This window comes from Abramis brama (genome assembly GCF_963993115.1).
Source record: "Abramis brama genome assembly, chromosome: 2".
Lineage (NCBI taxonomy): Eukaryota > Metazoa > Chordata > Actinopteri > Cypriniformes > Leuciscidae > Abramis > Abramis brama.
Window position 1 is genome coordinate 59,773,379 of NC_139964.1, and position 72,089 is coordinate 59,845,467.

Genomic DNA, 72,089 nt, shown 5'->3' on the forward strand with positions numbered 1-72,089 from the left:
TACCGTTTAAACACTGTATGAATACTTCCAGCGTTTCCTTAATCGGTTTTGACATTTGCTGAATTCGGAACTGCATACTAACATACTACTCCTACTATTTTTGCTATAGAAAGATATGAGAAAAATGTTAAGAGTAGTATGCGAATTCAGCAATTATCATTGTGTGTCGTGTTAAGAGAGTGACGCAAAAAACTGATTTGAGCAGTTCAGAGACTCACACATCTGTAAAAATCTGATTGGAATCGCATTTCAAACCACCTCCAAATGTTTTGCTTTGTTTTTTTGCTGTGCAGACTTTTACAATCAAACAAATCAGATTTTTGCTGGCAGTCTGAACATAGCCTTAGAGAACTCAATAACTATGATAGATTTGTGCCTCTATTGCTTTGTGCCATGTTCCCTAATCATGGAAAGTGCCTCCTATGTCAAAACCAATGTTGTTACTTCACATGTCTAAGAGACAGAAGCATAATTTCTTCTGCTTGACAAATCATGAAACCAGTTAATTTGAGTAAACATGATATATTTCACAGTATATGTTTGTTTTTCTGTATTTTTTTTTTTTCATTTCAAATAAATATTTTATATTGGATATAAGTATTTAATATATGTTATGATATATTTCTACTGTATATATATATATATATATATATATATACATACAGTAGAAATATATCATAACATATATATATTATATATATATTATATATTTCAGTATAAATGACAAATGTCTGATTTCCTTTTTTATGGTACACTGGTTGAATTTAAGCCAAGAAGCACAGCAAATATTGACATCATGCTAAATCAGTACATCAGAAGCTGCCAGCAAAAACATTAAACTATATTGAAAGCCTGTGACAATTGAAATCAACAGATTATCAGATTAGACGCAGAGCTAAAGAAATAAGTAGCAGTTTTGCTATACGTGAGGCCTATCAGAAAGATGCAACACATTCACTTTCATTCTACAAAATACCTGATATTGTGTGTTTGCATGAGGCATGTGCAGTCTTCAATAGAACAGGTTCAGGCTTCATGCATTACACGCATCACAAACACTTGATCTAAAGAGACAAGCCTGCGAACGCTACAGTAATATCTTCCATCACAGTGCATATGTGAGCATCCATCTCCTCTCCTCCTCCTCCTCCTCTGCTTCCACCCCACCCCCGTTCTTGCTTCCCATGGAAACATAGTGCGTTGGTGTATCGCAGATGCTGCTACATCATTCCCTGACTGCAGAACAACAAACCTCCCTCCCTTTCTGTGCTGTTCTTCATGTGTCTGTCTGTAATTCGGGTCTTACCTTTCCTCCATAGCTGTGTAGCCTCAGATGCACCAGCGATACAGTTTCTTGCCTTACTCATCAGCCTGAGACCCATTTCCCGGAGAGGGAGGGGGGGCTGTTTTGCACAGTCTCTCTTTTCGTTTCTGTTCTCTCCCTCTCTTTCTGCACTACAGCGACATAAGCAACTCACACCAGCATGCCGTAGGGGAGGAGCCTGGTGCGGGCTGAGCTCAGGAGCCAATCACAGGACAGGAAGCAATAATCTCTGCGCTCTCCCTCTACCTTGATTATTTTCTCTCTCACACACATCCAAAATACACGACTACCTTCTGGTATTCCTATTAGGGATCACACTTGTTATTAATTAAATAAATTTTGTTTCAATAATATTTATTCTTTAATATTTTGTATTTTGAGAGGAGTTTATGGTGTTTGACAATATTCACCTATAGCCTAATTGATACGCAATTTTTCTCTATAAAAAATAATGCAAATAAAAAAATATGTCATTATTTTCAATTAATATCCTACAGTTTAGAAATAAGGAAAATCATTTGTAATAGTCTCTCTCTCTCTCTCTCTCTCTCTCTCTCTCTCTCTCTCTCTCTCTGTGTGTGTGTGTGTGTGTGTGTGTGTGTGTGTGTGTGTGTGTGTTATTTGTATTTTCCATTCATTTCCTATGTCGGTCATTTATGACCACAGAGATAATCTGGTATATATATTTTAGCCTTTAGCAAGTGCCACAAGTTTCATACAATTCAAATTAAGTAACTAAGTAAAAATAAAAAATAAGATAACCAATTACAACCAGAGGTTTAAGGAGAAACAACAAAATTTCAAACAACATATCAATAAAATAAGAATTAATGTTGCTATCTATATGGATCAAATAGATTTTATGACAGCAATGTACAATAATGTCTCCCTCTTCTATGATACTTTCCACAAATAGCTATACGATCTGATGTTCTATTATCTATTGAATTAAAAATTGATATTCAGGTGACTGTAATAATAATCTTTTTTAATAGTTTATTTAATTTTTTTAACAGTTTGTGTATAATTAGCCTACAAATAATACAGTGACTGACATGACTGACAGATTTTAAAATTATGGTAATTCCAAACCAAATCAAAGGGAGCATTGAAGCACTTTTGAATGCTGTCCGAGTTGGAAAATATGAGTGGGACAGCCTGGTACTCTCAGTCAACACATCTCAGTGTCATTACAACTGTCGGACAATGCACAATGCAGACACACACTTACACAAAAACACACACCCAAGTGAATAAAAACAAAAGCCTCCGATGTCACAAAAGCACACATAGGGTGCATGCATGACATTGAGATTTGCAGCTTAAATACTTGTTTCTGGTTGATCATTCAGCAGACACTGATCTCAATAAGCACTGGAGTGTTAAACAACCAGTGACAAATTCTGGCCGGGACTGTTTGCTTAATTGATGTATTTTTAAACCAGCCTTTACAATAATGGTTTGTTTAGCTAAAGAGGCCCACACTCTCAGAAAAAAAGGTACACGGTGGTACAAATAATGTTCCTCAAAGAACAGTTTTGTACCTTTTCAATAATAGTACCTTTAATGGTACAGGAAAGACCACTGATGATACTGTTTGGTACCTGTTAAGGTACAATTGAAATGAAGGTACATAATTGTTCTCACATCAAGGGTACAGTTATGGACCAAATTACTATTTCATTCATGATTGGTTGCTGTGTTGAGTATTTTGCATAGCAACAAGACACTGATTGGTCGAAATCGCTTCAGCCACGGAAATTTCCGAACTGACAGCGGGAAGCAGCTACACACGGCTGCAGTGCGGTCGAGATTATTTTATCAAACTTGAAGAAGACGAAATTTAAAGGTGAGTTCTTATAATTTATGTATATATTTAGTTCACAAGTCTAAAATATAAATGTTTCAGCCACTTAACGTTATTTTAGCGAGTTGCTTTGCTCCAAATGCTTTTTAGCCATTTGACTTGTAAGTTATAACGTTACACTTTTTAATTTTTTTAATGCAATTATTGACTATTATTAAGTCATCACGTGTACAATATATGGCGTTTGTTCTCCATTATCCACCATAACGTTAACTGTTAAATGTTAACTTTGCTATTAGGCGACATGAAACTGATTGCCCAAGGTTGCTGCAGCCGTTAACGTTACTGCATTTTCAAATAGACCGGAGAGCGGGAACTTCGGGAAGCAGATTACGAGCACGGAGCACCACCACAAGCCATGGCCTCCGCCCTCGTCAGAAGTACTTTAGTGGCTGGACTCGAATTATAAGACGAAGAGAAGAGGAAATTCAAAGGTGGGTTTTATGTTTATGTTTAACCAAATAAAATGTATAAAACGTTACAGCTACTCAACATGATAATAGCGAGTGTAACGTTAAATAGCTTATTTGTACGAATCCAGTCAGTGATAGCCGTCTGCATAATTTTTAAAGCAACTGAGTTTCTGTGTCGTAAGTTCACATTTAAAACATTATTGTTGTAAATGAATGCTCAACCAGAGGTGCCATGCTGGTGTAGCCTACTTTACATTAGTCCACAATACTGTATGCGGTTTTGGAACAACGTGATTGAGCGCCAACGAACAGTGCGCAGATAAAATAGTTGATCACTCGTTCTGTTTTTGAATGCGATTAACGTTACCGGATTCTGTCCTAAGTAATATAAAGTTACATGTCATATACTCAGCTAATGTGTCTTTGATTTTTAGATCATGATGGGGTAAACTGCATGGTAAACTGTCAGTGCTGGTCATCTGAAAGTCTTCCTGCGTCCTCAGCTGTGAGGCAAGTATCAGTACAATGTGTTATTTGAGTTTCTTAATCTTATGATATTCTTTTTTCTGATGAGGTTGAATATTTCTAAGACAAAATGTTTGCCATAATGACAGAGTGATGTCAATCTTGATAAAGCACAGTAACTGCACTTCAAATGAACTCTGAAAGATTTCGGTCACTTAACTGAAAGTATATTCACCTAAAACTCTGACACTCACAAAGTATGGTAACGTTAGCATACCGGTACCAAATGTCAATATGAAATGTAATGTGTAAAATGGCAATGTATTTCTGTATTTATATTTACATTTTCTATATGATATGTGCAACATCTGGAGCAAAAAAATATTCAAAATCAATAATATAATAATTTGCATTACTACACTAGCTTTAACATAAAATTAAAACATACATTGAATTTTTTTTAAGTTCAAAAATAGAAAATGAAATGTATTACAGAAATTAGATGTTTAAAATGTTCAAGCAAATATTATAGCAAAACTATAATTTAGGTTATTTTTCCTAGTTGCTTTTACACTCAAAGTTAAGGCACTTGATGCAAAGATCATCTTGGAATCCTTTTTTTAAATCCAGATTGAATTTTGCCACGTTCATCGTGGGTATTTAATAAAAATGCAATCATAAGTGTCTTAACTGTGAGTGTAAATGCAATTAAGGAAAATAGCATTTAAATTATCATTTTGCTACAATTTTACGTTGAACATGTTAAAGGGTTAATTAGTTCACCCAAAAATGAAAATTCTTTCATCAATTACGAGCTTTCTGACCCCCCATAGACAGCTAAGCAACTACCACTTTGATGCTTTAAAAAGTTCCTAAAGTGATTGTAAAACTAATCCATATGAATTGAGTGTTTTAGTCTAAAATTTGTGCTGTATGATGAACAGGTTGAATTTAGGCTTTTATTCATCAATTCACATCAGATAATACGGTAAAAGGAAGCTCTAGCATGTTCCCTTGACATGCAAAAACAAATCTCGTGTGTTGCGCAGCACGTTTGAGAAAGAGGTTTGTTCTCACGTGTCAAGCATGTTCGGTTGAGCTTCTGAAATCTGTTCATCATATAAAGCGATCATGTCTTATGAAAATTTGAACTACGGTAAACTGCTCGATTCAAAAGGATTGGTCTTACGATCTCTTTATGAACTTTTTGAAGCATCAAAGTTTTAGTTGCATGGACTGTCAATGGGGGGACAGAAAGCTCTCAGATTTCATTAAAAAGATCTTCATTTGTGTTCCAAAGATGAACGAAAGTCTTACAGGTTTGGAACAACATGAGAGTGAATAATTAATGACAGAGTTTTTTTAATTTTTGGTGAATTGTGCCTTTAAACATCTCTAATCATTTTGTAATATGTTTAAATTACCGGTATATGTTAAAACAAGTGTAGGAGATGGCTAATTTAATTATATTATTGAATTTGAATTGTCACTTTGCCCCAAACATTGCACATATGGTATGGAAAATGTAAATTTAAATAAGAACATTGCCATTTTATATATTACATTGCCATTTTGCATATTAAATTTCAAAATGTCTTTTGATACCTGAATGCTACCATAATAAAGAGATCGTAAAATAATTTGAATTGAGCAGTTTAGTCCAAGTTTTTCTGTAGAGATACAATCATTTTATATGATGAACAGATTTAATTTAGGCTTTTATTCACATAAAAATATACATCAATTCACACATCAGTTGCAGTAAACAGAAGCTCAATCATGTTTGCTAAACGTGCGAAAACCGATGATGTTCATTCTCATGTGTTTTGCAGCACGCTTGAGCTTCCGCAAGAACCACTGAGGTTTGTTCTCGCTTGTCAAAGCAAGTGCGGTTGAGCTTCTGTTTGTTCAATGTTTAAATGTGAATAAAATCCTAAATTTAATCTGTTTATTATACTAAGCGGTAGTCTCTTCAGACATTTTTTACCAAACTTCTCAATTCAAATGGATTAGTTTAACATTTTACTTTTCTGGGTATTTTATATGAAGCTTTAAGTGAATCATTTAAAACTTTGTGGGAAATGTAAAAATGCAGAAAGTTTTTTTGTGTGTGAAAATTGTTTTCTTATCTGCATTTCAGTTATTCCAGAAAATGGACCGAATGCATGCTGTGGTTGATTTAAGGTGTTTCCAGGATTTCTTAAAGGTATAGTTCAGTAATTTTTTTTAATTCTGTCATTAATTATACACCCTCATGTCATTCCGAACCTGTAAGACCATCGTTTATCTTCGGAACACAAATGAAGATATTTTTGATGAAATCCAAGAGCTTTCTGTTCCTCCATTGGTAGCCTACGCAACTAAAACATTCAAGCCCCAGAAAGGTAGTAAAGACACCATTAAACTAATCCAAGTGACTCCAGTGGTTTAACCTCAATTTTATGAAGCGATGTAAGCTTTGTTTTGCCAAAAAAAAAAAAGAAGCATAATTTACCTCTATATTTACAAAATAATATTATCTAAAGCACATTCATGGAACAACACCCGGTCTTGAGTCAACACAATTCGCATGCGTCGTAGTGCTCCCCCTAATAAATAAAGTGTTAAATTGTGTTTTTTTGCTAAAACAAAGCACCTGCATCGCTTCATAAAATTGGTTAAACCACTGGAGTCACATGGATTACTTCAATGATGTCTTTCCTATCGTTCTGGGCCTTGAATGTGTTAGTTGCATTGCTCCCAATGGAAGGACAGAAAGCTCTCAGAATTTCATTAAAAATATCTTCATTTGTGTTCCGAAGATGAACAAAGGTCTTACAGGTGTGAAATGACATGAGGGTGAGTAATTAACAAAATAATTTTCAGGTTGAGGTTTTTGAGGTTGTTAATTTGAGGTTGGCTAAGCTGAAATCCGTTATAGAAGCACATTACATGGATGCCAAACGAGATGTTGAAGGATGTGTAGTTCACCCAAAAAATGAAACAGTCAATGGGGCCCCATTGACTTCCATAGTATGAAAAATATTCTATGGAAGTTAATGGGGCCCCATCAACTGTTTAATTTTCGATTCTCAAAATATCTTTTTTGTTCAAGTTAACAGATTTGGAAAAACTTGAGGGCGAGTAAATGACAGAATTTTCAGTTCTAGGTGAACTATCCCTTTAAGTCTAGAAGTGAAATTTGAGCTTGTCATTGGAAGTATAAATTTAATAAATTTACATCTGTCTTTACTAATATTGATTCTTCATTATGTTCAGGAAGAACCGGCTATCTCAACTCACTGTGCAGATCTTGGGAATGTCTTGACTGGACGTGTATTCAGTGAGAGGAGAATCTTCAGCAGTGTAAAAATGGAGGGATCTGAAATTGCCGAGCAGTTCGGGTTGGATGATGGTGTTTTAAAAAGTTAAATAAATGCAAGGGTATTGTGTGAAAAGTGGGGGGAAAAAAACAAGTCTAGCTTTGTTGTAGATAAGAAAATATATTTTATGTACTGTAACATTTTTGCATTTTAAATTCTTTCAAATCTTTTTAAAGAAGTGATATTCTGTTAATTTTGCTGTCTTTATTGTATTGTGAAATCTTTGATGTATTTACACAAAGATATACTTTACTGTAAGTTGGAATGAAAGTATTCAAATGTTCATATGAATTTGATATGTATTTACAGAAATTATTAAATTGATGCCTTTTTGATTCAGTTGTTGAATGTGCTTGTTATTCAATAGAAAAATAGCCTTTCTCGTAGGAACAAATTTGACACAGTTCAGGTACAAAGGGGCTTGTCACTGGGGCGGTACCTTAAGAGATCAAATTTGTACCTTTGATAAAAGGTACAATATTGTACCAACAAGTTTTTAAAAACAAAAGGTACATTTTGGTTTGCCCATGGTACAAATCATGTCCTTTAAGGTACAAACTGGAATGGAACAAATTTGTTCCTCTATATTAAGGTACAATTTTGTACCAGTAAAAGGTACCGCCCCAGTGACAAGGGTTTGTACCTTCTTTGGTACAAAATTGTACCTTTTTTTCTGAGAGTGCAAGATATTATCCCAAGACAATATCAAGGAGCCAGTCAAGCTTTTGCTGGATAAGTCATGGACTCATTAAAGGTTTCTGCTCAAAGTATTGAGAGTGAAAAAAAGGCTTTTTCTGTGAATACAATAGTTCATCTTTCGTGGAACTATGTGCCTATCTCTTTTCTTTATAACTACACAAATTCTCATTCTTAGTCTATATTAATTTAAACTATAATTCATTTTTGTTTTTGATAAAAAAAATATTTGAAAAGTCAAAAATTACTCTCAATGTTTAACCTCATATAAATGTTATTCTCTGGTTTATGGTTTTTATTATACTATTATGTGTGTTTTTGCTGTTATTGTTGTTGTTCTATTCTTGATACAATTTTACGCAGGTTGTTTGACATGAACAAAGGTATTAAACATGGTAGAATAGCAGCGACCTCTGCTGGTAGATGTCGTAACTACAACATCAATTTGACAGCTGAACTGTATGGATGCCCAGTGTATGATTCAGAGCAATAAAGAAAGAAAGGTGCATATTTCTAGTTTAAATGTACTTTTTATTTTTGCAAAGATGGATATTAAAATTCAAAGTATGACTGTTGCATCAGATTTGAAGATTTTGGAGATCTGAGATGGACAGACATGGGATTAATCAATCTCCAGTCTAACCACTCTGTAACAGATGAAGGGGAGGAGAGTTCCACAGGGTGCATCATTCCAGCGTTTCTCATCTGTGGAATTTCAAAGTCATGATATTCAGAATATTAGGCTATGTATAATTAGGCTTTAGTGCAAACAGGAATCTTTATGTGTAATAAAACATGCAAGGTTTTGGAACAGCTCATGATTCATACTAAATAAACAATTTTGGTAAAATAGGTTTAATATATGGACAGCATAGGTGAAATATTACCTCCATAGCCCATCTCCGCACATCTTTCGTCCCCTCCGTAATTATTCGGCTCGCCAGTGTTCCAGTCATTGTACTCAAACTTTGATCCGTCACTCCAAAACCACATATACTCCTGAAAAACAGTATTAACATTATTGAAAGCATGTATTGTTTCTTTTTTTATAAAAGCCAACAACATTTAATTTCAACTATGTAACTTACAATTAACAAAATAGATTTTGTTATTTTGTTACAATGGTTATAGAAGCCCATTTCCACCAAAAAAAAAAAAAAAAAAAAACTATGTTCTGGTACGTCATAATTATGACACAAAAAGTGGAAATTATGACATGCTATGAAAACTTGACATTTTTACTTTAAAAGTCATAATCATAAGAGAAAAGGTCAAAATTATGAGTTAAATTCAGAATAATGGTGTCATAATTTTAAATTGTATGTCTAATTATAACTTTTTAAGTCATAATTTCAACTTTTAAGTCATAATTATGACTTACCAGAGCATGATTGTTTTTGTGTTTTTTTTTCCTTAGGTTGGACTGATATTTAAAGGGAAAAAAAAAATATATATATATTACCTGAGGTGCATCATGAGCTCCAATCCAGGTTCGGGTGAGGCCTTTGGAATTGTCTTTCACAAAGGTTTTTAGAAAATTGTTAGTGATTTGATTGTGGATAGATACAAGGTTCCCTCCCTGGTCAACACATTGTTCCTGTATGGAGAAAGAGGGGGGGGGGGGGGTGCATGTCATAATCTTTGAAAAGTGCATGTCATAATCAACATGCAAAACACTTAAAACTCAATATTTCCTGAATTCGTTTCTTAAAGAAATAAACTCAAATTCATAAAGGTTTTTTTAATTACTTTACTTTTAACCTGTGTATATTTTTAGCTTTACACTAAAGTGCACAGTTAATAGGGTACGCTATTTGGTGACCCATAAGCACTAAAAAGTGTAACTTGCACCTAGTCATGTATATTTCCAAAAACACAAATTTACCTCTGCCTCGGCCCATGATTTAGCGTCGCTGAAATATTTAAAACATAGTTTTCCAAATTTCGTCCAGTTGTCGGGGCATTTTCGGCCAAAGCTAGGTTCTGCAAAGAAGATTGAATAAAAACGAGAGATTAGTATTTAGTGAATGATGAAAATTGAATGAGTGTAAGCCATTTCATCAAAGAAAGCAGAATCTGAAAACCTCCTTATTATCTGCAGTTTGACAGATACAAAAAAACAAAAATGTAGAGGTAATGCATCTATTTTGTTAATTTACTGTACCTGCGGATGCCACCTTGATGACTCCATTCACAGCCAATGCAAAAAGGAGGAATGTTGCAGAAATCCACATGTTGGCAAAGTCCTATTAAAATCAACATTATTATAAATAATGTAATATATACATGCATTAACAAGTTTTAAAACAATAAGAATGGAAACAGAAAAAAGCCATACCAGTACAACTCAGCAATACTGTTTGTAATACTCTGTTGTGCAATGCTCAGATCATAGCTTGAAATCATCTGTATTTATAACCAGTTGCTCAGTCACAAAGGTGTGCACCTTATGGTTCAGCACCAATGAAAACTTCTTTCAATCTATCAGTCCTTATTAGGTAAACAAGACCCGATTCTGAACATCCTTATTTATGATGTTGCATTTTGTTGCAAATTCCAGTGCAATATTATTGCCAAATAATTACTGCTAATTGAAATAAAAAGCAAATGAACAAAAACTAGATGTACCGCATGACGGTACAAAATATGACCGCCGCTCAGGCCTGCACTGGCTTTCCACAAAAATAAATGACGTGGAGTAATTTGGCTGTATTGCGTGTTTATCTATATACCTAAAAAAAGTAGTAGTATGTGCATGTCTGTGTGTGTGTGTGTGTGTGTGTGTGTGTGTGTGTGTGTGTGTGTGTGTTTGTGTATGTGTGTGTCTGTGTGTGTGTGTGTGTGTGTGTGTGTGTGTGTGTGTGTGTGTGTGTCTGTGCGTGTATGTATGCGTGCGTACATGTGTGTGTTTGTGTGTGTGCGCGTGTGTGTTTGTGTGTGTGTGTCTGTGCATGTGGATTTGTATGTGTGTGTATGGGTGTGTGTCTGTGCGTGTGGATGTCAGTGTGTGTGCATGCTTGCGTTTGTTTGTATTCCTGCATGTGTGTGTGTTACAGTATCATCCTAAACCAGCAACCCTTCTCAACACCACCATCTACAGGCTGATGAGTGTACAGTCACTAAATGTGCACATAAATGAATTTATTTTATACCCCCCCATGGATGAAATTCTACGAAACTTAGCATACCCCCAGAGGATGTCAAGTTAATCATACACATGAAATATGGTGCAGTTCTGAACATCTCAACTGAAGATAGGGGCGATTAAAGCAGAATAATATTGAATTTTCATTTTTTATGGGAGGGGCGCAAATCACAAATGAGTGATTATGGGCTAGGTTGATGTGGGCCCTTAAGACCAACATACCATAAAAATTTCTTCATCCTCGGTGCCACGGTTCAAGTAGTTATTTAGGAAAAACTGCATTTTTTGGGTTTGGGGGGGCCCAGCGCGGGGGGGGGAGTGGCCCCCGGGGACCAAACGAAATTTTTCCGTAAAAGTCTAGTGGGGCTACATGCCCACCAAATTTCATGTTCCCCGGTGTTTCGGTGTCCCTGGTATCGTTGACGAAAAATTCACGGGGGCCCCAGCGCGGGGGGGGAAGTGGCCCCCGGGGACCAAACGAAATTTTTCCGTAAAAGTCTAGTAGACCAACATACCATAAAAAATTCTTCATCCTCGGTGCCACGGTTCAGGTAGTTATTTAGGAAAAACTGCATTTTTTTGGGTTTGGGGGGGCCCAGCGCAGGGGGGGAGTGGCCCCCGGGGACCAAATTAAATTTTTCCGTAAAAGTCTAGTAGACCAACATACCATAAAAAATTCTTCATCCTCGGTGCCACGGTTCAGGTAGTTATTTAGGAAAAACTGCATTTTTTGGGGTTTGGGGGGGCCCAGCGCGGGGGGGGAGTGGCCCCTGGGGACCAAACGAAATTTTTCCGTACAAGTCTAGTGGGGCTACATGCCCACCAAATTTCATGTTCCCCGGTGTTTCGGTGTCCCTGGTATCGTTGACGGAAAATTCAGTAAGGTGACGGAAAAAAAAAAAAAAAAAAACTTTGACAATCCCTATATGACCGCTTTTGCTAGCTACGCTAGCGGCGGTCATAATAATACAGTAATAATAATATAATACAGCTTGCAAACGCAATTGAGTTTGTTGCATTCCAACAGCAGACTAAGAACCTCAATTGAATGTCATGTGTCTTTGATATTAGAACATGAGGACGTGATTCCATCAAAGATCTCCACAACCGGTGAAGGTACAACTGTGTGGAAACCCAACACGCTCCATCCAGTCTACCAGAGTATGTCGATTTACCTGTATTAGCTGATAATTCTGTTTATGTGCAAAATGGACACATTTAGCTCTCGAAAGACTGAAATCTACATTGATCTATTGATGTTTTCAAACTGTGCAAAACTTTTAGTCTCATCTGAAACGAGTGTTGTGAGTAACGCATTACAAGTAATGTACATTATGTAATCACATTACTTTTTTGATGTAACTGAAACTTACATTCTAATAACACAAAAGCATTTATTTACAGCCTAAAATTTTACTGCAGATGAAGTATTTTCAAGAACAATATGCATAATAGTATGAATTGTAGCTGAAATATGGCTAGTGATGCATGATGTCTAATTTAATTGATAGATGATCAATCAGAATTTCCTCCCAATATAAAATCAATACTTGGTAAATGTAACAAAATGACTCCTTAGATGGTACTTGATGCCAAACTATTCTTTTTTCTTTTTTTTACCTGCAAGAGTTTACTAGGATAGAAGGAATGGATGGATATTCCAGAGCAACTTGGCATTTCTGACTGGCTGTTGGCCATCTTGGTTTGGAAGGGTGAAAAATTCCACATACAACAGCTTGCCACTTGGTGGAAATGTATAGGATGATGCACTGCAGCGCTACTGTAGAGGTTGATGTACAACTGTGCAATCAAAACCCATGCATACACAAGAAAAAAGCTTTTTGAATTGCATGAAATGGCAAACAAATGTCTGTGCAACCTATTATTTGAAAAAAATTAAATCGTTTTTACTGAAGTATGTTGATCAGCTTATGTGTTCAAATAAAATAATGTTCATTATGCATTTTAAAGATTCAAATGTTCAGTTCAGTCATATCATTTTTATTTCAAAATGAGTGTTACAGTTGCCCATGATCTTACAGCTAGGCCTACAGATAAAGTTTTGTATGGTAGCTAGTAATCCAAACAGTGTTAATATCTGTCATTCAATTTGTGGATGTGGAAATGTAATATGTTACAATTGCCCCCTTTCTCCCCTATTAAAAAAGATGAAAATTATATAGGCTATCTTCTTTGTACTAGAAATCAATATTTTATAAGTCTGGGTGAGATTTACTGAAAAGGTAAAAACCTTACATGAATTGATAACAAAACATTAAAAGCTGCAAGAAAAAGAGGAAACTGGAAATATTAGGCAATTTGCAAAGTTAAACAGTTAAAATGTCATGATGATTTTGTAGTTTGCCCATTTATCTTTATCAGACACACCCGATGTTATGCGAGCTAATGCCTCCCACACTTTCCTCCTTATATTGCACCCCAGAAGTAAGCCACTCTCTGTAAATGTGCAGTAAATGCTAAAACTATTTGCATTGCAAATGAGTGTGTGTATAATTACGACAATACATTAAAATAATATAAGAAATACCAGTCTGCAATGTAAAGCAGCATATAGTTGTTTTTACAGCTAAAATAACTGCAAGTGGAAGATGGAGGAAGTCCAAGTTACAAATGCCCTGCGACTTTCAAAGTCGTTGAATGAGTTATTACACAAGAAGACTGTCTTATCATCGATTACATTTCTGTCAAAACACATTTCACACAGCAGGACTTGATCTTGCAGGTCTAACTGTCACTGTATAGGCTACTTATTATTCTTATTGTTTGTTTTATTGATTATTTTTAATTGATTTGGAAGCAATGTTTGGTTTTAAAATAATATTCAATAATAATTGAATGTTATCATTTTCATTAAATTCACAAATAAGCCTTTTTATATATATTGTTTATTTCCTAGCCTAGAGACAGAACAAGGGAACAATTAAACAGAATTTAAACCCTCCCATCTCAGAGATTATTACTCCTTTATTACTGAACTTTTTTGTCATTATAGCCTACCTATTATATTGTGGTCCTCCATGTATGCAATTTCCCGCAAAATCCAGCCATTCAGGTCTGAAATATAAACACTTAGGCTACAATTGGCTTCCTTTAGTGAATCAGTGTAAGACAAAAATACGGTTTGGAAGATTTATGATGTACTTACTCATTATTTAAATTGTGTTAGTTTTGAATTAAAATATTTTACATAGTTTACCTATAAGTATCCAAGTCATATTAGGGCATTAGGACATCTTTTTAGGACCGCATTTTTGCGGAGATATAATTAACATTATAATAGTTGTTGCGTCCCCAATTGGAGGAATTTTATGAAACTTGGTGTGTGTCCTCAGAATGTCCTGTTGTCTTTGTTTGTCAAGTTTTGTTAAGCTTGAACAGTACCAAAATGGGTGTTTCCTGACCAATTGATTAACTTATATCTTTGCAATTATTATTTATTTATTTTTTGATAACTTTTTGCAAGCGCCATCCTTAGCTTCTGTTCTTCTTTGTGCCTATTTTGTTGAAAATTGGAACAGCCTGGGAGGAGTTCGAAAATGTTTGAGAAATTTCAAAATGGCTCAAGGATGACTCAAGAAATGTTGTTATGAACCAAAACACAAATGGCCTTATTATACCACCACTGACAGATGTGTCTGTCAGTGGCCAAATGACTCTAAGATATACATTTAAACTTTGTAGCCGACTACGCCACCTAGAGTTGAACTGAGACCAGGGCTTAATTTGAGCCGGAACACGCCGGAACATGTTCCGTCACCTCCGACATTGGATCCGGAACCTTTTTTATTGGATCCGGCACCTCCTGTGTCACTATGGAAAATTAATTGCCTAAATGTAAAAAATAAAATTACTGTTTGTGTAGGCTAGTGTTCAATGTTTGTGACACATGACTTGCGCGCTTGTTGTACTAGAGATTACTGTTAGCCTCGATCGTTTCACTCAGGGGAAAAATGTCAAAAAGACAGAAAAGTTTGCTTAACTTTTTCAAATAAGCTGGCCAGTCAGATCCCAAACAAGCAAAAATCGTTTCCGCTGATCAATAATGTAGACCACGGTGGACACAGCAGTAGTATCGACATAATATCTCGTTATTTCGACAAAATAAGGGGACATTCTAATCTGCATTAAGCCACATTAAGCGTTCTTCTTATAATGGTTTTCTATGGGAGGAAAATGCTTAACGTGTAATTGCGTTCATATTCTGGGCTCATCTGATTTTTTTGTACATAGCATGGCCTACTTTGTTATGATTTTAGTATCATAATGATTAATAAATGCACGCACAATTATCCGTGAACTTGATTTGAACAAATGCCTTTCAACTTGTGTGTGCAAAATTCAGAATTAAATGAATGTGCAGCAATTACAAATAGAGAGTATGTAGGCCTACTATACTGCTGTAGCCATTAAAAAAGCGCATTTAGTTTCATATTTGTTAAAATATTATGGGTTTTTTTCCATTTATGTTGATTTATGAAAAGTGAACAGCACAACTGTGTAAGATAGGATGCGCAATATGAGACATGGAGCGGGTCAGACCACATTTTGACCACTTCATCAAGTTTTGTTTTGTAGAAAACCTTTCTTTAAAGTGAATTTCGTTTTGTATAAATTGTATCTTAATTTTAATAAATTTCATCAACCAATTGCCTGGATTTAATGAATAAGAAGCAAATATAACAGACAATCATAGAGGCGCCCGCGCGGTCACTTGCATTGCACGTGAACTGGAGCGCATCTCATCCTAACTTAACGAAACTCAGTCTATGCCTCACACAGACATGAGAAATACATCAAATAAACAAAGCTTGAAATGTCTTTAAACGAAATAATTCAAAACGAAAAAAGAAAAAGGCTAGCCTACTCTGATTATGTAATCCATTAGGCCTATTTATGTGCATTTCTCTCTATAGGCGCGTTCACACGGAGATGGCGATCGTCAACTTCATCTTTGCAGCCGAGTCCACACTGTCAGAGAAAACAATCAATACACGCGTCACCGGATTTACAAATGCACATCTTGCTTGTTGCACGCACACATATTATGTCGAAATAACGAGATATTGTGTTGAAATAACATTATTATTATTAATAATAGCCTACATCTTTTAGAATATTTGATTGAATGCTGAATGTTGCGCTTGTTCAATTTAATAAAATTAAAACTTTAATTGTGATCATTAACAGAACTGAATATTAAATATTTAGTGGCCAAGTTTTGCAGCTCCCCCCGTCAATGAGCACCCCCTCAGCACATGCATTAAAAATTATCTGGCACCCCCCTTCAGAGAAGCTACGTTGGCAGTGTACTTTTTTTTGTTGTTGTTCCGTTACCTCCAACCCCCGTTTTGAGTCGCCGGAGGATGGAGGATTCGAATGTAACTTTTTTTTATACATTGGAATACTTGATCACTCAAGCGTCACTTCATCGCGTCATCAGCAGCGCTCAAAGGATCTGCCCTTATGTTGTTGAAGTTTGTTTATTTAAGAAATTCATAATAAATAATAATAAAGCAAGATACCCTGTTGAAATATGTGAGATGTGTGGTTTATATAAACTGCAAAGGTAAAGTATAAATTAAAATGATTGTGACCGATGTGAAGGGGGAGGAGAATTTAGACGTGCGTCACGTTTAAGTCGATAAAACTCTTCCGCATAGGATACACCTGTGTATCCTCGCTCATGACTCCTCAGGAAGCCTCCTAACTCCTCGATCCTCGACTCCTCGCGGTGCAATTAGAGAATTGAGATGTCCTTCAAGATGGCTGAGCTCGATCGGTTTCCGGGTCATAGGATGGAGGACGGAGGAGCGAGGAGACGAGGAGGGATATTGAGAAGCACCCACTCACTGATGCAAGCACAACATGGTTTCTCCTTCTCTCGCTGTGTTGACTTCAGTTACGGTTGCACGGTGCTGCCACCACCAGTCTCAGTCACACTTGTTACATTTTTATAGGGAAACATATTCACCGCTCCATCCCAAAATCCATCACTTATTAGTTCATTGAATCATCAAAAATAGAGGTGTGGCTATGGGAATACTGCCTGCAAAAAACACAGCAATCAACAAAAGAAACACAGCAACTCACACAAAAGAAAACACAGCAATTAAGTGTGATCATGCATATACATCTATATAAAATACATTGTGCAACACCTTCACTCCACAACATGTCTGTGTGCCTGAGTAGATACACTTATAGGGCAGAAAAACGGTCATTTGCTGGAGCTGGAAACTACCATCCTTATAAAGAACCCGCCCGACTGAAGCAGACAATGACATCCTATCATTGGAGAGAGTTTGCAAAAACAAAATATACCAGGGCCAAGCACAAAAAGGAACAAAGGGAAGTTCAGAAAAAAATGCAACAATAATTAAAGATGATTTAGATTATTTTAGTCAAACTGGCTGAAGAATCACAAAAACAATCACTGTAATATGATGAACTTGCTTATCACTTTTGACCAATAGGTGGCACTGTCTGTTATCAAATTATTATGGTGTGGTCAATGTGAGGTGACTATGACACATAAAAAGTTTGGTGTCAATATGCCAAAACGTTGCAGAGTTACAGCCACAGAATCAGCTTGGCATCATGCCAACAAATTTGTTGATGCGTTACTCAAGAACGGTTTGGTCTATCAAAAAAGCTTTTGATAACTTTTGGTGAAAATCAGACCAGCGGTCTAGGAGGAGATCGAAAAAGTTTTCAAAGAAATTTAAAATGGTGGACAGCAAGTTCGAGCATAATTGGTGGTATCATTGTTCTCAGCATGACCCAATTTATCAAGACCAGTTTCATTAAAGGGCACCTATTATGCAAAATTCACTTTTACATGGTGTTTGAACATAAATGTGTGTTGACAGTGTGTGAGCAAAACCACCCTAGAATGATACAAATCCACCCAGTGTTTTTTTTACAATCTCAATAAATCATAAGCACTGTCTCAGAATGAACTGTTCTCAGATTCGGTGCAATGTGACGTAGAATTGCGCAGGCCCTTCCCACGACGGTTGATTGACATTTCAGTTTGAGCATAGACCTGCCCTGAGTGAGCTGGACACAGAGTCCGCCATTGTTTCGACGCTTGAGCCACTGTAGACAAGAATGTCTCCTAAGCGATTGAGGTGTGTTGTTGTTGGATGTAAGAATGAACATAGCAGTCTTCATTTACTCTCCTTGTTACTGGAGGATGGATCTGTACCAACTGTTCGTGATCCAGATTACAGTCTCCGGAGCGACAGGACTAACGTTACTGACCATGGCAGAAATTAAAGTGAGAGCGTGCACTTTATGAAAGCTCATCGAGTCGTTTTACGGATATAAGGTTTACCAGTTTATTTAGCACCCACTGAAAAGGTGTGTATATATTTGTTTACTGTTAGTTGTAATGAGTGTTTTGTGTACTTCGCTGTGTATGTTGGTGATAATGAAAGGGAGAGAGAGAGAGTTTATGGATGAGACTTTAATGCTCACTTCTTATACTGTGTTTATTCAGGTCTTACTGTGATTATCTGGAGTAAAACTAACGCTTCATCTTTTGTGTCATGTACAATAAACTTCACTGAACTCATCAGTATATTTTGGTCATCATTCGGACGGGGTTTGCTACAGCAGGCTTGCCTTGTATTAATAGTGGATAAAAGCAGATGACAAATAAATTATAACCATAATTAAACTAAACTATACCTGTTCTATCTCTATACAGCATATATTCTCTGGCTCTGTGGGCATTATTGTCCGACTCCGAGTCGAAATGAACACTGCAACTGAGAGTTTCTGTCGAGATTGTCCTTCTGGTTCTTCTGAGCACGAGCTCGTGAGGCTCCGCCCCCTGGGCCGGTGTTCTGTCGATGTAGCATACTTTGTCAGAATAGCATACCGGAAGTTGAGTTTTATAGCGGGGTCTGTCAATTTAGCCTACTTTGTCAAAACAGCATACCAGTGTTTATAAAGGGGTATGCTGTTTTGATAGCCCCTGGTTTAATAAAAAATACAGTTTATAAAGGGGTATGCTGTTTTGATAGCCCCTGGTTTAATAAAAAATACAGTTTATAAAGGGGTATGCTGTTTTGATAGCCCCTGGTTTAATAAAAAATAGAAACTTAAAAAAAAATATATATATATATTTCTCAATAATTCTTTCAAGAAGAGAAAACAGCCTGTCCTTATTTTAAAAAAAATAAAAAACACCGGCAGCAGCAGTTAATTTGTATTTAAAGGGCACACACTAAAACAGTGCGTTTTTCTGAGCCCCAAAAAATGACAATTTAAACATGCTGTAAAAAATGATCTGTTGGGTATTTTGAGCTAAAACTTCACATACATACTCTGGGGACATCAGAGACTTATTTTACATCTTGTGAAAAGAGTCTTAATAGGTGCCCTTTAAAATAGGCAAAATAAATCAAAAGTTATAAGTATTTTTTGGAAATTTGTCTAGACATTTTTTGGGTACTTTCAGGGCATGGTCCTAATGACCCCCACTGTTTCATGACGATACGCTAATGCATTCATAAAAAAAATTCTAGGACAAAATTCAAAATGGCAGACGCCCACAATAACCACAATTGGGCTACCATCCCTCAAAGTTTCAAGTCTCTACAACTTGAGGTTTGGTCTGCTCGATCACTTTTAGGGGAGAATGCTGAAATCCTTGGAAATTCTAACAATTACAATAGGGTTTGCATTGAACCCCTAAAAAAAGACAGAGAAAGAAGCAGAGCACAAAGCACAGCAGGGATGGCCAGACCAAATTAAAGACCTGCCAAAAGACCTACACAGCTGTTGGCCTTTCCGAGATGAACTTGCCATAGGAGTAGGAGTTGTATTTAAAGGCAGACAAGTGCTTATTCCAGAATCCATGACCAGCGACATTCTGACTCAACTCCATGCTGCCCACCAAGGAATCGAAAAAACATGCAGGTTGGCTCAAGAAAGTGTATATTGGACAAAGATAAACACAGACTTTGAAAAAATGTGCAGATCTTGCAGTACTTCTGCAGAACATCAAGATGCACAACCAAAAGAACATTTCATTCCAAACAAAACACCCATAAAGCCACTGGAAATACCTGGCGTTGGATCTATTCGAGATCCATGGACATCAGTACTTACTTACCGTGGACAGGTATTCCAAGTACCCATTGGGTGATGAAATGCCCATACCAGTAAGTAGCCATGAAGTTGCACAAAAAATGCAAAGTTACATGTCTTTATTGGGTCAACCAGATGAAATAATGACAGATAACGGACCACACTACAAGGGACAACCTTTCAGGAAATTCATAACTGACTGGGGAATAAAACACACCACAAGTTCACCACACTACCCAAAAAGACACCATCAACACCATCCCCTGCAGAATTACTCCTTGGCAGACCTATTACCACACTCATCAATTTATGCAGATCCAGGTAAACTGGAACACAGACAGCACCTGGAAAAAAGGACTACAAGGATGAAAACACATGACCAATGCAATGGTAGAGACTTGCCACTATTGTTTCGTGGACAGTGTGTAAGAGTACTGGACAAGGAGAAGAAAACATGGCATCCATGGACTATTGTGGAAAGATACAGGGAGCCAAGAAGTTACCTGATCCAAACACCAAATGGAAACACAATCAGACAAATGTTTGCACCACACACACAGAAAATCCAGAAAAGGGTACCATTTGCTGAAACACCAAAAAGGATCCAGTTGAAAACAAAATCACACAACCTATTGAAGCAAAAACAGACAATACAGGCACTGAGACAACAAGACCAACCTGTGCAAGGTCTGGACGGGTCATTATCAAGCCAGCGCAACACAAGGACTATGTGTAAAGCTGAATGAATATTCAAGCAGTAAAAAGAATACCAAATATGGACTGAATGCTTATTTTTGCACAATGTAACCAGACAGGTTGTTATTGTTCATTATTGTTGTAATGTACGCCCTATTGAAAAAAAAAAGCTTGACATATTTTTGTTTAAAAATCTTCTGTTATATATAGGTTCTAAAAAAAGATGTTTACATGCTTATGTTAAACGACAGGAGGGATGTTGTGATATGTAATACATGTTGTTGTGAAATATGCAATTATTCTATTCTAATTATGCCTTTTATGAAGTACTTATGGGTCATAGTAAACCACAATTGTAACTGTATTAAAAAGTGGTTTTATAAAGAAAGGTACCATAAGTTGTTGTTAAACAATTTATTAAGAAAGTGTTATATACTGTAAGACACTTGTAATAATCATTGTAACCATATATTGAGAAAATGGTTTATGAAGAAAAACACTGCAATTGTTGTTGTAAAATCATTTATTGAGAAAATGGTTTATAAAGAAAAATACCACACTGAATGTTGAAGTCATTTAGTAAGCAAAAAAAGTAGAGTAGAGAGAAATGTAACATGTATTAGAAAGCATTTAACTGAATATTAAGAGAAATGTAACATGTATTAGAAAGCATTTTACTGAATACTAAGAGAAGGATGCAAGTATTACCGATTGATGTGTTGCAATTTCATCTATGAAACACAAAATTATAGACATTAAGGGGTAGAACCATCATCCCTACATAATGTATGCATCATATTGAGTACTCGTATGCTATAACACACTTTATCTATTATTTTATGTTTTGTGAGCTGTAAGGCTGGTGCCAGTATGTCCTCGATAAAACAAAAGGCCCTTACAAAATGCAATTAAGTTGGTCAGTGAAAACACTGGAAATCTTTTCTTTGTATTTTTGTCAGCTAAATAAAGGTTCAAGAGAATTAACAAATCACAGATTATTGCAAAATGTCCCAACTTTTCTGGAAATGGGGATGTAGAGAAGATCAGGCGGCATTATATAAGAAACAGAAACAGAAAAAGAAACTGTTCATAACAAGTTTACAAGATCAGGCAGCATTTACCGTAAATAGGAACTGGAAGTAATTTGGAAGTAAATTCTAAATTGGTCATGGCTTTACAAATTCCTGCAGTTCATAAAATGTAGATGGGCTGTAAGGCTGGTGCCAGTATGTCTGGTCGACCCCTCGAAGAAACAAAAGGCCCTCCTGAGAATTAACACTTGAACTATCTCCTGCATGTAACAGGGATTTCTTAAACGCAGCACACAGGGCAGTTCAAACTTCACACACACTATCTCCCCTTCATCCCCCCCTCCTCCTCACCTGAAATACACTGAAAATCTATGCAATGTAAACTATGTACAATAAGTTATCTATGCATGTTTGATATCATTTAAAGTGTCTCAGTGCGCCTGGTAAAATGGTATCATTCTCCCAATCATAATGAAAAGCTAAAAGAAGTTATAAAATATGAGAAAAGTGATGTGTCCCTTAAAGGTGTTTCCCTCCCCCAGATCCTCCATTCAGACTATACCTCCTGTATGTAAAACAAGAACCTATTCAAATACAAATTCTGATCTCACAGTGTGAATCCCTGAATAGGGAACCAAAATCTAATTATAATGACAGACGCCACCATTTGGTAAGAATATTGAATTATCTGGGTATATAAGGAAAAGGTGTAGAAAAGTTCGAGGAGTCTGTAGGTTGACTGCCCACACTGTGTGTAATTTTGTTGACAGGTAATTTCTACAAATTCCGTGATTTCTTAATTATTATTATTGGTATGCTTCACTGATGATTTTATTCTTTTGAATTGGATTTTGAATTATTACTTCATCACCTGGTCAATAAATTGGAAACGTCTGATCTTATTCTGACTGACTCTTGAGATTGTTTTTTCCCTTATAGATTATAGGATCCGTATATTTCCACAAGCCTGCGCTAGACATTAGTGACGACTAATATCTGGTATCTACGGTGGCCGAGAGAGCTCAACGCGCTGCAACTGAAGAAAACACATGCAAATAGAAAAACACCTGCAAATTAAGAAAACATCTTCATCAGTTTCACAACACATGTGTGCTCCAAATACTCACAACACAACCAAATACAGAAACGCGCTGCAAAAGTTCACAACACAAACAAATACAGAAACGCGCTGCAAATAGGACAGAACACAACGGAAATGTTTCCGGGGAACCCAATAAGTGACGGACCCGGCTGGGACGTGCTTACCATAGATATCATATATAAAGGCTAGATGTCTCGTGCGCGCTGCTGGCCAATGGAGGTCGACGTCCGCACGTGGCGGCCATCTTGCGGCAGTGCGCTCGCTCACTCGTTTAATGGTGCAAATACTTTTAAATAACCATAACTTGCCCAATTTTCTACCGATTTTCAAACGGTTTGGTTTGTTATAAACGTCAGAGATGTAGTTATGACACTACATACATACACTGCATACATATGAAAAATTATAACATACATGTTCAAGCATTCGGAATTATAGCCACGTTAATAACGTTTGTAAGAAACCAAACCGTTTGTAAATCCGTCAATATTTCAGCGAGATATGAGGATTTGTGTGCATGCTGATCACTCACCTTAATGCACAGAGCACTGACATAAGATGGCCGAACGGTGATGCCGGAAGTGACTGCGCCATAAGACATCTAGCGTTTATATATGATATCTATGGTGCTTACAGCTGTCTACTTGTATTATTTTTTTATTTTTTTTGCAAAACATACAGAGATGACACGTTTATGACATACAACTTTGTATACAATATACAAAATGTATTTACGTTCAATGTCATAAGAATACTAAAAAGAACAATGAGCTGAAGACTAAAAATAAATAAATAAATAAAGATAGATAGAGAAAAAGAACATGAGGGAAAGACATTAATCTATACATCAGTTACATTGTACACATTTTGTCATGTTATGTTAAAATAAGTTTCATAAGAAATGTTAGAATGCAGCTAGGGTCCAAATATGAGACGGCAAGTTTTAAAGTTGAGACACTCACACACAGATATAACGCATATTTTAAAAACTTTGTTGTATAAAATGTATATTTATTTGCAACAGTTATGTTAAAAGCAATAATACTATATTTCTGGTAAGAACAGCTATTCAGCTGATGGACACGCGCTGCATTGTCACGGGAACATCCCAGGTGAAAATAATGAGGAAATTACGTTGTCTTTCGTTGCTTAGACATTCTCTGGTTGCTCCCTTCATCAACATGGCACACAAGTGCCCCGCTCCCTCCAAAGTGCCCAATTCAAGGGCTCTGCCGTCTGCCCTTTTAAGAGAGTAGGGCATAAGTAATGCTCACAAGCAATAAGCACGTCCCAGCCGTCCGTCCGTCACTTATTTAGGTTCCCCGGAAACATTTCCGTTGTGTTCTGTCCTATTTGCAGCGCGTTTCTGTATTTGGTTGTGTTGTGAACTTTTGCAGCGCGTTTCTGTATTTGGTTGTGTTGTGAACTTTTGCAGCGCGTTTCTGTATTTGGTTGTGTTGTGAGTATTTGGAGCACACATGTGTTGTGAAACTGATGAAGATGTTTTCTTAATTTGCGGGTGTTTTTTCTATTTGCATGTTTTCTTCAGTTGCAGCGCATTGAGCTCTCTCGGCCACCGTAGGTATCAGATTCAAGTGCACTTGAATGAGGGGGGCCAGTTATTTCCGTCTAGAATCAGCAAATGCTGATTGATCAACCTGGATTTGGGTGTGTCCATAACCTCTGTTCTAATTTAATGTTCCTTTAGATAAGTGTAGGCTACATGGATATACCACGGGCTTGACTAAACTTAAGCTATTTTAAGTATAGGCTACTTCATAAAATAAACTTGAAGTATACTTCTTTTTCGTAAGGAAATAAAAGACAAAAACGGGCATTTTTGCCCCTATGTCTTGAATTTTAAAGTCATTCAGATTCTAACTGCATCATGCACTTTAAATTAGCACATTAGAGAGGGCGAACTTCTCCTCCCAGGCCTGATTTTTGCCTCCACAACCACCCGGGCTGCAGTCCGGGACTCAGGAGTCCCACAAGCCAGACAGGCCCGATAGGACTCCTTCTTCAGCTTGACGGCATCCCTTACTTCCGGTGTCCACTGTCGCCTCGACAGGCACCGGAGACCTTACAGCCACAGCACCGAGCGACCGCGTCGACAATGTAGGTGGAGCACAAGTTCCACTCGGACTCAATATCTCCAGCCGTTTGGGTCTGCCGAGTCTGTCCAGCTTCCTCCGGATCCAACTCACCACCAGTTGCATCAGTTGACAGCTCCGCCCCTCTCTTCACCCGAGTGTCCAAGACATACGGCCGGAGGTCGGATGAAACGACCACTGTCTGCATGCAAGATAAATGGGGAAGGATGCATTAATCATTTTTATGCATTCTTTTTTTCCATGATTAATTGCACCTACTGTGATTAACGCATTAAAGTGACAGCCCTAATAATTAGGCCTATGTTTCAATGACAGCTAGACTTGCATCTGGCAGAACAGGCCAAATGCAATGTTTTTAATTTGTCCTTTTGGAACTGCCTATCTGTTTACATCATGTCAAAACTGAAAGTATAAAATTCAGTCACTACGTTACAGGATAAATAGGGGAGTTTCTTAGAAACTGAACAAGATCACCATACACTCTCAGACTGACTTGCAGGTAAGACATTTTACTGAAGAATCATTACACCAAATTTAAATGTAAAGTGTATGTTATGAATAAACATTTGAGAGCTACCATGCAGTATACCATATATTTATATATTAGCTATGTCAAGTTTAGAAAATTACAAATACCATTTGTATACTTGTAATATCACTTGTAATACCAAGTGAACGTAAAATTAATTTAATACTTAACAAAAAAAAGCAACATAATTTTTTACAGTTTGTGTTACTGCATGTGATCATCATGCAGCTAGTTCAATTATCAACATAACATTTTGTTGATGTCAGTACAGACCAACTGAAAAAGACAAATGCTCTAATTCTACTATATTTTTCTATTCGACTTATTCTACATACTCATCACTTGAATGTACTTTTATTTATAGATTTTACACAAACATAAAACTAAAGATTAAATTAATAATTAAAAAGAAATATTAAAAGAAATATGTCACGTAGTGGCACAGACAAGCCATCCCTAAGGGTGTTTAGATGGGAAGGAAACATTGGGAAGGACTGAGACAAAGCAAGAAACCCCACAGTGGCACACTGATTTATTTTACTAATTTATTCATTCATTATTATTATTTTTCCAGATTTTACATCATTTTGATTTTTAATGATATTCTGCTAACCAATATTTTATCTTCCAATATAAGGACAAAGACGTTGCTAGAATGGGTAATTCTCCTCCTCCTCCTCCTCGTCCTTCTCCAGGTAAATTATGATTTTCTCAAACAAAATATTAGGGTTATATTATCCTGAAAAAATGATTAATGCCCACACACTGAAATTAATTCTTCCAAAAAGTTCTTATTTAAATAAGAGCGACTAGTGTTGTTCATAGTTTTTACATTATCCTGGAGACCACTATACTAAGAAATATAGCCAAATTACGACAGTAAGTAAGTGGGCTAAATTAATTAATTAAAATGGAAAAAGACTAACAATTCTTTTTGGTTAAACAGAGTATGACAGGCCATGGAGGTCAACGAACTGGAGGTAGGCTCTTGAAAACAATTTTTTTTTTCCTCCTGCCTGAACAAGCTGTGCTTTATCCATTAACCCTTACAATTAGATCTCTCATTGGTCAATTTCAGACAAAACTGCAGTAAAATAAATGGTTTCACTTTATTTTGATGGTCCCTTTAACACGTTCTGTTGACTATAAGTAACGCTGCACCTACATGTCTACTAACTCTCATTAGAGTGTTAGTTAAGTATTAATAGACTGGTAGGGTTAGGGTTAGATTAAAGGCAGGGTAGGTAGGAATGGTCTAAAAAACTTCTTTTTCAAATTTGTTTAAAATTTATGTACATATCAATACATAATTAAAATGTAAGTACTCTGAAAAAGAAAGTATAAAAATCGAGTGTCTGTAGACCTCTCAGGACTGTTTTAAAGACAGTTCATTATTTCCATTCACTCCCACCCCCTCCCTTCTGGGCTCCTTCCAAAGCCACGCCCCCAAAACACATGAACGCGCGACTCCAACCGCTGAGCTGAAGACGCATTATTTACCTGAGACAAGCAGAGAGGAAGGAGCACAGTGCATGTAGTGACATCATGTCAGAATCACATGTAATAAAAAAATCTAACGCTAATTGCTTATGAATATAAACAAATAAGATGTATTTTAGTACTCACTATCAAGCTAGCATATTGATATTGGTAAATTTAAAATATATATTTTTTGATTCGCTAACGAGCTAGTTATATAAGCTAAAAACAGGTTGCATTGATACACTTTTTTACATTACCATCAGTTATATTGTGATGAAGATGAATTTCGTGTAAGATTCATAACATATATGGTGTTCTGCATGTAGGGGTGGGAGATATTGACAAAAATGAATATCTCGATATTTTTTTCCAATATCTAGATATAGATATTCAGGCGATATTTTTGCCATCCTTCAAAGAAATGTGAGCAAACTGGCAAAGAAGGTCCAGTTGGTCTTTTGACTTGCTGCATTTGACCTATATTATTCTAGGCTATAGAAAAAACAATAAAGGAGCTAACTAAACAGAATCTGTGGCACCCCCTACTTTTTCCACTTACAAAAAAAAAAAAAAAAAAAAAAAAACTTAACTAGGCACTTCTTGCAACAGTGATTATTAAATCAAACAACAATATTGTTGATGATCAATTCAAAGTAAAAAAAAATTAACATTTTCAAAACGGTATAAATCCATTCATTTTTCCCCCAAAACGCTATAAATCCATCTTTTTTTTTTTTTTTCTAAATTTATGGTTTGTCTTTTTAAAAAAGTTTTTGTCTTTTATTTTTCGTGTTTGCATTTATGAGGAAAAAACAATATTACTTGACAGTTCTCCATTATGGACGCGAGCGCTCTGAAAGCTGCACTGAGACTTTCAAACTTTAACAGAGACCTCAAAACAGAAAGCACAAAGCCTTTCTTTAAAACGAATTTCGTTTTGTATTAATTGTATCTTAATTTTAATATATTTTTTTTTCATTAATTCATTAATATTTTCATTCCTGCATTAAATACATAAAGTAAATATAGGCTATCAATCACAACATAAGGTGCTTGAACTGGAGATTATATCATCGTGAACCGAACCGTAGCCTCGCCTCACAGGCCTAAAAAATGTGGAATATATTTACAGAAATCTGGTTCTAAACAAAACCATCCAAAACAAAATAAAACTATGTAGCCTAAATGTGCATTTCTCCGGTGCATGCGTTCACTAGCCTACTGCGAAGATCGCGAGTCAAATATCGTCAACTTCATCTTTGCAGCCGACACAGAAATTAATAAACAATTAAAATGTCTTATTGCAATATTTTACACATTCATAATCATTACTTTTGCTGGTTCTTTGAGGCAGCTTTTTAGGTTTATGGCGTTTTGGAAAAGAGCTCTTCACGTACAAACACCGTTTCACCAAGGCACAGCAGCCCTTCAGCACATAAGAACAAAAAGAGAAAAAGCACGGACTTACTAATTACGAAACTTTGATGTGGTTGAACAGCTGAAACAGTCACAAATTCCTCTGCAACTCAAACATTCGAAGGAAGAGAACAGCATTACAGTTTTCAGCGCGTCCTCCTTTGATTGCTGTGTTGTGACTGGAAAAGTGCATGCAGGAGCACATGCGCAAAATGTAGGTTTGTAAAATGTCCTTTTGTAAAATAAAAATAATTTTAGGGCGAAGCAGAGGAGGTCGTGCAAGAGGCCGTGGCGTGCAACTAGGGTCCGAGGAAGTAGAGGCTGAGGACGGGGTGGTCGCTGGAAAGCTACGCCGATATTGACACGCGTTTTATTTCTTTGTTTATCCAAAGACTTTTTGTTCATTACCTTTTCTTGTACTGTCTTCTTTTTTTTGCCTTGTTTGCCTTCACTAACTGCATGCCGGTAATGTGAATTTTGATTGCTCTTTCTCTGCCATTGTTTTGCTATTCCTACACTGTTAGACAGTTCTTGTAATTTTACAGGAAATTCCTGGCTAATAGTTGCCGTAAATTTACTGTAAACAGTATACAGGACTGTTATTGTAATACTTAATACAACATCCCTACTGTAATTAATTACAATAATCATGTAAATTTACTGGTATTTGCCAGGAATTTCCTGTAATTTCACAGGATAGAATACTGTAAATATTACAGCAAAATGTTATATTTACGGCAACTCAGTAGCCAGGAATTTCCTGTAATTTCACAGGACAAATCAATATACTGTAAAACATTACAAGTATAAATATTACAAGTAAAAAGCTGTCATTTTTCGTATTGGCCAATTAAAAACACAACAATGGTATATTTTCTTTTTTTTTAATTAACAAACTGTGCAAAAATACATATTACAAAAGTATCCACTTTATCACACATAAAACAAAATTTTACTTTTAAAGAGATACTCCACTTTTTTTGAAAATAGGCTCATTTTACAACTCCCCCAGAGTTAAACAGTTGAGTTTTACCGTTTTCGAATCCATTCAGCCGATCTCCGGGTCTTTAGAAGAATGTCCGAGTTTTTGGTCCCATTGACTTCCATAGTATATATTTTTTCCTACTATGGAAGTCAATGGGACCAAAAACTGTCTGGTTACTGACATTCTTCTAAAGACCCGGAGATCGGCTGAATGGATTCGAAAACGGTAAAACTCAACTGTTTAACTCTGGGGGAGTTGTAAAATGAGCCTATTTCCAAAAAAAGTGGAGTATCCCTTTAATGAAGAAGCTCACTTCCAGACATCCAGGCAGCCAATCATCAGGGGGAACATGATGATATGGAACAAAGGTGTCCAGCCAGACTTGAACTGCATAGGGGAAGTTGTTCATGTTACTATCCCATCAACTCAAAGTCCAGTTTTCTTAGGAGGGTGCAAACAGGTGCGTTGAGCCTGTGTCTCTTCTCGGCTTTACTGCCCGTCTGGGAGTGGATTCCACAAAAAGCTCTGAAAACCGAGAGAGAGGAAAAAAGTTAAAGTTTTCATATCTGTTAAATAATGACAAATACTGTATAAAAAACATAAGTAACCTACTTGCTCATAAAATAAAATTACTTTGATGTATTTATTTAACATTAACAACTTTAACCATACAATTTAATTTAATGAATTAATGAAAGTTGTAATGTTAAATTGTTGTCCGTCAGTCTCTTCTGTTTACACAAATTATGTCCTGCAGGGGAAAACCAACTCTACTATAGAACAGACACTTAACAGCAATAGCTGGGTCTCCATCCAACTTTTTAATGCACATTTTAACCATTTGAAAAAGAAATCCTGACTGGAAACGGTTAAAATTCACATAAAATATTCTAATGTGAACAAAAACTTCTATGTGGATTGACAAATTTGCATTTTTTGCAATTATATCAGGTGTTTCAAGTTGCCCTGTCAACCTTACGTTTTGATCCCACAGCTGTTCACGACTCCTAGGTGCGTGACCATTTATAATTCGCATAACAGAGTTGATTGAAATGCTCTCCAATTAGAGGGTTTTTTTGCCAAATTTTTACGAATGCGTTTAAAAGTTATGTTTTAATTGGATGGAAACCTATCTATTGACATCATTGCATAGAATATATCATAGAACCTAACAATACTGGTAATAAGGTAATAATTCATGGGACGTTACATATGAGAATGATGGATTCACTTTACAGTAAGAATTATCATGAATTCATGTATAAATTCATGCATGAATTATGCATTCATATCTCATGAATCATCAGGAACTAACACGAGTTCAACGTTTTTCATTCATGACTTCATGAGTGAACAACACCTTAATTAAAACATTAACTAAGATGGGTAAATCATCATGAATTATGATTTATTACGCATGATCATGATGTTTTCTTTGTTCACAGTTATACCACTGTTCATCAGTGTTTCTAAGGACCAGTCACCACTTTAGTTGAGGGGCCACACACATGAAGTCATTGATAGATAATGCTTAGTTAATGATGACTACTGTATTTGAATGTCAACAGTTCATGTCTTCTTCAAAGCCTGCAGGTGATGATGATGATGATGATGTTTATTTCAAACCTGCATTCTAATTTTCTCACAATCAACATAACAGGCAACATAGCAGACAAATTATACAAGTGCATGGTTTGAAAAGGAGGTGGACGAAGCAAACGCTTGTGGTAGTTGGACAGACCCCAAAATAGACCAATCACAGCTCAGAGCACACAGATTCTGTTGACATTCAAATACAGTAGTCATCATTAACTAAGCATCATCTATCAATGACTTCATGTGTGTGGCCCCTCAACTAAAGTGGTGACTGGTCCTTAGAAACACTGATGAACAATGTGCTAATGGTCGCATATGTGAACAAAGAAAAGCATCACGATCATGCGTAATAAATCATAATTCATGATGATGTACTCATCTTAGTTAATTTTTTTATTAAGGTGTTGTTCACTCATGAAGTCATGAATGAAAAACGTTGAACTTGTGTTATTTCCTGATGATTCATGAGATATTAATGCATGAATGAATGCGTAATTCATGCATGAATTTATACATGAATTCATGATAATTAATTTACCCATACTGTAAAGTGTTACCTCATTTTCTTTATTAGTGTGTAAACAGTTTAAACATACCTTTGTATAAAGTGCCTGAGGCGTCTTTAGGATACTGCATGTTGAACACATAGTAAGCAGCGAAGGTTTCAGCCACTCCATTCAAAAGACTGTTTTGGGCCCCATCACAACTGTTCCTTCTATGAACACTTGTTGCGATTAGTGTCTCTCCTGAAATGCATTAACACAATATGATAATAAAAGGTGAGTAAATCATGGGGTAATTTTCATTTAAAAGTGAACTACTCTATAAAATAAGGGAAGAATTTACCTTGCACAATTAAGCAAGGTGTGCTGGATAGGTCTCTCTCTCTCTCTCTCTGGATATCAGCAGCTGTGGCAGAGGGCTAGGCTAGGGAATAAAAAACGTAAACATTACCAAATGTATTACCAATTACACAAATGCCAAATTAAAAATCTATTATTATTTTAGTCCATATAGTCTGCCAGGCAGCCACATGTAATTTGAGACAAACAAAATGGTTAACTTAATTTTAATACTACTGATAATTTGCTGCCTTTTCTGAAGACAAAGAGAGCATTGAAAGCTTTTCAACAGAACCCAGGCTCCGGAAAAAAAAATATTTTATGACGATGCTGGTTGGATTTAGTTGCGCACGCGCAGTTTATTTTAGATACAGACAGTTACATGACTGCTCTTCCAACCTGGTTTGCCAAGCACAAAGTAATGTTATAACATATGAGCATACCAGATGCTATATTCAGCTTATCTCACAGTTATAGCTGACTCACATAATTAAAGATACCAGCATTGTCGTTTAATTAAAGCCCATATTTCAACTAAAATGTGCTTGTGTTTATTCAGTGGCCGTAAAATCTAACGTTACAAACTTCGTTTATGCTAGTGTGCAAACCACGGCTTCAAGACCCCCGATTACAAGACAGCAAAGCCCTAATAATGTTACGACAGCCTATACAGTAGCACGTGTAATCAATGCAATAATAACCTGAGCTAACTGATCGGGCTAACGTTAATGCTTATTATTAACAGTCTGGGCTAACGTTATTTGAGCTATCGTTATTGTGGTGGTTTTCCATTAACGTTAGGCTACGTTACAAGCTCAGCTCTACTCGATTCTACTCACCATGTTTGTTTTTCCATTGAAAATAGTGCCGTGTATCTGCATGTGGTAACGTTACTATTTTCTTTATGGATTGAGTAACTTAAAGAAGACGCCGCTTCACCGCAGTCAGTTCAGGTTTATAACGTCGTTACCCGGGAGTGAGCGGGGCGAGTTGAGCTAACGTTATATCTAACATTACTCTAGCTAATGTTACTGAAATATACCAAGCGAAAAATTGTGAATATCTCGTACCTTGTAGCTGCATGTGGTAACTTTTTTCCGTATGGGTTGTGTAAGAAGACGCCACTTCACCGCGGTCAGTTCATGGTGTTGTTTTACCGGGAGTGAGCGAGTCGAGTCGGGGCGAACGTCACAGAAGCTAATGTCACTGAAATATACCAAACGAAACAATCACCACTCATATGACCGGTATTAATATATCCATAGACTTATAAAAATAGATGGCATGTTAACGTTTCATACCTGAGATGTGTTCCTTCCAAAAGCTGCTTCTTCCAAAAGTGTTTGATTCTGGTGCCGTTGGCCGCCGCGGTACCGCGCAATTTCAAAATTCAAATCGCAGCAATCCCACAATGCTATGCGGTGGCTGTAAAATAATGCTTCTACAGTGTAGTTACAACAAAATTACAGGACTGTCCATAAATTTCCCATCATGCATTTGTATTTACAATAAAAACATGAATACAATATGTTGTTGTAAATTTTATTGTAAAAATTACATCAATTGCTAACAGTGTAGGTTCAGTGCCTCTCGAATTCCTCAAATCAAACGTGCGCGCGTCCGCGCGCAAGTGGGCAGATCCCGTGGCAAAAGGGTTGTTGCCATGGTTGCGAGAGAGAGTGACAGTCGCCTAAGCCAATCCTTTGATTCGTCCCGAATCGAAATAATGAGCTGTGTTTAATACAGATTAAACGGTCTAGAGTCACTTGATTTTTATACTCTTTTTTTCAGAGTACTTACATTTTAATTATGTATTGATATATATAGAAAGTTTTAACAAATTTGGATCTTTTTTTTTTTTTATAGTCCTACCTACCCTGCCTTTAAGTTGACATGTAGTTGCAAAATTACTTAGTCAGTAGAGTGTCTGTTGGAGGACCACCACAATAAAGTGTTTGCAGATATTAAGTATCTACTCAGGGTGTCTACAGATATAAACAAGTTAAATTTAAGACTTTTTAAGACCTTTTTAATGCCACTTTGAATGAAATTTAAGACCAAACATGTGATGGAAATACACATTATATTACATGCGAATATGTAATATTTAACCTAAGTAATTGAAATAATTTAATATTCACTACTTGTTTATTGAACTAAAATCAATGTAACATTTGCAATCGTGAGAATATTCAGCAAAATAGCTCCTGTCATGTTATGTTACTCAGGGTTTTTCCTGGCTCAAAATGAGGCGGAGGTGGTAAAATCGTAATAATGTATTTTAATAATAAGATAATTAAATTTGGTTTTTTTGTAGATCATCATATAGCCTAATGTGTTTCCCACATTATTTTTGTGGGTGGAGCTTGGTACCTCTTGGGGGGTCCGGGGGCATGCCCCCCCGGAAGAAAATTTTGTACATTTTAAAGATGAATTCATTAATCTGGTGCACTTTGAGTCACCCGAATCCACTATTAAAAATAAATAATCCACCCGCAAACCGCCCATATTCTCTGATTTAGATATCTGCATCTGATCATCACATTACAATTATTCAAATTCTCAGTGTTAAGCATGATAAAATTGTAACATATCACACTGAAGTAGGCTGATTTAAAATGAACATTTATTTGAAATAAAAGTTCTTCTTTTGGCAAAATTACAGTTCCTTAATAGCCTAAACAGAGGCTTTACTCCCTTCAAACTTAAAATATCAATGTTTCATTACATCACTGTTTGAAAACACTCATTTTTTTGTACCTTTTATAAAGGGCATTTTCCCCCTAATTTTATTAAATGTATGCTCCATCTTTCATTTCAAATTCTTAAATTTGATCAATATATTCAATTAAAATAATAAGACACTAGGCTGTTACCTATCAAATTAAATAATTTATATTGAAAAATTATAACTGTATTAAATGAGATTATTTTAAATATTTTTGAATATACAAATAAGGAATGTTGAAAAGAATGATACTTTATGAAACTAAACCGCCAGTAGGAGGCGGCAGGCGACCGTCTTAATGAGCGAGTCATTGAGTCATTCATTCAAACGATTCGTTCAAAACGCTGAATCATTCAGTAATGCTGCTGCAACAAGTGTTGCTGTGAGATGCGCTATGGTTCTGCGGTGATCTTTGTTTGGAACTATTTTCGCTGCAGAAACAGAACAAAAACAGTCATTGCGTCTAAAATGTAAGTGACTTAATTTTAACTATTTGTTTATTGAACTGTTATGAAATCAGTCTCGGTTTCAATCTTGATGGCATTCAGGAAAACAGCTCTCTGGTCGCGTGTAGCCTAGGCTATAGTTTCTTAACTATAATATGTTATAAATAACTGCGCGAGCCTCAACAGTGCAACATTGTTACCGTCAGTACATTAGGTAATAAATAAAACAGAATCATTCTCACGTTTTCGGTGATTCCCATAGTTATTTGTTATTAACTATGACAAACATTTTGAATTTTTACCTCAGTATGTTTCTTTATGTTTGCCGTTATGCTCATTTGTTTTGATTTCTTCCTATAAAATCGATCACAGACACAGAGTCAAGCAGCGCGAGCCTCAACAGTGTTAGCAGAAAAGGCCTACATTATCATTATCAACAGCTGTTTATGTAATAAAATCTGAATCAATCTGGCGATTCGATGCTTCACTGGTTATTTGACGGACATTAGGTCCGTCAGACTGGAGAAATTTTTGCGGTAACGTGACCAGAAATATTTAAGACCTATCGAATCTGAATTTAAGACATTTTAATACTTTTTAAGGCCTTTTATTAGGAAAACTTTATTTAAGACATTTTAAGACTTTTTAAGGACCCGCGGCCACCCTGCTACTTATACTCCAATGAAAGTTAGTTGACATATAGTTGCAAAGTTACTTATAGTCAACAGCACGTTCAAAAGGGACCATCAAAATAGTGTTACCAAATAAATTTGACAATAGCCAGTTTCATGTTTCTTGTAACATGTTCTTCTTGCATTTTTAAAGTGACTTAATTGATAATATATTTTCTTGGAATATTTTAAAAACATGTTGCATCTCACATTTATTTTATGCATATAGGCCTAAGTTTAGGGTTATGCTCACAAAATCCCCTGACCACCCCCTTTAAACTCCCTTTCTAGTGAAGATAGACAAACCCTTTTGACAACAGTAACCAACTTCCAACCTGGAAACAAAGAAGTCAACACTCTCAGAATTCTTCTGCATGGACCAGTAGGTGCTGGAAAATCAAGCCTCTTCAACTCTGTGAATTCTGCTCTCCAGGAGCGCATCACCACCAGAGCTCTGGCACATTCTGTAGCTACTGATCGTAGTTTCACTTTGAAGGTATAAGCTTAAATGTGAAATGTATATAATGATATTTATATGAAAGCCATGTTAAGAAGTGAACTGCTGTAATTTCCATTAAAATACTTTGATTTATTTTATTTTATTATTATTATTTATTATCAAAGTAAGAAAAGCTTTAATGCAAAACTCCAAAAAACAATGATTGGATTTTGTTTTCAGTGCAAAACATACAAAGTGAAGAACGACAGGTCAGGCTCTTTCTTTCCTTTCACGTTCACTGACATCGCTGGTATGCACAATAAAGGTATTGGAATACAGAGTGAAGACATCATCCAGTTATTAAATGGTTGCATCAGCGATGGTTATACTGTAAGTGCATTTAATACAGACTTCAATTTTTTTTATTCAAGCACTATAGTCATAAGGTTCTTTTGCATAGTGTGGAAGTAAACCTGAGCTGATTGTTCAAAAAAGTGTGATAAACTTCACTCCAGAAATGCTGTTGAACTAAACAGTGCAAAAGAGTGTCATGCATGCAATGCTCACTTTTAAGTGGTCAACTACTGGTCAAACATTGTTTTTTTTCAGTTCTGTTGTTGTTGTTTTCCATAATGCATGTAGTTTATTTAGTGCTTCTATCTCTTCAGTTTAACCCATTAAGACCAATTACAGAAGACGACCCAAAGTACAAAAAGAACCCCACTCTGAAAGACAGGATTCACTGTCTGGTGGCTGTTCTTCCTGCTGACACTGTTTCTACGATGGATGATGAAAAAATAAGGCAAATGAGAGTAGTTCGGGAGAAAGCACGAAATTTGGGTGAGTCATATAATATCTATATGTTTATTCTCAAAAATACCAATTTTATGCATATGTTTCATCCATGAACTTTCTTGAGCATCAGAGAATGTTTGCACCTTTTGTAATAGTTCTGTATGAGTCGCATTTGATTGGTTGGATCTCAATATCATATCCAATGTTAAGTGTTGTGCAGGACCTGGGGGATTTTACTTTAAAAAAGTGGGAATCATCACTCAGATTCATGCATAACTATAGCAAAATATACATACAGTCAATGATCATCAAGGAAGCTAAACACCATCTTAAAATAAGTAAAAAGTAAACTTTTAACAGCATAATTTGTGTAAATTCAGTTTTGTTTTGTTTTGTTTTGTGGAATATACAGTGTAATTATTGTTCATTGTACCACAGGCATTCCTCAAGTCATAATCATGACCAAAGTGGATGAAGCATGTCGACTAGTTAAAGAAGATCTTAAGAAGATCTACACAAGCAAAAAAATAAAACAGAAGGTACTGTGCTTCTTTTTTATTTTTATTTTATCATGGTGAATACATTGATTAAATTTGGCTTAGGTATATTTCAGTTTTTTGTAATTTCCATTGAAAATTATAGGTTTTGATCATATATAATGATAAATAATCAATGTGGGATTCAAACTCATTGCATATCACATGTGACAGTCAGACTAGGTGTGACGTGACCTGTATTATACTCTCTTCTCTTCTATTTTATTTTTGTATACAAAAAAAAAGTCTATATGTTCTCTTTGCAGATGGAGGAGTGTTCTTGCAAACTGGGTGTTCCTGTGAACTGCATTTATCCTGTGAAGAACTACCATGAGGAACGCACCACTAACACAACAACTGATATTCTGATTTTAGATGCATTGAAAAATATTGTCAACTTTGCCAATGACTATGTGGAGGACCAAGTGGACAATGAATAAGAGTCCTGACTTCCATGTTGAGCAGGAGGTTTTTTGACAAATTATCCATACAGTGATATAACAATGCTGTAGACATGTTAAAGTACATAATGCAGAAGACTGTGTAGTCACTTACATCTGCGGTTAGTGGTAGTTTCTATTTGTATAACAATACTATTATAACAATATATCAATATCCAGTAAACAGAGATAAATGTATTTACATGTTGTTTTAAGAATAATGATGTAGCTCATAATCAGGATGTATACTGTATTGTATGTTTAAAATAATTTCCTTTAGGGTTCCTTATGCCTTTGCTAATATTAGTAAAGATGTTTGTGTGATAGTTTCTTTCTCTGTGGGTGAGGTATGCTATTCAAACTGCTTTTAGAGATTAAATAATCCACACATGCTATATGTATTTTACAAGTCATTGTTCTGGTTATATTGTGTTATTTTGGGTTTAAGGATATTCAGATGTATTGTTGCTGTTTGCTGTTCTCATATAAATAAATATTTGTGGGAGGGCCCTTCCTAAAGGGATTCAGTTGTTCATTTTCGTTTGGAAACGGCCCTTTAATGGGTGCAAAAACACTGTTAAGTTACATTAAACTAATGTATTTTCAATGGGAAGCGTCTTTCGTGATAACAGCACGATTCTTTCTGCCTGTCGGCTGCAGCAGAGAAGCTGTTTTATCAACATTTATTCACGAGATCTTATGTATTTTTATGTATTTTTTTAATGTTATTATTTCGGTCTTATTGCCAGGGAAGCTGGATTGCTTTGCTGTTTATTGATATTTTTAAAATTATATTTTATCAGTAGGAATTCGCGCTGAAGAAGTCTCGTTCCGAACACATCGCGATATTTGGCATCAGTTCACGTGTGTCAGATGTTGGTAAGTAAATACCTAAATCACACATTATTAGGACAGCGTATTTAGGTATGAGGGTAAGTTCACCCAGCAAAAACTCGAACTTACCCTCATGTCGCTCCAAACCCATAATACTTTTGTGGAGAGCACAAATGAAGATATTTTTAACAGATGCCTTGTGTGCGCAAACATTTAGGCCCTACGTCTTTATTCACAAATGATGTATCTCCGACGCACGAGATGGCCGGCTCTCGCCAACACAACCCTAATGAATTGTGGTGCTCCGTGAACGTGTCAGAGATGTATATTTTGTGAATAAAGATGCCATGGGTTTTTTTTTTTGCACACACAAAGCATTCACTTCGCTTCATAAAGTTGAGGTTAAACCACTGGAGTCATATTGATTATTGTTATAATGTCTTTACTACCTTGAAAGTTGTAGTGGCATAAACTGTGAAATGGAGGGACAGAAAGCTCTCAGATTTCATTAAAAATATCTACATTTGTGTTTCAAAGATGAACGAAAGTCTTACAGGTTTGCAACGACATGAAGGTGAGTGATGAAAATGTTTGGTAATGTTTGATGCATTAGGTAAATCAGTTCCTCAGGGGCACCAGTAGATCTCTGCCTGATCTCTGATCTTCTGCTCCTTCCACCATCCCAATCCTGGATTATTGAGCCACGACAGAAGTTTCCACTTTGAATGCTTTAGCCTGGCTGTTTTTTCTCCAGCATCTAAAGTGAGAAAGAAAACAATAACTAAAATGTAAATGTAAAAAAACAATGGTTGTCCAAAATGTGAAGTATACACTTCAGTTTTCCCTCTACATATTTGTGCAAGATTTCAGTCATAGATAAATTGTAAATGTTTGCTTGATTAGACATTACCTGTCTAGCGACGTATGTTTATGCTGAAATATAATATTGGTTTGTGAATTGGTTTGGTTAAATACACCTATCACATGTCATTTTGTAGCGAACTGTCTCGTGTGATTAAAGTTTTGAGCTTCAGAACTTCCGATAACATAGTGAGTTTTTAGGGAGCGAATGTTTCAGTGCACGTTAAGAATTTTGTGATTAAGACGGCCTTTAACCACTGACTACTGAGCTAGAGACCTGAGTGATATGCACCCAGAGTTTAGCACCTTGATTAGCTTGTTCAGGTGTGCTGGACTAGGTTGGAGTAAACCTCTGCATGTAAGTGGACCTTGAGAGACAATGTTGAGATCTCCTGCAATATGTTCTGAACTTACAACACTGGTGTCCAGACCAAAGTCCTGCAGAGTTTCTGGTGGTCCTGGATCAGCTGCTCAGGTCTGCTTAATTGGGTTTGGAGCTAAACTCTGTGATCAGGACTAGATGGCAAACAATACTGTAAAGGGGAGAAGACAAACAATATTATTATGTTATAAATAATTTGTTCTGTGTTCATCTGCTTACCTGTACAAAGTATGCATCATGAATAAGCGGTATATATTGAATTTGATCTTTTAATTACACTGTTTAACTACATTACTAACTACAAACCTGATAAAAATGACTGGTGGGCAATGGAAAGCCTCCAGGTGGGCGTAATGGTGTGACGTCACGTGATAACTATGAATTAACCATACAGTGCGTACTTTTAGGTTAAATAAATTAGCTTATTTCCATTCATCCATTGACCAATTGTCAGCAAAACCTTTACAAAACTATCAAAATATCTCATCTACACACAAGATGTGATTACAAGCCCAAGCTCAAGTCTATAGTTATCCTAACGTTACCTCTAAGTTAGTTAGCTAGAAGCTAACGGACTTTTTCGAAGACACTAAACCATTTCTATAAAGTAAATATTCAACGGAAGCGAGTGATTTACATGAAAGAAAGTCTCAGAAACATTTGTATGTACTATTTGTGTAATTTTATGGACTGAACTTACCTTAAAGTAGTTAAAACAACAGTGAGAGACGGAGTTTCACTGATTGTCAGTTGAGCTGCCGTCTCGTTTCCATGGTAACGCCCTCCGCTCCAGTTCAAATGCGGCTTGAATGTTCAGCACGCGCGCCCATTAAAACCATAGACCAGGGGTCGGCAACCCAAAATGTTGAAAGAGCCATATTGGACCGAAAAAAAAAACAAACAAATCTGTCTGGAGCCGCAAAAAATTAAAAGCCTTATAAGCCTTATAATGAAGGCAACACATGCTGTAAGTGTCTATATTAGCTTTATTAGCCCCCTAGTATCAAAATGATAAGTAGGCTACAAATACATAATGAGCATTCATGATTAAATGTTTATTTTCCCTGCAGCGCATCCTGGAGAGAATGACGCACCACGTGACTACTCTGCTGTACGATTGTGCTTTAAGTTTAACTTCCATTATAATTTTAATGTATTATGTTTCGATTTATTTATTCGTGTATTATGTTTACAACGTTGAAAACTTTAACCCTTTCACACGTAAGTTTAAAATATTCTGACTGACCCCCCAGCGTGAGTTTTTCGAGGCGACCGTTATTTAGAATGTGTCACTTTATGGTTTCCATGGTGACGCGTCATTGCGTGTCACGTGACACACCGCAGCAGCAACAGAGCTGAATGAATGATGATCTGCTTTTATGTCATTTTTCCTTTTTTATTCAAAATATTCACACATTTGTTAGATATGGCATGAAATATCTGATATTCCGATTGTCAAATATATGCAAGTGGAAGTGTTTTGTTGTTTAAACACCTTTATAACGATCGCGTTAGTTGAGCTGTATGCGCGATGGGCGCCGCCATCTTAGTTTGTGCCGCAGACGCAGTCCAGACAGAGAATCGGATCTGTTGGATTTACAACACGTGAACTCATCCACTTCTCCCGAAATATATAAAAGTAGTGGCTGGTGAAATGGGAGAAGAATAGTGTAAACTTTAAAGTTACTTACACAATGTGTATCTGATATGAATAAAACGTGTCTAATTATAATGGAAAGGATTATTATTGCCTCTTCCTTTAACATCAGTGTGTATTTTACAAACTCTAAATATAGTTTTTTTAGTATTTATATGTCTGAAACCTAAAATAAACATTATGTGGTTGAAAACACTGAAAAGTTGTGATATATGACAGCTCTGACTGAGCCGAGCGTGCCTGTCTCTGGCTCAGCGCCAGCCAACGCTGTGTATCTGATATGAATAAAACGTGTCTAATTATAATGGAAAGGATTATTATTGCCTCTTCCTTTAACATCAGTGTGTATTTTACAAACTCTAAATATAGTTTTTTTAGTATTTATATGTCTGAAACCTAAAATAAACATTATGTGGTTGAAAACACTGAAAAGTTGTGATATATGACAGCTCTGACTGAGCCGAGCGTGCCTGTCTCTGGCTCAGCGCCAGCCAACGCGCGAGAGCACATTTGAATTTAGCAGTTGATCACGTCATGCACTGACCGTTCTAATCACACCGACCGATGTGATCGTACGTGCGAAAGGGTTAAGAATGTTTGTCATGTTTTTCCTCCTACCTAAATTATATTAAAACAAAAAATATTTTTTCCATTTTCATATTTTTGAAAAAGCTCCAGGGAGCCACTAGGGCGGCGCTTAAGAGCCGCATGCGGCTCTAGAGCCGCGGGTTGCCGACCCCTGATTAAAACACGTAGAAGTCACGCAGCATTTACATCCATTTAGATTGATGGAGTGAATTATTTGATAAATAGCTAAAATATCCTGAAACCTGATGTATTATTAAGTGGATAGTAGGCCTGTGGCCATCGCAAACTGTAAATGGAATGAAAATATGAAAGCATTGAAAATGTAAAACAATGTTTGAAGTCATAGGCTATAGCCTATAATAGGCTACATTATAATACAATATATAGGTCTACCTTTAGAAATGGTAAACGTGGTGTAGAAATAAAATAGCAAAAACTACATGATATATTGTTCATGATATATTATGAACATATTTTCTCATAGGCTACACTGTAAAAACGAACTTTTTGGTATAGTAATATATATTAAATGAACCATCATAATTTTTACTTTATAAAATTAAAATTCAATGAGAACTAGAATTTTCTAAGTAAAATTTGAAATATCTACACATTTAATTCATGTAATAAATTAACTGGTTGGAAAGAGTAAATCTTATTATATATTTGCATGTAATATTTAAACATTTTATAGTCACTTCACATAAACATAGTAATTTTAAGTAAATTTTAATCGAAAAGTATAGCGCGTTTGAATCCGCACATGCGTGTTTGGACAAGACAGTCTTAACTGCCACTTTGGGTCAGACGGATTGGTGAGCTGCTGCGTGGCTGCTTTTTGTCGTGTTTGAGGTAAGTTTGTCTTTCTGTTTTAATAAAACATGGGTCTGTGTGGATTTTGATTGATGATTCTTGTTTACGTGACTCAATAAACATTAATGCTTATAACATGACCTCATATTAGTGTAACGCGTCTGGGTTATCCACAGTACATTAACGTTATAACCCTTACATTTCACTTACTAAGTTACATTAGTTAACGTATATTTAATCGGAAAAGTTTTCAATAGTTTTATAGATAAAGCACTGTTTTTCGTGTAAAAATTTCAAACTGATTGGATACCGTTGTAACTGCTAGTAGCTTGCTAACATGATTAGGCCTTAAAATTGACTTTAACCGCTTTCCTGCTGAAGTAGGCCTAACGTTACGTTATAAGTTACCGTTGACTGTTGTATGGAAAAGTTTGAATTTTCTTACTGAATACGGTGAAGTGGGAGAAAAAAAGAGAGTAAACTTTATAGTTACCTACACAATGTGTGTGGTAACTATACTTAGGTGTATTTAAATGCCTGAAATGCACTATATAATCACACCGGTTTAATCGTACGCATCAAACGGTTAACATACTAAAAAAGACCATATGGTTTCGATTATGTGTGTGTTCATTCTGTTATGATAATGAAGTCACTTTATATTTTTGTTTCTCAAAATAATTATATTTTTTCTTTTTCTAAACTGTATGCAGGAGGACAGCTGCAGTGACATCACTCAGCACATCATTAAAATACTGGTTGTCCATGGTGCTGATGGAGAAGATCCAATCGATGTATCCAGCCTTCTTAAAGGACAAGTTCGGTATTTTACACTTAAAGGGTTAGTTCACCCAAAAATGAAAATTCTGTCAGTAATTACTCACCCTCATGTTGTTCCAACCCCATAAGACCTTCGCTCATCTTCGGAACACAAATTAAGATATTTTTGATTAAATTTGAGAGCTGGATCACTCCTCCATAGGCTTCTAAGACACTATAACTTGCTGGCCCAGAAAATGTATTAAAGACATCGTTAATATAGTCCAAGTGACTACAGTGGCTCAATCTTAAGTTTATAAAGCGACAAGAATACTTTTTTCGTCACCACGTATCACACACATGACCAGCGTCGCCCAATAGTGAGCCTACGTGTGACGTACAACACAGACGCACTGCGCTTAAACACTACGTGAAAAGACCCGAGGCCCAGAGAGAAGGAAATGAAAAGTGGAATAAAGTCGTTATTTTTGTTTGTTTTTTGCGCACAAAAAGTATTCTCAGCGCTTTATAAACTTAAGATTGAGCCACTGTAGTCACTTGGACTATATTAACGATGTCTTTAATACATTTTCTGGGCCAGCAAGTTATAGTGTCTTAGAAGCCTATGGAGGAGTGATCCAGCTCTCAGATTTAATCAAAAATATCTTAATTTGTGTTCCGAAGATGAATGCATAGGTGCACTGGAACAATCCTTCCTAAAACGCATTAAACTTTCGTTTACAAAGACGTGAAACTCACCGAGTGGTCAGGGGTGTTCACTGATGTGCTCACACAAAAAACTGTAAAATATGCTTTCCAACAGGTTTTATCATAGTTTTTGTCTAACTCTATTGACTTGTATTGGATGTGCTGTGAGGTACGGTATTACTCCGCCAACGGAAATGTTTTTTTTTGTTGTTTTTTGCTACCACAGAAACCGAAAATTCTCGGGCCAGAAGCATGTGTCCAAATTTCAATCTTAACCGTTCTATTTAATCAGAAACGATCTGAAAACAGGGCTTTATGTGTAAAATACCAAACTCGTCCTTTAAACTCTCCCCAAAAGTTCAAAGATTGAAGATGAAGTTGTATTAAATGCTATGGTATGATATAACTGTTTAAACTTTCATTTGTTGATGTTTTAATACATTAAAGTTGTAATGGTACAGTATTCTTTAAAGTTCACTATTTCAGAGTGCTGTTTTGAATGTTGAATGTTTTGCATGAATTTTTTTTAAATACATTTTTATGTTTAAAACAAGGGTTACAGTATAATTCTGAAGTTTTACTGAATGCACCTGTGTCAAGAGATGACTGTGAATGTCCATTTTTGTATGAAGAATTTTTTGATGACTGAAAAATAAATAAACTGTTTAATTGTATTTTAATTGTGTGATTTGTGAAAAATATAGAGAAAATGTTAATTTATGTTCAAGAAATTAGCAATGTTTACATAATTGTAGGGAGTATTATAATTTCATAAAACTAAGTAAATGAAAACAAAAAAAACTTAAATAAAATCTACTTATTTACTTCATTAAATGGTAAGATTTACTTCATAATTTCATAAAAGCAAGCTTCCTAATTATAAAACAATAAATAAACTTTACTTAATTACTTTAAATAAATATAGCTTCTAAATGAAATGTAAATAGGTAATTTTTACTTAATTTCTTCATGAGCGTTATGTTCAATACTAAGTAGATTTTACTTGATAATGACACGTAAGTTGTACTTGATATTATGGCAGTAAAATTTACTTAAAATATACTTGTGCAAATTGTTACGAGGATTTTATTAAGTAAATCTTACAAGTAGTTTTTTTCAGTGTATGCAAATTTACAGATGTAACACGAGGAACTAGCTTTTAAGTATTTTTTAAATGTATTTCAATATATTTAACAGTGCTTCACATATATGTGAATATATTAATATTCACATAGCCTATATGTGAATATATTAATAGTGCTGTTGTTTATCGGGGTCTACGTGCTTAATTTGTAAAGGGAGGATCCTTACACTGCCTAGCTTTACGGCACCAGAGAATTTTTAACATGTGCTGAGGGGGTGCTAGATCATTGACGGGGGGAGCTGCGCAAAACTTGGCCACTAAATATTTAATATTCAGTTAAGTTTATTGATCACAATTAAAGTTTTAATTTCATTAAACTGAACAAGCGCAACATTCAGCATTCAATCAAATATTCTAAAAGATATGCTATTATTAACAATAATGTTATTTCAACACAATATCTCGTTATTTCGACATATGTGTGCGTGCAACAAGCAAGGTGTGCATTTGTAAATCCGGTGACGCGTGTATTGATTTTTATTAATAAACAAGTGTTTTCTCTGATAGTGTCGACTCGGCTGCAAAGATGAAGTTGACGATCGCCATCTCCGTGTGAACGCGCCTAGAGAGAAATGCACATAAATAGGCCTAATGGATTACATAATCATAGTAGCCTTTTTCTTTTTTCGTTTTGAATTATTTCGTTTAAAGACATTTCAAGCTTTGTGTATTTGATGTATTTTTCATGTCTGTGTGAGGCAGGGCCGTTTCTAGCCTTTTTGGCACCCTAGGCAAGATTCCTATTGAATCACCCCCCCAACCCCCGCCCCCAATTTTAACAGGTTAATTTTTTTTTTACATTTGAAGGTTAAATTAATGCATCAGTCTTATGAAGGACTAAAAATGACAGAACGAAAAATAAATAAATAAATAAATAAAAGTATAAATAAATAAATAAATGCAGAAATAATAGTGAAAATAAATACATTTTGGTAATATAAATGGCTATTTCTGTATTTTTACATGTATTTATTTATTTATTTATGCATTTCTATATGTATTTATTTATGTATTTATACATTTATTTATATATTTATGTATTTATATATTTATTTATATATTTATATGTATTTATTTCTACATTTATTTATTTCTACATTTATTTATTTCTGTATTTCCACATTTCTACATTTATTTATTTCTGTATTTCCACATTTCTACATTTATTTATTTCTGTATTTCCACATTTCTACATTTATTTTTCCCTGCGCCTGTATGCTAATTGCCTATGGCTAAGCCACGCCCCCTCTCAACATTCGGTAACAGGCGCTATGGCAGCTGTCACAGTAGGAGACATTTCACAGGAGGCAATTGATGATTTTTTGGAGACATAAAGATTATATATCATCTCGAAGTCACCAAAAGGGCCTTAAACTATGCATTGGAGGGTTATATTAATAATTGTATTGTTGAGAAGGTCGATAAGCTTCAGCTCCAGACAAAGATTTACAGTTCACAGTGTAAACGTTATAGTTTGGTGCTATTTCGCTTCAAACGCTCGCTTTATACGCGCGTCCTATTCGCTTTGGATTCAAAATGTTCAAGCGTCGAACTAGACGCGATACGCGCGAATTTGACGCTCTATTCGCGTTTGGTGTGAGCGCAGAATAATGAACAGGCTGCGATGTCAAGATTGCTGGAATGTGTGTGTGTGTGTGTCAGAGAGAGAGGCGCGGGCGCGATCGAACAATGGAAACATAAAAACATACTCAATTTTGTTCATACAGGACATCATTAAAACTGCAAAGTGTTTAGCCTACTTATATTTGTGTAAAACACAACATTATGCTTTTGTCAAACTGTAACCTACAACTGTCACCCAACCAAAATCACACACACACACACACACACACGCTGTTTAAAAGCCAAAATGACAAGAAAAAACATAAAAACGAATGAAAACTGACTAACTGCAATGCATTTCAATGGACGTGGAAGCAGAGAATGTCCGAGTGTATTGGGTTAGCTGTGCGCACTGTGATTGGCTCATCGCGTTTGGGGGCGTGGCTTAGCCATAGGTCATTAGCATACATGCGCAGGGAAAAATAAATGTAGAAATGTGGAAATACAGAAATAAATAAATGTAGAAATGTGGAAATACAGAAATAAATAAATGTAGAAATGTGGAAATACAGAAATAAATAAATGTAGAAATGTGGAAATGTAGAAATAAATAAATGTAGAAATAAATACATATATAAATATATATATAAATAAATAAATAAATATATATATACATAAATATATAAATAAATGTATAAATACATAAATAAATACATATAGAAATGCATAAATAAATAAATAAATACATGTAAAAATACAGAAATAGCCATTACCAAAATGTATTTATTTTCACTATTATTTCTGCATTTATTTATTTATTTCTACTTTTATTTATTTATTTTTCGTTCTGTCATTTTTAGTCCTTCATACAGTCTGGCACTTTGAGAGCTAAAAATTAAGAGCTTCAACCCATGAACTGTGCACACTGAACAAAGAAAAACCATTAACTTGTACCTGGACACTAAAGAGGGCTCAAACATCTTATTAGTTATGATATAGAGTCTCAGTCTACATTACATTATCACCGGTGTTTATGATTTATATAAGTATTCCTATGACGTAAAATCCATATAGCCAATAATATGTACTGTATAAATTAAAATGAATATTTCAAATGTATATTTTACATTACACTATAGTATAGGAAAATTACAATACATTTGTTCATGTACATTTCTTCACTTGCAAGAAATAAACCCTTGAGCTTTTATTTTGGAGAAAACACCAGATCACCATGCTGATCGCATGAGCAAAGTGCGCACTTTTCTTTAAATCACACTGCACAAACAGAATGCCTATATAGGCTACTTAATTAAAGTCTTGTGCTGTTTTATAAAGGCACAAAGCCATATCACAATTTCAATTTTAGTTCGTTGACAAAATATAACGCTAGAGACCTTATGTTAGGCTATACATTTTACATCTCATGTGTTGGGAAAAGGGAGAAGAGCGAGTTCGGCAAAAGGCGGATTCGAACTCGGGTCGAACCAAAGTCCTTTTTTCTCTGGTCGAACGCATCAAAAGCTACTTTCAAGCACCTTACGACCTATGCCACTGTAGATATTTAGTGGTGGGCGTCTTTTTGCCAAAAAGACAGGCACTTAGTGCAAATATACGCTCCATTATCGGAAATGTAAAAAAAATAAGGATTTTTCTTCCACTCGCTTGGGCGAGAAAAAAATCTCTTGGTGTGGTGGGGTCTCTCACTGGCGCCCCCCAGCTGTTTGCGCCCTAAGCGACCGCCTAGTTTGCCTATGCCTAGAAACGGCCCTGGTGTGAGGCATACACTGAATTTCGTTAAGTTAGGATGAGATGCGCTCCATTTCACGTGCAATGCAAGTGACCGCGCGGGCGCCTCCAATTGTCTGTTATATTTGCTTCTTATTAATTAAATCCAGGCATTGTTGATGAAAAATGGATTAAAATTAAGATACAATTTATACAAAACGAAATTCACTTTAAAGAAAGGCTTTCTACAAAACAAAACTTAATGAAGTGGTCAAAATCATGTCTGACCCGCATGTTTCATATTGCGCATCCTATAACTTGGTCGTGCTGTTCACTTTTCATAATCAACATAAATGGAAAATAAAAATAAAAATAACATTATAATATTTTAACAAATATGAAACTAAATGCACTTTTTTAATGGCTAAAACAGTATAGTAGGCCTACATACTCTCTATTTGTACAAATTGCTGCACATTCATTTAATTCTGAATTTTGCACACAAGTTGAAAGGCATTTGTTCAAATCAAGTTCACGGATAATTGTGCATGCATTTATTAATCATTATTATGATACTAAAATCATAATGCTATGTACAAAAAATCAGACGAGCCCAGAATATGAACGCAATTACACGTTAAGCATTTTCCTCCCATAGAAAACCATTATAAGAACGCTTAATGTGGCTTAATGCAGATTAGAATGTCCCCTTATTTTGTCGAAATAACGAGATATTATGTCGATACTAGGCTACTGCTGTGTCCACCGTGGTCTCCACATTCTTGATCAGCGGAAACGATTTTTGCTTGTTTGGGATCTGACTGGCCAGGAATTTTATGCCAAATCATGTAGGTATATGGTTTGCGAACGTATAGGTGCTAATGTATTTCTGGCATGTGCAGTGACACATAACTTTGAAACTATTTCTACAATCTATTTCTTCACTTGCTACAATAGACTTTAATTGTATTTATGCTACATTAGGGCTATATGTGGTCCAAAACAGACGAGCGTCTTGGGTTAAATAAACAAAGCCCAATTTTCAAGTCTTTTTTCGGGCTAAAATTGGACCAAATCAGACGGACCAAACAAAGCCCAATTTTCAACGTCTATGTTTGGGCTAAATTTGGACCAAATCAGACGGACCAAACAAAGCCCAATTTTCAACGTCTATTTTTGGGCTAAATGAAGACTATGACGGGCCGACTTGATTTAGCCCAAAAAACAACGTCTTAATGACGTCTGGTGCTGGGTGGGTGCCTGTCACGTGACGTGCTATAGGCCTAGATATTCATATCAGATTAAAAATAGTACAATTAGTTCCAAAGTTGTATTTGTAGTAGAAGCACAGTAAAAACAACACTTACCATGCTTTTACCACAGTAACATTAGTTTTACTGTGATAAGTGTAGTAAAAAGACATTAATCACAAAACTTACCATGCTTTTACCACACTATTTGTAGTTTTAATGTGGTACTTATTGTAAATGCACAGTAACCACAAAACTTACCATGCTTTAAACCTCAGTAACCTTAGTTTTACTGCGATTGGTTTAGTAAGGACAGTAATCACAAAACTTACCATGCTTTTACCTCAGTATTGATAGTTTTAAAGTGATATTTGTTGTAAATGCATATTAACAACACTTGCCATGCTTGTAAGGCTTTATAATGTAACATCCAATATTTGTAAGGTAAATCAGTACTTTTTCCTTTAAATAATCCTATATATTATACATAATGATATTTTCTTTTCTCTTTTTTCAGCTGAAAAGACCAAAAGGGCCTTTCGGACTCAGTCAGCCCATTATTGTTTGAGGAGAAGTAACCGGAGGAGACGGACAGCTGCAAAGGCAAATATTCACAATGGTATGTATGTGTTGGTTTTAACCCTAAATCAAACATTTTATCAAGCATTTGTTGTTTCTTAAAACTTTTCTCACAAAACCCATAGCCCAATCAGTACAAACATAGACTGAAAGTCTTAATAATTCACAAGATTTAACAAGTTGTCAAAAAAGATTTTTAGTCTATATGCACGTTTATATTAATCTCTGCTTAAATACTGGATGCATTGAGGAATTATTTCGAATTATTTATTTATTTAGGAATTATTTATTATTTTCCTATTCCGCGCTCAAGCGCATTCATAAATCTTGCCGCAAAGCACCAACAAAAGCAGGCTGATAATAAATATGTCAGAAAAAATAAGAGACATTTTAATTGTCTATTAATTAATAGTATTAGTAGTATTTTCTAAACCAGTGTCGGCTGCAAACATATACATCGCGCCTTTAGGAGAAATGCATCTTTCAGTCGGATTACATGATTAGACGGCAGTATGGAGCGAATTATGTGCCATAATTATAACAAACAAATCCAGCATTTTGCAAACAAACTCAATCTACTTCGCAAAGGAAAACTCCACTCGCAAACAAACTCGATCCGCTTTGCAAAGGAAAACTCGACTCGCAAACAAACAGAAAGCAATGTGCAAGCACAAAGGTCAGTTTGAGTGAAAATGCAGTGGAGTTACAAATATGTATTGTGTTTTACAAATATAAATAAATGAGCCAAGATAATACTTCACAAATATATACAAACCATCCTTCAAATTGCATGTAACCTTTGAACAAATACCAAATCTAGTGCATACAAATGCATGTCTGTCTGTTATGATTGTGTGACGCTTCGCTTTTTATGAGATCTCTCGGCTCGATTTTCTCACAAATGCGTCCAGGCAGATTTTCTCACAAATGCAGTTGAGCAACTTCCTCTTCTAAAACAGTAGATGGCGCTAAACTAGAGGCTAATTTAGCGCTAGTCTCCCAGGAGAAGCACTGATTTGAAACTTGCCTTTGCCTACAGCTGAGGAAAATGACCGGTGAAGGGGTGTGTTTCTGTCTTATTTGATCTATAATTAACCTTTTTGAGGTTTTCTCTTGCAAAATGTTTATTGCCTATCTAGACAGAAATCCACATTAGCACTTAGTAGCACTTCATTCTCTCTAGGATCGGGGAATCTATAAGCTGAAAGCTCTGCCATCTTGTTGCTTTTTGTCATTTTTTTCTGCATCGGACTCATGCGAAATTACTAAATTAGTGATTATGTCTACACTTGAACAAATCTATTTCTTTCGTTCTCCATAAATGAATGAGAACATTTCATTTAATTGAAAGGAGGGTCCCACTTATTTATTTATTTAGTTGGAATTCAGTCAGCTTTACTGTTAATGTAATAAAATAATTAATGAACAAAACAAACAATATACAATTGTTTCTTAACTTGCCTGTGACGTATGCCGTGCCCAAATTATTATTTTGGACACACAAATGAAACCCGCCGCTCAATTAAAATATATCGTTCCCTCAACATATGATCTCGAGACCACGACTTTGCATCGCGTGGCCACGACATCTTAATATGACGTTCCCACGAGATATTATGACGTTCCCACGACTTAATATCACGTTCCCACGAGTTTATATGTTGTGGCCACGACAAAAATAAGTGAACCGAACATGTGCCCTCCCGGTCACCGTATAATCTTCAAAGAGTAATAAGTTCCTATGGTTACATACATACCCAGAAAGTTACCTCCGTTTTTGGAATCGAAAGTTGAGGTTATCCACTACTTTCCCCTAAAACTTACCCGGGTATGTCACATAACCTGCTCTGGAATACCCCCGATGAAGGTCGTGTGACCGAAACGTTGTTGTTAATAAATATTTTCATTGCAAGTTACGATAGTGTGCGGGAGTTCAGCTGATGATATATTACATTAAAATTATTATATTAATATAATAAATATAATAACTTAATAATTAAAAAATACGGTTTACTTGGAAATTGGTTTTATGATAAATATTATATTTATTATATTAGTATTATGATAGATTTTTTTATTTATTTAAAAAAGGGCACCTGACCGCAAAGTAATTGCTCCAGCTATTTTAATTGTAGGCTATATCCATAAGCTATGTAAGATGTAAAATTGAAAGAATGAATGAAATACATAATGCTTTGGGGGCCCTAATGTGCTGGAAAATAACTATTAATTTAAAAAAAAAAATGTCTAAGGTTTCTTTATATTCTTAGCTTTAAGTGTCAATTATCACTAATAATTTGTTTTATTTCTATTTTTAAGATGCAATTAAACAAAAAACAATCAAGCAAAAAGACAGGTATTTGCCTCATATATACAGTAGCCTATGTATTTTATGAACTCTTAAAGCCTATCTTCGTGAAAAAAAATCTTATTTTTAATTACATTCATGTGCAATGGGGAGAGTAATACAATATTTTCATATGACCCACAGTGTGTTTAACACAAACGATAAGTTCAGTTAAATTAAGTGAAATTAAGATTGATGATAGCTGGTATCTTTATACTTTACCCGTCGAAGTTTATTTGAATCGATCTGCCATGTTTTTTTTGTTTGTTTGTGATTGTTTTTTGCATCTTTTATCCACACTAGTTCACTTTCTGTTAATTTATTTAAGTGTATACAAAGCTTCCATGCAGGATCTGAGTGCTTGCTGTGTGAAAAATCGATCGATAAACGGATATGGCAAAGGAAGTGCATTTAAAGTGCATTTAAACTCGCTTGCGCGTTGCACGCGAATTGGGGAGTGCGATTTGTCCGGTTGCCTCATGGAAATTCACAGGATCGCAAAGGAACCATCATATCAAAACTGAAAGTATAAAATTCACTCACTACGTCACAGGATCAATAGGGGAGTTTCTTAGAAACTGAACAAGATCACTTTACACTCTCAGACTGACCTGCAGGTAAGACATTTTCTGAAGAATCATTACACCAAATTTAAATGTAAAGTGTACTTTATGAATAAACATTTGAGAGCTATGCAGTATAGGCTACCACATATTTATATATTAGCTATGTCAAGTTTAGAAAATTACAAATACCATGAAAGTGAACGTAAAAATAATTTAATGCTTAACAAAAAAAGCAACATCATTTTTTACAGTTTGAGTTACTGCATGTGATCATAATGCAGCTAGTTCAGTTATCAACACAACATTTTGTTGATGTCAGTACAGACCAACTGAAAAAGGCAAATGCTCTAATTCTACTATATTTTTCTATTTGAATGTAGCCTACTTTTATTTATAGATTTTACACAAACATAAAACTAAAGATTAAATGAATAATTAAAAAGAAATATTAAAAGAAATATGTCACGTAGTGGCACAGAGAAGCCATCCCTAAGGGTGTTTAGATGGGAGGGAAACATTGGGAGGGACTGAGACAAAGCAAGAAACCCCATAGTGACACACTGATTTATTTTACTTATTTATTTATTCATTATTATTATTATTCCAGATTTTACATCATTTTGATTTTTAATGGTATTCTGCTAACCAATATTTTATTTTCCAATATAAGGACAAAGACGTTGCTAGAATGGGTAATTCTCCTCCTCCTCCTCCTCGTCCTTCTCCAGGTAAATTATGATTTTCTCAAACAAAAAATAGGGTTATATTATCCTGAAAAAAATGATTAATGCCCACACACTGAAATTAATTCTTCCAGAAAGTTCTTATTTAAATAAGAGCGACTAGTGTTATTCATAGTTTTTACATTATCCTGGAGACCACTATACTAAGAAATATAGCCAAATTACGACAGTAAGTAAGTGGGCTAAATTAATTAATTAAAATTGAAAAAGACTAACAATTCTTTTTGGTTAAACAGAGTATGACAGGCCATGGAGGTCAACGAACTGGAGGTAGGCTCTTGAAAACAATTTTTTTTCTCCTGCCTGAACAAGCTGTGCTTTATCCATTAACCCTTACAATTAGATCTCTCATTGGTCAATTTCAGACAAAACTGTAGTAAAATAAATTTGACAATAGCCAGTTTCATGTTTCTTGTAACATGTTCTTCTTGCATTTTTAAAGTGACTTAATTGATTATATATTCTTGGAATATTTTAAAAACATGTTGCATCTCACATTTATTTTATGCATATAGGCCTAAATCTAGGGTTATGCTCACAAAATCCCCTGACCACCCCCTTTAATCTCCCTTTCTAGTGAAGATAGACAAACCCTTTTGACAACAGTAACCAACTTCCAACCTGGGAACGAAGAAGTCAACACTCTCAGAATTCTTCTGCATGGACCAGTAGGTGCTGGAAAATCAAGCTTCTTCAACTCTGTGAATTCTGCTCTCCAGGAGCGCATCACCACCAGAGCTCTGGCACATTCTGCAGCTACTGATCGTAGTTTCACTTTGGAGGTATAAGCTTAAATGTGAAATGTTTTTATTATGATATTTATATGAAAGCCATGTGAAGTGAACTGCTGTAATTTCCATTAAAATACTTTTATTTATTTTATTTTTTATTTGATTATTTATTATCAAAGTAAGAAAAGCTTTAATGCAAAACTCCAAAAAACAATGATTGGATTTTGTTTTCAGTGCAAAACATACAAAGTGAAGAAGGACAGGTCAGGCTCTTTCTTTCCTTTCACGTTCACTGACATCGCTGGTATGCACAATGAAGGTACTGGAATACAGAGTGAAGACATCATCCAGTTATTAAATGGTTGCATCAGCGATGGTTATACTGTAAGTGCATTTAATACAGACTTCATTTTTTTTTTATTCAAGCACTGTAGTCATAAGGTTCTTTTGCATAGTGTGGAAGTAAACCTGAGCTGATTGTTCACAAAAAGTGTGATAAACTTCACTCCAGAAATGCTGGTGAACTGAACAGTGCAAAAGAGTGTCATGCATGCAATGCTCACTTTTAATTGGTCAACTACAGGTCAAACATTGTTTTTTTTTCCAGTTCTATTGTTGTTGTTTTCCATAATGCAACGCATTCTTGTAGTTCATTTAGTGCTTCTATCTCTTCAGTTTAACCCAGTAAGACCAATTACAGAAAACGACCCAAAGTACAAAAAGAACCCCACTCTGAAAGACAGGATTCACTGTCTGGTGGCTGTTCTTCCTGCTGACACTGTTTCTACGATGGATGATGAAAAAATAAGGCAAATGAGAGCAGTTCGGAAGAAAGCACGAAATTTGGGTGAGTCATATAATATCTATATGTTTATTCTCAGAAATACCAATTTTATGCATATGTTTCATTCATGAACTTTCTTGAGCATCAGAGAATGTTTGCAACTTTTGTAATAGTCGCATTTGATTGGTTGGATCTCAATATCATATAGCCAATGTTAAGAACAACTTAACAGTTGTGCAAGACCTGGAGGATTTTACTTTAAAAAAGTGGGAATCATCACTCAGATTCATGCATAACTATAACAAAATATACAAACAGTCAATGATCATCATAGAAGCTAAACACCATCTTAAAATAAGTAAAAAGTAAAATTTTAACAGCATAATGTGTGTAAATTCAGTTTTTTTGTTTTTTTTGTTTTGTGGAATATACAGTGTAATTATTGTTCATTGTACCACAGGCATTCCTCAAGTCATAATCATGACCAAAGTGGATGAAGCATGTCGACTAGTTAAAGAAGATCTTAAGAAGATCTACACAAGCAAAAAAATAAAACAGAAGGTATTGTGCTTCTTTTTTTCTTTTTTTTTTATCATAGTGAATACATTGATTAAATTTGGCTTAGGTATATTTCAGTTTCTTGTAATTTCCATTGAAAATTATAGGTTTTGATCATATATAATGATAAATAATCAATGTGGGATCCAAACTCATTGCATATCACATGTGACAGTCAGACTAGGTGTGACGTGACCTGTATTATACTCTCTTCTCTTCTATTTTATTTTTGTATACAAAAAAAAAAGTCTATATGTTCTCTTTGCAGATGGAGGAGTGTTCTTGCAAACTGGGTGTTCCTGTGAACTGCATTTATCCTGTGAAGAACTACCATGAGGAACGCACCACTAACACAACAACTGATATTCTGATTTTAGATGCATTGAAAAATATTGTCAACTTTGCCAATGACTATGTGGAGGACCAAGTGGACAATGAATAAGAGTCCTGACTTCCATGTTGAGCAGGAGGTTTTTTGACAAATTATCCATACAGTGATATAACAATGCTGTAGACACGTTAAAGTACATAATGCAGAAGACTGTGTAGTCACTTACATCTGCGGTTAGTGGTAGTTTCTATTTGTATAACAATACTATTATAACAATATATCAATATCCAGTAAACAGAGATAAATGTATTTACATGTTGTTTTAAGAATAATGATGTAGCTCATAATCAGGATGTATACTGTATTGTATGTTTAAAATAATTTCCTTTAGGGTTCCTTATGCCTTTGCTAATATTAGTAGAGATGTTTGTGTGATAGTTTCTTTCTCTGTGAGTGAGGTATGCTATTCAAACTGCTTTTAGAGATTAAATAATCCACACATGCTATATGTATTTTACAAGTCATTGTTCTGGTTATATTGTGTTATTTTGGGTTTAAGGATATTCAGATGTATTGTTGCTGTTTGCTGTTCTCATATGAATAAATATTTGTGGAAGGGCCCTTCCTAAAGGGATTCAGTTGTTCATTTTCGTTTGGAAACGGCCCTTTAATGGGTGCAAAAACACTGTTAAGAAGTGTGCTAAAATCAATCCCTGCTGATCTGCTTTTTCTCATTCAATGGCAGCATCCGAAAGCAGAAAAATGCTGACTCCTCAGACAGCATACTGAGGTAAGATGGCAACAAAGTATGCCTGAATTCAATGATCGTGATTCGTGTCTAGTAATGTACTTTCAACTCATTCGCTGCCTTTGATACCCCACAAACCTGTCCTTTCCATTCTGTGACAGTTGAGATCAAAAACATAAAGGCATCTGAAATAGATGGTTGGTGGTCAGTTCACTGCCTGTAAAGTCATTGCCTGAAAGGCAACAAGTCAGCTGCCAAAGTTTCAGATGCAGCCAAATATTGTTTCACTCGGAAACACAATACTGAAGTCAGTGGCAACTTCAAAAAGAAAAGTATCCTGAAAATATATATATTTTTGTCATAATTTTACACACCTGCCCTGGTGTCACTCCGAGATGTCTCATCATGTTACTCTCCACATTTTTAAGCTGCTTATTTCTCAACCATATTTCCGGTTGGATCTTCACTGTAACAAATGTATATTTATTCGAACAGTTCTGTAAAACAAGTTGTGTTCAGTTTTCCAAAAAAGAAATGCCAAGTTATCACATGACTGTATTCAGGCTGTTTTGAAAGTAGGACATTAACAGACAAATTAAAGTCAAGTCAAGTCAAATTAAACTTTAACTTCTTCAATTTCTTTAAGAAATAGTAACATCGTAGTTGTCACGATTCATGGATTCATTGACTCGCCCTCGCTATGTGAGTGCGTGTTGTATGAATGGGCGCGGCTCATCAGCACGGCTCGTTATCGCTGATGAGCTGATCAGAGCCAGCTGTTCTGAATGAGAATGTCCTATATATTGTTTGTCACCTCGTCTTGTCTTTGTCAGGTGGTTGTGGAGGTTCACGGGCTCAGCTTTTGTTGAAAACAAAATCACACAACCTATTGAAGCAAAAACAGACAATACAGGCACTGAGACAACAAGATCAACCTGTGCAAGGTCTGGACGGGTCATTATCAAGCCAGCGCAACACAAGGACTATGTGTGTCGCGGCGAACGCCCCTTCTCGTCAGCGATCAGGCGGAACGAATTATCACTCACCTGTGTGCACTCGAGCAGAAAAAGACGCACGCATTTCCTTATCAAGGTGTCAGCTAGAACCGGCAACAACGCCAGTATAGCGCGAGAGAGGAAAGCGGCATTCTCATCAAACCTTTGTGAAGCCGTGCGGAATCTGGTACCAATTCAAAAGACTGAACAGACAGCCGGTTTTTCACTGTCAAGTGTTCTTCTTCTTGGCTGTGCTTAACCCTCACTTGATAGGGAGGCACCAATCCTGAACAATTAAACTGGGTTTCACTCAATAACCAGGCCTCTGTTGCATCTTTGACCTTTTATTTGTCTTCACTTTTTGCAGCCCAGATATTTACAGGTGAAAAACCTTAAAACCAGAAAACACCAATGATTAATCATTTTGAGCCCTGTATGTCTGTTTTTACAAAAAGAAATGTGCAAATTGGTAAATCATTGGTGTTTTCTGGTTTTAAGGTTTTTCACCTGTAAATATCTGGGCTGCAAAAAGTGAAGACAAATAAAAGGTCAAAGATGCAACAGAGGCCTGGTTATTGAGTGAAACCCAGTTTAATTGTTCAGGATTGGTGCCTCCCTATCAAGTGAGGGTTAAGCACAGCCAAGAAGAAGAACACTTGACAATGTGTAAAGCTGAATGAATATTCAAGCAGTAAAAAGAATACCAAATATGGACTGAATGCTTATTTTTGCACAATGTAACCACCAGACAGGTTGTTATTGTTCATTATTGTTGTAATGTACGCCCTATTGAAAAAAAAAAGCTTGACATATTTTTGTTTAAAAATCTTCTGTTATATATAGGTTCTAAAAAAACATGTTTACATGCTTATGTTAAACGACAGGAGGGATGTTGTGATATGTAATACATGTTGTTGTGAAATATGCAATTATTCTATTCTAATTATGCCTTTTATGAAGTACTTGGGTCATAGTAAACCACAATTGTAACTGTATTAAAAAGTGGTTTTATAAAGAAAGGTACCATAAGTTGTTGTTTAACAATTTATTAAGAAAGTGTTATATAGCCTACTGTAAGACACTTGTAATAATCATTGTAACCATATATTGAGAAAATGGTTTATGAAGAAAAACACTGCAATTGTTGTTGTAAAATCATTTATTGAGAAAATGGTTTATAAAGAAAAATACCACACTGAATGTTGAAGTCATTTAGTAAGCAAAAAAAGTAGAGTAGAGAGAAATGTAACATGTATTAGAAAGCATTTAACTGAATATTAAGAGAAATGTAACATGTATTAGAAAGCATTTTACTGAATACTAGGAGGATGAAGGATGCAAGTAACTTGCATCCTTACTGAAGGATGCAAGTATTACCGATTGATGTGTTGCAATTTCATCTATGAAACACAAAATTATAGACATTAAGGGGTAGAACCATCATCCCTACATAATGTATGCATCATATTGAGTACTCATATGCTATAACACACCTTATCTATTATTTTATGTTTTGTGAGCTGTAAGGCTGGTGCCAGTCTGGTTGACCCCTCGATGAAACAAAAGGCCCTTACAAAATGCAATTAAGTTGGTCAGTGAAAACATTGGAAATCTTTTCTTTGTATTTTTGTCAGTTAAATAAAGGTTCAAGAGAATTAACAAATCACAGATTATTGCAAAATGTCCCAACTTTTCTGGAAATGGGGTTGTAGAGAAGATCAGGCGGCATTATCTAAGAAACAGAAACAGAAAAAGAAACTGTTCATAACAAGTTTACAAGATCAGGCAGCATTTACCGTAAATAGAAACTGGAAGTAATTTGGAAGTAAATCCTAAATTGGCCATGGCTTTACAGTTCATAAATTGTAGATGGGCTGTAAGGCTGGTGCCAGTATGTCTGGTCGACCCCTCGATGAAACAAAAGGCCCTCCTGAGAATTAACACTTGAACTATCTCCTGCATGTAACAGGGATTTCTGAGACACAGCACACAGGGCAGTTCAAACTTCACACACACTATCTCCCCTTCATCCCCCCCCTCCTCCTCACCTGAAATACACTGAAAACCTATGCAATGTAAACTATGTACAAGAAGTATCTATGCATGTTTGATATCATTTAAAGTGTCTCAGTCCGCCTGGTAAAATGGTCTCATTCTCCCAATCATAAAGCATAGAAAAGCTAAAAGAAGTTATAAAATATGAAATTCACAGGACCGCAAAGGGACCATCATATCAAAACTGAAAGTATAAAATTCAGTCACTACGTTACAGGATAAATAGGGGAGTTTCTTAGAAACTGAACAAGATCACTTTACACTCTCAGGTAAGACATTTTCTGAAGAATCATTACACCAAATTTAAATGTAAAGTGTACTTTATGAATAAACATTTGAGAGCTATGCAGTATAGGCTACCACATATTTATATATTAGCTATGTCAAGTTTAGAAAATTACAAATACCATGAAAGTGAACGTAAAAATAATTTAATGCTTAACAAAAAAAGCAACATCATTTTTTACAGTTTGAGTTACTGCATGTGATCATAATGCAGCTAGTTCAGTTATCAACACAACATTTTGTTGATGTCAGTACAGACCAACTGAAAAAGGCAAATGCTCTAATTCTACTATATTTTTCTATTTGAATGTAGCCTACTTTTATTTATAGATTTTACACAAACATAAAACTAAAGATTAAATGAATAATTAAAAAGAAATATTAAAAGAAATATGTCACGTAGTGGCACAGACAAGCCATCCCTAAGGGTGTTTAGATGGGAGGGAAACATTGGGAGGGACTGAGACAAAGCAAGAAACCCCATAGTGACACACTGATTTATTTTACTTATTTATTTATTCATTATTATTATTATTCCAGATTTTACATCATTTTGATTTTTAATGGTATTCTGCTAACCAATATTTTATTTTCCAATATAAGGACAAAGACGTTGCTAGAATGGGTAATTCTCCTCCTCCTCCTCCTCGTCCTTCTCCAGGTAAATTATGATTTTCTCAAACAAAAAATAGGGTTATATTATCCTGAAAAAAATGATTAATGCCCACACACTGAAATTAATTCTTCCAGAAAGTTCTTATTTAAATAAGAGCGACTAGTGTTATTCATAGTTTTTACATCATCCTGGAGACCACTATACTAAGAAATATAGCCAAATTACGACAGTAAGTAAGTGGGCTAAATTAATTAATTAAAATTGAAAAAGACTAACAATTCTTTTTGGTTAAACAGAGTATGACAGGCCATGGAGGTCAACGAACTGGAGGTAGGCTCTTGAAAACAATTTTTTTTCTCCTGCCTGAACAAGCTGTGCTTTATCCATTAACCCTTACAATTAGATCTCTCATTGGTCAATTTCAGACAAAACTGTAGTAAAATAAATTTGACAATAGCCAGTTTCATGTTTCTTGTAACATGTTCTTCTTGCATTTTTAAAGTGACTTAATTGATTATATATTCTTGGAATATTTTAAAAACATGTTGCATCTCACATTTATTTTATGCATATAGGCCTAAATCTAGGGTTATGCTCACAAAATCCCCTGACCACCCCCTTTAATCTCCCTTTCTAGTGAAGATAGACAAACCCTTTTGACAACAGTAACCAACTTCCAACCTGGAAACAAAGAAGTCAACACTCTCAGAATTCTTCTGCATGGACCAGTAGGTGCTGGAAAATCAAGCCTCTTCAACTCTGTGAATTCTGTTCTCCAGGAGCGCATCACCACCAGAGCTCTGGCACATTCTGTAGCTGATCGTAGTTTCACTTTGGAGGTATAAGCTTAAATGTGAAATGTTTTTATTATGATATTTATATGAAAGCCATGTGAAGTGAACTGCTGTAATTTCCATTAAAATACTTTTATTTATTTTATTTTTTATTTGATTATTTATTATCAAAGTAAGAAAAGCTTTAATGCAAAACTCCAAAAAACAATGATTGGATTTTGTTTTCAGTGCAAAACATACAAAGTGAAGAACGACAGGTCAGGCTCTTTCTTTCCTTTCACGTTCACTGACATCGCTGGTATGCACAATGAAGGTACTGGAATACAGAGTGAAGACATCATCCAGTTATTAAATGGTTGCATCAGCGATGGTTAAACTGTAAGTGCATTTAATACAGACTTCATTTTTTTTTTATTCAAGCACTATAGTCATAAGGTTCTTTTGCATAGTGTGGAAGTAAACCTGAGCTGATTGTTCACAAAAAGTGTGATAAACTTCACTCCAGAAATGCTGGTGAACTGAACAGTGCAAAAGAGTGTCATGCATGCAATGCTCACTTTTAATTGGTCAACTACTGGTCAAACATTGGGTTTTTTTCCAGTTCTATTGTTGTTGTTTTCCATAATGCAACGCATTCTTGTAGTTTATTTAGTGCTTCTATCTCTTCAGTTTAACCCAGTAAGAACAATTACAGAAAACGACCCAAAGTACAAAAAGAACCCCACTCTGAAAGATAGGATTCACTGTCTGGTGGCTGTTCTTCCTGCTGACACTGTTTCTATGATGGATGAGGAAAAAATAAGGCAAATGAGAGTAGTTCGGGAGGAAGCACGGAATTTGGGTGAGTCATATAATATCTATATGTTTATTCTCAAAAATACCAATTTTATGCATATGTTTCATTCATGAACTTTCTTGAGCATCAGAGAATGTTTGCACCTTTTGTAATAGTCGCATTTGATTGGTTGGATCTCAATATCATATAGCCAATGTTAAGAACAACTTAACAGTTGTGCAAGACCTGGAGGATTTTACTTTAAAAAAGTGGGAATCATCACTCAGATTCATGCATAACTATAACAAAATATACAAACAGTCAATGATCATCATAGAAGCTAAACACCATCTTAAAATAAGTAAAAAGTAAAATTTTAACAGCATAATGTGTGTAAATTCAGTTTTTTTGTTTTTTTGTTTTGTGGAATATACAGTGTAATTATTGTTCATTGTACCACAGGCATTCCTCAAGTCATAATCATGACCAAAGTGGATGAAGCATGTCCACTAGTTAAAGAAGATCTTAAGAAGATCTACACAAGCAAAAAAATAAAACAGAAGGTATTAAGGCGAGGTATTAAGGTATATGGCTTCTTTTTTTCTTTTTTTTTTATCATAGTGAATACATTGATTAAATTTGGCTTAGGTATATTTCAGTTTCTTGTAATTCCCATTGGAAATTATAGGTTTTGATCATATATAATGATAAATAATCAATGTGGGATCCAAACTCATTGCATATCACATGTGACAGTCAGACTAGGTGTGACGTGACCTGTATTATACTCTCTTCTCTTCTATTTTATTTTTGTATACAAAAAAAAAGTCTATATGTTCTCTTTGCAGATGGAGGAGTGTTCTTGCAAACTGGGTGTTCCTGTGAACTGCATTTATCCTGTGAAGAACTACCATGAGGAACATACCACTAACACAACAACTGATATTCTGATTTTAGATGCATTGAAAAATATTGTCAACTTTGCCAATGACTATGTGGAGGACAAAGTAGACAATGCAGAAGACTGTAATCACTTATGCATCTGCTGTTGGTGGTAGTTATTTGTATAACAATAGCCTACTATTATAACAATAATATATCAATATCCAGTAAACAGAGTTAAAGGTATTTACATGTTGTTTTAAGAATACTGTAATTATGTAGCTCATAAATAGGATGTATACTGTATTGTATGTTTAAAATAATTTCCTCCAAAAAGGCTCCATGTCCTTTTGCTAATATCAGTGTGTGTGTGATAGTTTCTTTCTCTGTGGGTGAGGTATGCTATTCAAACTGCTTTTAGAGATTAAACTAGATGTACCGCATGGCGGTACAAAATATGACCGCCGCTCAGGCCTGCACTGGCTTTCCACAAAAATAAATGACGTGGAGCAATTTGGCTGTATTGCGTGTTTATGTATATGTTGTATATTTTAAAAGACTGTCTGGAGTATTCCTGTGGATCATGGATAATTTAGAGTTTTGTAATTATTTGCCATTACTATTTAAGTTTTATATCAAAAGTCATTAGTTTAGACACTTAACATCCATAATGTGAAAACGTCACATCCATAACAGTGGTTAACAGTAAAAAGCGACTGAAGTGCCCTTGAGCAAGGCACCTAACCCCTCACTGCTCCCGGAGCGCCGCTGTTGTTGCAGGCAGCTCACTGCGCCGAGATTAGTGTGTGCTTCACCTCACTGTGTGTTCACTGTGTGCTGAGTGTGTTTCACTAATTCACGGATTGGGATAAATGCAGAGACCAAATTTCCCTCACGGGATCAAAATAGTATATATACTTATACTTATACATACTAAGTATGAAAAATCTGTGTTTTTTTTTTTCAAAGGACCCTCCCATTCAATTTCTACAAACCTCTACCAAACGGTTGAGGTGCCTGTTGATGGTAAAAGTCAGTTATCTGACTTTGGCATGGGTTTGTTGTGTTTTACTGAAATAAAAAACATTTTTTCCCCAAAAAAGTGGTTTTATCTTGTAGCCCTGGTCCCAGAGTTTTAAAAAAACAATGTTAACAAAATTAAACTCATTCCCACTGTACCTAGTAGAACACTTAAGTAAATGTCCCATTGAAATTAATGGGATTTTATGGATTTAGGTGAAGAAAGTGTACACATAATACATTTTGGTCTGTACCATGAAGAGAAAACTGATTCAACTATATAAACTATATATTTTCTGAAAGCGTAGACTCTCAGGATGTGATCTAACATGGCATGAAACATGTCCCACCCACGTCATTAGTATACTGCCCAAGCATAACACATTGGGTATTGGTAAATCGGGTATATGGCTGATACCTAAAAAAAGTAGTAGTATGTGCATGTCTGTCTGTGTGTGTGTGTATGTGTGTGTGTTTGTATATGTGTGTGTCTGTGTGTGTCTGTGCGTGTATGTGTGCGTGCGTACATGTGTGTGCGCGTGTGTGTTTGTGTGTGTGTGTCTGTGCATGTGGATTTGTATGTGTGTGTATGGGTGTGTGTCTGTGCCTGTGGATGTCAGTGTGTGTGCATGCTTGCGTTTGTTTGTATTCCTGCATGTGTGTGTGTGACAGTATCATCCTAAACCAGCAACCCTTTGCTCAACAGCACCATCTACAGGCCGATGAGTGTACAGTCACTAAATGTGCACATAAATGAATTTATTTTATACCCCCCCATGGATGAAATTCTACGAAACTTAGCATACCCCCAGAGGATGTCAAGTTAATCATACACATGAAATATGGTGCAGTTCTGAACATCTCCACTGAAGATAGGGGCGATTAAAGCAGAATAATATTGCATTTTCATTTTTTATGGGAGGGGCGCAAATCACAAATGAGTGATTATGGGCTAGGTTGATGTGGGCCCTTAAGACCAACATACCATAAAAATTTCTTCATCCTCGGTTCCACGGTTCAAGTAGTTATTTAGGAAAAACTGCATTTTTTGGGTTTGGGGGGGCCCAGCGCGGGGGGGGGTGTGGCCCCCGGGGACCAAACGAATTTTTTCCGTAAAAGTCTAGTGGGGCTACATGCCCACCAAATTTCATGTTCCCCGGTGTTTCGGTGTCCCTGGTATCGTTGACGGAAAATTCAGTAGATTGACGGGGAAAAAAAACTAAAAAACTTTGACAATCGATTATGGGCTAGGTTGATGTGGGCCCTTAAGACCAACATACTTTGCAAATTTCTTCATCCTCGGTGCCACGGTTCAGGTAGTTATTTAGGAAAAACTGCATTTTTTGGGTTTGGGGGGGCCCAGCGCGGGGGGGGAGTGGCCCCCGGGGACCAAACGAAATTTTTCCATAAAAGTCTAGTGGGGCTACATGCTCACCAAATTTCATGTTCCCCGGTGTTTCGGTGTCCCTGGTATCGTTGACGGAAAATTCAGTAGATTGACGGAAAAAAAAAAAAAAAAAAACTTTGACAATCCCTATATGACCGCTCTCGCTAGCTACGCTAGCGGCGGTCATAATAATATTGCATTTAAATTTTTTATGGGGGGGCGCAAATCACAAATGACTGATTATGGGCTAGGTTGATGTGGGCCCTTAAGAGCAACATACCATCAAAATTTCTTCATCCTCGGTGCCACGGTTCAGGTAGTTATTTAGGAAAAACTGCATTTTTTGGGTTTGGGGGGGCCCAGCGCCGGGGGGGAGGGGCCCCCGGGGACCAAACGAAATTTTTCCGTAAAAGTCTAGTGGGGCTACATGCCCACCAAATTTCATGTTCCCCGGTGTTTCGGTGTCCCTGGTATCGTTGACGAAAAATTCACGGGGGGCCCAGCGCGGGGGGGGAGTGGCCCCCGGGGACCAAACGAAATTTTTCTGTAAAAGTCTAGTAGACCAACATACCATAAACATTTCTTCATCCTCGGTGCCACGGTTCAGGTAGTTATTTAGGAAAAACTGCATTTTTTGGGTTTGGGGGGGCCCAGCGCGGGGGGGGGTGTGGCCCCCGGGGACCAAACGAATTTTTTCCGTAAAAGTCTAGTGGGGCTACATGCCCACCAAATTTCATGTTCCCCGGTGTTTCGGTGTCCCTGGTATCGTTGACGGAAAATTCAGTAGATTGACGGGGAAAAAAAACTAAAAAACTTTGACAATCGATTATGGGCTAGGTTGATGTGGGCCCTTAAGACCAACATACTTTGCAAATTTCTTCATCCTCGGTGCCACGGTTCAGGTAGTTATTTAGGAAAAACTGCATTTTTTGGGTTTGGGGGGGCCCAGCGCGGGGGGGGAGTGGCCCCCGGGGACCAAACGAAATTTTTCCATAAAAGTCTAGTGGGGCTACATGCTCACCAAATTTCATGTTCCCCGGTGTTTCGGTGTCCCTGGTATCGTTGACGGAAAATTCAGTAGATTGACGGAAAAAAAAAAAAAAAAAAACTTTGACAATCCCTATATGACCGCTCTCGCTAGCTACGCTAGCGGCGGTCATAATAATATTGCATTTAAATTTTTTATGGGGGGGCGCAAATCACAAATGACTGATTATGGGCTAGGTTGATGTGGGCCCTTAAGAGCAACATACCATCAAAATTTCTTCATCCTCGGTGCCACGGTTCAGGTAGTTATTTAGGAAAAACTGCATTTTTTGGGTTTGGGGGGGCCCAGCGCCGGGGGGGAGGGGCCCCCGGGGACCAAACGAAATTTTTCCGTAAAAGTCTAGTGGGGCTACATGCCCACCAAATTTCATGTTCCCCGGTGTTTCGGTGTCCCTGGTATCGTTGACGAAAAATTCACGGGGGGCCCAGCGCGGGGGGGGAGTGGCCCCCGGGGACCAAACGAAATTTTTCTGTAAAAGTCTAGTAGACCAACATACCATAAACATTTCTTCATCCTCGGTGCCACGGTTCAGGTAGTTATTTAGGAAAAACTGCATTTTTTGGGTTTGGGGGGGCCCAGCGCGGGGGGGGAGTGGCCCCCGGGGACCAAACGAAATTTTTCCGTAAAAGTCTAGTGGGGCTACATGCCCACCAAATTTCATGTTCCCCGGTGTTTCGGTGTCCCTGGTATCGTTGACGAAAAATTCATGGGGGCCCCAGCGCAGGGGGGTAAGTGGCCCCCGGGGACCAAACGAAATTTTTCCGTAAAAGTCTAGTGGGGCTACATGCCCACCAAATTTCATGTTCCCCGGTGTTTCGGTGTCCCTGGTATCGTTGACGAAAAAATTCAGTAGATGACGAAAAAAAAAAAAAAAAAAACTTTGACAATCCCTATATGACCGCTTTCGCTAGCTACGCTAGCGGCGGTCATAATTAATGGGATTTTATGGATTTAGGTGAAGAAAGTGTACACATAATACATTTTGGTCTGTACCATGAAGAGAAAACTGATTCAACTATATAAACTATATATTTTCTGAAATCGTAGACTCTCAGGATGTGATCTAACATGGCATGAAACATGTCCCACCCACCTCATTAGTATACTGCCCAAGCATAACACATTGGGTATTGGAAAATCGGGTATATGGTTGATACCTAAAAAAAGTAGTATTATGTGCATGTCTGTGTGTGTGTGTGTGTATGTGTGTGTGTTTGTGTATGTGTGTGTCTGTGTGTGTGTGTGTCTGTGCGTGTATGTATGCGTGCGTACATGTGTGTGCGCGTGTGTGTTTGTGTGTGTGTGTTTGTGCGTGTGGATGTCAGTGTGTGTGCATGCTTGCGTTTGTTTGTATTCCTGCATGTGTGTGTGCAGGGCCTGAAGTTAACTTTTTTGACCACCAGCCACTATGGCGGATGGATTTAAAAATCCACCCGCCACAGTGACTTTTTACCAGCCAGTTTTTTTTGGGCCTCATAAAAGGCGAACAAAAGGAATTGCACAAACATTTGTTCTTTAACTTGTAAGAATACACATTTAAGTGCTGTCAAGTTATTAACGAGATGAGATCCATACAAGTAATAATAACTCTTAGAATACAGATAAACAAATCACACGCGGCTGTGTTGATGGCTGGGCAGCTGTTAGTTTATAGCGTTCAGGAACCGTTAAGCAGAACTAAATTAACATTGTTATTACTGGTAAAGTTACCGGGTAGGTTACCGGACATTTTCTCACCGGTTCCCAACTCCCAACATCTGTGCAACTGTCATTGTAATGTAGCCTATGTCAGCGTTGCATTATCTCATCTCATCTCACCAACAGTTTAATACTTAACTCACACATTCAAACGTATTCAGAGAAGGGCCTCATCTTTCTCTCCAATCACATATAGCTACGTTCCGAAACACTCAAACTGCGCTGCTTTCACAGATGCTTTCTTTACTCCAGTAATGTGCCGCCACATTTTTTAGCTAAAATCCAACGAAATGGCTGACTTCGTTTAAATGTCAAAGAACAACAGTTGCAAAAAAAAAAAACCTTCACAAAGACCCGGCCCCTTTAGTTACTGTTGCTATGTCCGACAAGCTACACCGCGCTCAAACCATGATCTCACGCAATGAAAAACACATTGCGCAGCAGAGACACTGACAACACGCTGACAGACAAGATAGTGGTTACTTTTGATATTAAACAAAGTCTCAACGTTAAAATTTGGTCATTTTTAAAGAAATTTAGACAAAACCGTTTTGTGGCTCTGTAATGTGCCTTGACAGATCGCTGTGGTGCCTCAGTTAAAGCTGCTCGTGAACCGATCATCTCTTCCTTCTAGTTAATTTATAGCATCAAATAAACATGAATGAACATAAGAAGGAATGTAGTTTTAACTGCGGAAAGATGTCAGTAGGCCTATTCAGTACAATCCGTTTTTTCAAGTTCAAATCCTCCAACGTTGAACTCTCCTGACTGCTTCGTCGGACAAAAAAGGCGGATTCGGCAGATTATGATTGGCCAGATCGCCTGTCAATCAAACTCTTTTCACGGGGGGCCCAGCGCGGGGGGGCGAGTGGCCCCCGGGGACCAAACGAAATTTTTCTGTAAAAGTCTAGTAGACCAACATACCATAAAAATTTCTTCATCCTCGGTGCCACGGTTCAGGTAGTTATTTAGGAAAAACTGCATTTTTTGGGTTTGGGGGGGCCAGCGTGGGGGGGGAGTGGCCCCCGGGGACCAAACGAAATTTTTCCGTAAAAGTCTAGTGGGGCTACATGCCCACCAAATTTCATGTTCCCCGGTGTTTCGGTGTCCCTGGTATCGTTGACGAAAAATTCACGGGGGGCCCAGCGCGGGGGGGGAGTGGCCCCCGGGGACCAAACGAAATTTTTCTGTAAAAGTCTAGTAGACCAACATACCATAAACATTTCTTCATCCTCGGTGCCACGGTTCAGGTAGTTATTTAGGAAAAACTGCATTTTTTGGGTTTGGGGGGGCCCAGCGCGGGGGGGGAGTGGCCCCCGGGGACCAAACGAAATTTTTCCGTAAAAGTCTAGTGGGGCTACATGCCCACCAAATTTCATGTTCCCCGGTGTTTCGGTGTCCCTGGTATCGTTGACGAAAAAATTCAGTAGATGACGAAAAAAAAAAAAAAAAAAACTTTGACAATCCCTATATGACCGCTTTCGCTAGCTACGCTAGCGGCGGTCATAATTAATGGGATTTTATGGATTTAGGTGAAGAAAGTGTACACATAATACATTTTGGTCTGTACCATGAAGAGAAAACTGATTCAACTATATAAACTATATATTTTCTGAAATCGTAGACTCTCAGGATGTGATCTAACATGGCATGAAACATGTCCCACCCACCTCATTAGTATACTGCCCAAGCATAACACATTGGGTATTGGAAAATCGGGTATATGGTTGATACCTAAAAAAAGTAGTATTATGTGCATGTCTGTGTGTGTGTGTGTGTATGTGTGTGTGTTTGTGTATGTGTGTGTCTGTGTGTGTGTGTGTCTGTGCGTGTATGTATGCGTGCGTACATGTGTGTGCGCGTGTGTGTTTGTGTGTGTGTGTTTGTGCGTGTGGATGTCAGTGTGTGTGCATGCTTGCGTTTGTTTGTATTCCTGCATGTGTGTGTGCAGGGCCTGAAGTTAACTTTTTTGACCACCAGCCACTATGGCGGGTGGATTTAAAAATCCACCCGCCACAGTGACTTTTTACCAGCCAGTTTTTTTTGGGCCTCATAAAAGGCGAACAAAAGGAATTGCACAAACATTTGTTCTTTAACTTGTAAGAATACACATTTAAGTGCTGTCAAGTTATTAACGAGATGAGATCCATACAAGTAATAATAACTCTTAGAATACAGATAAACAAATCACACGCGGCTGTGTTGATGGCTGGGCAGCTGTTAGTTTATAGCGTTCAGGAACCGTTAAGCAGAACTAAATTAACATTGTTATTACTGGTAAAGTTACCGGGTAGGTTACCGGACATTTTCTCACCGGTTCCCAACTCCCAACATCTGTGCAACTGTCATTGTAATGTAGCCTATGTCAGCGTTGCATTATCTCATCTCATCTCACCAACAGTTTAATACTTAACTCACACATTCAAACGTATTCAGAGAAGGGCCTCATCTTTCTCTCCAATCACATATAGCTACGTTCCGAAACACTCAAACTGCGCTGCTTTCACAGATGCTTTCTTTACTCCAGTAATGTGCCGCCACATTTTTTAGCTAAAATCCAACGAAATGGCTGACTTCGTTTAAATGTCAAAGAACAACAGTTGCAAAAAAAAAAAACCTT

The 72,089-nt window shown here is 36.3% G+C and overlaps 5 protein-coding genes and 2 long non-coding RNA genes across 10 annotated transcripts in view; 4 read left to right on the forward strand and 3 right to left on the reverse strand.

Moving 5' to 3' along the window:
* The window catches only part of trim2b (tripartite motif containing 2b), a 20,847-nt gene extending 19,356 nt beyond the window's left edge, over positions 1–1,491 (reverse strand). Inside the window, exon 1 of one of the 2 annotated variants that reach the window (XM_084101052.1) lies at positions 1,307–1,491. The gene's annotated coding sequence lies outside the window, so the exon portion shown is untranslated. The remainder of the gene's footprint in view (positions 1–1,306) is intronic. The other variant, XM_084101051.1, reaches the window with a different exon arrangement.
* Positions 1,492–2,822: 1,331 nt separating this feature from the next.
* Positions 2,823–7,614, forward strand: LOC311074458. The gene is made up of 4 exons (XR_014604304.1): positions 2,823–3,625; positions 4,039–4,114; positions 6,210–6,275; positions 7,328–7,614. It is a non-coding gene; the product is annotated as an uncharacterized lncRNA (long non-coding RNA).
* Positions 7,615–8,637: 1,023 nt separating this feature from the next.
* Positions 8,638–10,544, reverse strand: eslec (eosinophil lineage-specific marker). Its single transcript, XM_084091296.1, has 6 exons — positions 10,466–10,544; positions 10,292–10,373; positions 10,013–10,110; positions 9,590–9,724; positions 9,015–9,126; positions 8,638–8,832 (listed from the first exon to the last, which is right to left on the reverse strand). The coding sequence occupies exons 2-6, from the start codon at positions 10,359–10,361 to the stop codon at positions 8,750–8,752; spliced, it is 498 nt and encodes a 165-aa protein (XP_083947422.1). The 5' UTR covers positions 10,362–10,373; positions 10,466–10,544; the 3' UTR covers positions 8,638–8,749.
* Positions 10,545–25,775: 15,231 nt separating this feature from the next.
* ifi44b (interferon induced protein 44b) lies at positions 25,776–38,759 on the forward strand. 2 transcript variants are annotated; one of them, XM_084091172.1, is made up of 8 exons: positions 25,776–25,834; positions 26,502–26,559; positions 26,811–26,844; positions 36,322–36,526; positions 36,710–36,859; positions 37,138–37,309; positions 37,703–37,803; positions 38,067–38,759. In XM_084091172.1, the coding sequence occupies exons 2-8, from the start codon at positions 26,520–26,522 to the stop codon at positions 38,238–38,240; spliced, it is 876 nt and encodes a 291-aa protein (XP_083947298.1). In that variant the 5' UTR covers positions 25,776–25,834; positions 26,502–26,519; the 3' UTR covers positions 38,241–38,759. The 2 variants fall into 2 exon arrangements, with proteins under 2 accessions (XP_083947298.1, XP_083947297.1); XM_084091171.1 differs by lacking the exons at positions 25,776–25,834; positions 26,502–26,559; positions 26,811–26,844 and adding an exon at positions 35,107–35,383.
* Positions 29,939–33,762, reverse strand: LOC311068741. Of its 2 annotated transcripts, XR_014603424.1 has the most exons (5): positions 33,487–33,762; positions 33,256–33,391; positions 32,190–32,270; positions 31,940–32,089; positions 29,939–30,272 (listed from the first exon to the last, which is right to left on the reverse strand). It is a non-coding gene; the product is annotated as an uncharacterized lncRNA (long non-coding RNA). The 2 variants fall into 2 exon arrangements; XR_014603425.1 differs by having other exon boundaries at positions 29,942–30,272; positions 33,256–33,762.
* A 15,283-nt stretch (positions 38,760–54,042) lies between the features above and the next one.
* On the forward strand, positions 54,043–57,793 carry LOC311068616 (interferon-induced protein 44-like). The gene is made up of 8 exons (XM_084091188.1): positions 54,043–54,070; positions 54,690–54,747; positions 54,999–55,032; positions 55,340–55,544; positions 55,728–55,877; positions 56,169–56,340; positions 56,738–56,838; positions 57,104–57,793. The coding sequence occupies exons 2-8, from the start codon at positions 54,708–54,710 to the stop codon at positions 57,275–57,277; spliced, it is 876 nt and encodes a 291-aa protein (XP_083947314.1). The 5' UTR covers positions 54,043–54,070; positions 54,690–54,707; the 3' UTR covers positions 57,278–57,793.
* A 4,062-nt stretch (positions 57,794–61,855) lies between these two features.
* LOC311069672 (interferon-induced protein 44-like) lies at positions 61,856–64,492 on the forward strand (the record flags this gene model as incomplete). Its single annotated transcript, XM_084093008.1, has 7 exons — positions 61,856–61,910; positions 62,162–62,195; positions 62,503–62,704; positions 62,888–63,031; positions 63,329–63,500; positions 63,897–64,018; positions 64,283–64,492. Exons 1-7 carry the CDS (start codon positions 61,871–61,873, stop codon positions 64,490–64,492), a joined length of 924 nt encoding a protein of 307 aa, XP_083949134.1. The 5' UTR covers positions 61,856–61,870.
* Between the last annotated feature and the right edge of the window lie 7,597 nt (positions 64,493–72,089).

Excerpts from the sequence above, each read along its gene's own strand:
- eslec (XM_084091296.1), bottom strand. The coding sequence starts at position 10,361 with ATGTGGATTTCTGCAACATTCCTCCTTTTTGCATTGGCTGTGAATGGA. Across the intron at positions 10,111-10,291 it reads CATCAAGGTGGCATCCGCAG|AACCTAGCTTTGGCCGAAAA; the intron begins GTACAGTAAATT and ends TCTTCTTTGCAG. Across the intron at positions 8,833-9,014 it reads TGCGGAGATGGGCTATGGAG|ATGAGAAACGCTGGAATGAT; the intron begins GTAATATTTCAC and ends GAAATTCCACAG.
- ifi44b (XM_084091171.1), top strand. The coding sequence starts at position 35,301 with ATGCGCTATGGTTCTGCGGTGATCTTTGTTTGGAACTATTTTCGCTGC. Across the intron at positions 36,860-37,137 it reads GCATCAGCGATGGTTATACT|TTTAACCCATTAAGACCAAT; the intron begins GTAAGTGCATTT and ends CTATCTCTTCAG. Across the intron at positions 37,804-38,066 it reads GCAAAAAAATAAAACAGAAG|ATGGAGGAGTGTTCTTGCAA; the intron begins GTACTGTGCTTC and ends TTCTCTTTGCAG.
- LOC311068616 (XM_084091188.1), top strand. The coding sequence starts at position 54,708 with ATGGGTAATTCTCCTCCTCCTCCTCCTCGTCCTTCTCCAG. Across the intron at positions 54,748-54,998 it reads TCCTCCTCGTCCTTCTCCAG|AGTATGACAGGCCATGGAGG; the intron begins GTAAATTATGAT and ends TTGGTTAAACAG. Across the intron at positions 55,545-55,727 it reads ATCGTAGTTTCACTTTGGAG|TGCAAAACATACAAAGTGAA; the intron begins GTATAAGCTTAA and ends TTTTGTTTTCAG.